General features: G+C 34.3%; 2 protein-coding genes across 2 annotated transcripts in view; one reads left to right on the forward strand and one right to left on the reverse strand.

Moving 5' to 3' along the window:
* Positions 1 to 29,355: 29,355 nt before the first annotated feature.
* On the forward strand, positions 29,356 to 52,502 carry GIMD1 (GIMAP family P-loop NTPase domain containing 1). The gene is made up of 3 exons (XM_051965054.1): positions 29,356 to 29,411; positions 31,714 to 32,127; positions 49,536 to 52,502. Exons 2-3 carry the CDS (start codon positions 31,735 to 31,737, stop codon positions 49,794 to 49,796), a joined length of 654 nt encoding a protein of 217 aa, XP_051821014.1. The 5' UTR covers positions 29,356 to 29,411; positions 31,714 to 31,734; the 3' UTR covers positions 49,797 to 52,502.
* A 6,000-nt stretch (positions 52,503 to 58,502) lies between these two features.
* AIMP1 (aminoacyl tRNA synthetase complex interacting multifunctional protein 1) overlaps positions 58,503 to 72,089 on the reverse strand; it is a 48,231-nt gene continuing 34,644 nt past the window's right edge. Inside the window, exons 6-7 of the mRNA XM_051967444.1 lie at positions 67,852 to 68,020; positions 58,503 to 58,763 (exon numbers count right to left, since the gene is read on the reverse strand). Of these exons, the coding sequence (XP_051823404.1) occupies positions 58,597 to 58,763; positions 67,852 to 68,020 (336 nt within the window). The 3' untranslated portion in view covers positions 58,503 to 58,596. The remainder of the gene's footprint in view (positions 58,764 to 67,851; positions 68,021 to 72,089) is intronic.

The raw sequence follows: 72,089 nt of genomic DNA on the forward strand, positions 1-72,089 counted from the left end.
GGGCAGCCTTCCTTTCAGCAGATTAATCACCACACTAATAACCAGGTGTTAAAGTCTAAATGTCATTATTGTCTCCTTTACCTGGTGCTCAGCTAGCTTTCTCATGACCTTCAGAGTGGACTTGGTTTCGTTGAAGAAAATGCAGGACGACAGGCCAGCCACCACAAGGCTGATGAAGATGGAAATGAATCTCTCTCTCCTTGGCAGAGCTTGAACTCCCACCTCCAGTCCTTTATCTTCTCTGGCTCTTCTGAGTCTGGCTCTGTGTCCCAGTTTATATGCTCTACACTGAGTGTAAACCAATCATTATGTCACTAGGAAACCATCATTTGTTATAAGATTAAATCAATCATAGTGAATTTAGAGAACTATTAAGCATCATGCTAAACTAGATAATCAATGTCTTTATCAATTCCATTCACTTAACACCTTGTAAGAATCCTTATTTCAAGTTCAGAGTTCTGGACCATAACAGTAAGTTTAATATTATTTATCACATCTAAGGCATTGATTCTCTTCTAATTAATCTCACAGTATTCAGTCTTTTATCTCTCCAAACCACACACACACACACATACACACACACATACCACTACTACCACCACCACCACCACCACCAAACAAACAAAAAACCTTTATTGCTTTCCTATTGTATAGGGATAAAATAGTTTCTTTTGTTTAGTATTTAAATATCTTCCCAATCTGACTATGCAACCTATCTTCCTAAATTTATTTTACATCATGCTGCTTCACACATTCTATTTGTTGTTCCTCAAACCTAACATTCCAACTTCCGTATCCTTATCTTTGCCAAAGTTGAACCAAAGTTTCCTCTTCATCTTTGCTTCTTTCAATATTCAGTTCTCTTCAAAAGCTTCAACTCAAGTGCCATTCTCTACATGAGGACATTCCCGATTGCCTCTACTGATTTATTTCATTTATATTTTGTGTATATTCCTCCTTTAGATTATAAATTTTTTGAGGGCAGGAACTACTTTTTTTGCCCTTCTGTCCTGGGTGCCCAAAATAGTGTCTTTCCCATAATAGATGCTTAAAAAAAAATTTGTGGTTGATTAATTCACTGAAATGATCATCTTAAGCCCTGTTTGAAAACTTCTAATAAAGAACACACGCACACACACACACACACACACACACACCATTCCAAAGACATTCCATTCTATTTCAGGACAAGCTCTAAGTGTTAAAAAGTTTTTCCTTACTTCAAGAATATATTTTCCAGGCTCAAGTTAATCACATAAGAAAGAATGTATAGGATTGCATGCTATATTGTATTCTTGTTTGTCTTCATTCTCAAAGAGGACCACCATCAGAGAGGTACTTTCCCCTTCAGAGCCATCTGAGTCCAGTGGCAGGATAAAGATCAAGAGTAGAGATGGCCCTGGATGCAATGGAAAATCTAGGCCTTTTTAATCTAAAATCTTTAACAGGTCTTAATTTGACTGAGGCAATGACTAATTAGTGATTAAGGCTTGAAAAGAAATGAGGTTGTCTCTGCTACAGTACCTTGCAAATAAAGGATTTTCCATACAGATTCATTTAATCAATGCTCAGTTCCTTAATATAATTAAGAATATTTTATTTATTTTTAATTAATTTTAGTTAACCAGCATTTTTTTTCTTCCCACCTCCACTCCACAAGGGAAAACAAAAATAAGATTTTAAAAAACAAATTTGTATAATCAAGCAAAACAAAATTCCAGAACTACATCTTATTTTGTATTTTGAGCCCATTACCCCTCTGGCAGAAGGTGGGTAACATGCCTCATCATCATCCTCCAGAATTGTGGTTGATCATTGCACTAATCAGAGTTCCCAATAATTAAGTATGCTTAAGCATAGTCATGACATGGTACAACTGTTACTGATGTTGGATATATAATTACACAGGTATAATTGTAGTGTTTTGACCTTGGTTTACATGTATAAGTTTATAAGTTTAGGAACATAGTTTATTGAAGATTAAAGTGTTATTTTTTTTTTGAAGAAGCTGAAAGTTTGAAGCAAATGACAATTTGATTTTTTATTTTAACAAGAAATAAATAATTTTTGTAGTAATAGTTATATGTATATACACATTACATATATATATATACTTATGTACACAGATATATGTATATCCTATATTAATAGTTTCCTCTCGTGTTTCATGGTATAGAAGTAACCCTTGGTTCTTAATGGTTTTCCTGAGGAAGAACTAATTCTAAAAGTTTAGGAAGACTTCATATGCAGCTTTAATTATGGACTATATATCTTTCACAGATATATAAGAGAGAAGGGAAGAGGGAAATGAAGAGGAAAGGAAAGGGAAGGGAAGGAAAGGAAAAAAAAAAGGGAAAGGGGAGAAAGAGAAAAAAAGAGAAAGAGACATAAAGAAATGAAATGCTATGTAATTAAAATGATGAAGCTTGTCTCCAAAGGAGTGACAAATAATTACAACTTCGTTCAATACAGTCAAACATGGCTAACATTGATTTGTTTTCCTAAACTATTTTTTTCTTTCCTTTAAAAAACTTTTATTACAACAGGTAGGGTAGGAAAGAGGATCATATAGAAAATGAAAGTGATGTAAAAATATCAAAAAATATTTTAAATCATTTAATAAAGTGTAAAATGATTATAATATGCAGAGGTAGACAACATAATCACAATGAAATTCTGAATAGATGAAACAGTAATTTGATATAAATATATATGTATTTTTTTTTAAATAATAAAATGTTCAAAAAACTAAGAGTCTGTGTTTGTGTATTTATTTAAGTTGTGAAGAAAACAGGGAAGGACAACTCCAATACTGCAAAAAGATTGCCCTAAACTGGGTTAATTACTCATGGCATTAGCCACACCTGCTCCACCTATGCTTTTCTTCATGATTCCCAACAAGTACACACTATCTCAATTTCCTAAGGCTTTTTGTCAATAAAATCTCAACAATATCACATGAATAGTTTCCCTTCCCCCCATCAAGCCCATGAAGAAATGCCACTGAGAATGTGTTAAAAAGAAGTCCATTAAGCATAATTTCATTGCTAGCTGCTAATAAATATGATATGTACCAATTGTATAATTATATATTATAAACATTCCATAATCTGTAGCTTTTCCCCTCAAGCTATTTTCACATCAGATGCTCATCTGAAAGACTTCCTATGATTGATTAACCTTTGAGACCAGTCAATGATAAAAGTCAAACTATGGAAAGGAAAGGCATGCATCTTATTTGTATTTATCTGAGGATGTGAGAAAAGAGAATATAAAGACAGATTTAATGAAGATAAAACTTGTCTTTTTTTGATGTTATAAAACATTTTCTTTTAAAATGTAAAATATCAATTGGAGATTTCATTAGCTGCAAGTACAAAAATAGCACATGTAAGCTATTTTATTGGGTATGGTGGGGAGGGGGGCGGCGCTTAATTTGGATTTTGGAAGTATACTTTGTTCTAGAGTCAAAACACTCAAAAAACAAAGACCATATGAATCCAAACAAAGAATCATGTATCTAATTTTTTCTCTATTTTCCCCAACCAGTTTTATTTGCATTCACTTACTAAAAAAGGGAAAGACATTTAAAATTATTTCCTTGTTTCATAAGTATATGTTTGTCTTTAGATGCAAACACATAGTAAATAAACAATGAAAGACCTATAATGTCCATTCACTGAAGAAGCTGAAATTGACTGGAAAGCCCGAGTGAAAATTGCAATTCAGAAGAGGAGTCAGTTTCAAACAGGTCATCATAATTCTATGCTTATACAAGTTGTGGAATAAATGAAAGAATCCTGACCCTAAAATTAGAGAACTTGGGTTCATTCTCATTGCTAAAGCCCTTACAACCTCTGGACCTTGATGAGTAAATTATTTGACCTCCCTAAGTCTCAAAATCTTCATCCCTAAAATGAATCCATCTAGTGTTGGACTAGATGAGCCAAGACAACATGTATCCTAAGAGAAATAAATCTTTACCTTTAAATTCACTGGATTAAAGGTTTATAAATTTAGAACTGAAATGAATTTTAGAGACTTTCAGGTTCAATCTCCTTGTTTTACAAATGAGAAAACAGACTGAGAATAGCTAGGTGACTTGCCCAGTATCACACAGCCTTCTAAGTGTCTGAGATAGGATATCACTTCAAGTTTTCCTAATTCCAGATCCAATTCTTTATCCATTCTACTGCACTGTCCTTCTTAGTTGAACTCAATTCAATTTAGCAAGCATTTATTAAATACTTCTCATATGCTAGGAGTTATTCAAGAAACTGGAAAACAAAGGTATCTCTTTGGCCCTCTCAAAAAAAAAAAAACAAACAAATAAATAAATAATAATCCCTGTCCTCAAGGAGCTTATATTCTTTTCTTTTCTTTTCTTTTCTTTTTTTTTTTTAATCCAAGTCAAGGGGCAAAGTTTATTATAATTGTAATGTCAATTGAAGCAGGGTAAGTTCCAAGGAACTTATATTCTAATAGTCCAAGCTTTGCTGGACAAGAAAATATTGTTGCTAAAATAATTCTTTATGATTTAAAGATATTACTGGTCTCAATGTTTCCCATGTGTTTTATTTCAAAATATTGTCCTACTTGAGGGAAAGAACCACATCTTAAACCTCTTTGGATTCTCCTCTAACAATGGTTTGAATGGAAATTCTTGGGGGTTTTTGGTGTATGCTTTTTTTGGTTTTTGTAAGTTCTATTGATGTCTTTTGTTTTTCCAGTACAGTGATTTACAAATACAATGTAGTTACATACTACCACATTTCACTTATGATAAATTCAGCTATATTAAGGAACCTAACCATACTAGCTGGGGGTGGAGAGATAGTGAGAAATAACCCTTAAATAATGCAGTCAATTTCATCCCCAATTCCACTTAGTAAGCAGAATAAGAACATTATTACGGAAGATATAAACCTGCTGTTTCCTCTGCAATCTTATTCCCCATGTACCTCTCATAGTGTTAACATTCCCATGTTGAATGTAATTCTAGAAACTCCTTTTCATCTTGTCCATGATCTATTCAAGCTTCTGACTGACAGAAAAATGCTATCTGCATTCAGAGAAATAACTGATAAATGGAAGTATGCATAGAATAATCATATATATATACATATATATATGTATACATATATATATATATATCCTTAATTATGTCTAAAGGTAGCTATCTCTAGGACAGGGAAGAGGAAAATAATTTTTTAAAAGGAAAAAAAATTATACATGATAACTTTATTATATTATTACATGTTATATATATTTATTATATTGTATATTTAAAAGGAATAGAAAGTTGTAAATAATAGATTTGCAATTTCATGTGCAATTAGTTTTGGGTGGGTTTTTTTTTGGGGGGGGGTGTTGATAAGGCAATTAGCATTAAGTGACTTGCTCAGGATCACACAGCTTAGAAGTGTTAAGAGTCTGAAGGCAGATTTGAACTGAGGTCCTCTAAACTTCAGAGCCAGTGTTCTATCCACTGTGCCATCTAGCTGCCTTGCAATTAATTTCTTATGTTAAAGAAATGCTTGTTTTATTTATAAATTAAAAATAAAATGAATTTTAAAAAAATAAATATTTGTTCCCTTCTTTCATTCTCATTCCTAACTTTTGTTTTTAGCTTTAGAGTGACAGAGGAGCCGATTTCATGCTCTCTCTTCTCATTTTTGGACTTGTGAGAAGATGAGAAATTAGAGGAGGCAAAAGTGCTGGTGCAGAGGATACGTCCTGGAATTGTGCAGAGACACTAGAGCCAAAGCAGTATGATGAATCATGGAGAATCCACTCCATGATGAATCATGTTGAAATAGATCCTACACTGCCAAAATCTTTTCAGACTGCAGACTGAAGCTGGTTCTCTCCATTACCCTTCCTGTTCCTCTTTCTTTCTTTCTCAAGAAAAGAGCCCATTTTGCAACCTGAGGGTATTGCTTTAGGACTTGGAAGTGTTTATCTTTGTATCTTAATAATTTGTTCACTCTTTGGTTTTCAAAGTTTTCTTTCTTTTTTTTAAGTCATCCAAAGCTATTGGTAATGTTAAATAAGGCTATATGTTGCATATTGTGGTTTGACAGCACTGGTAGGAAGAAGACAAAAACAAGATGGTGTGATTGGAAGACCAGAAACAAGAGAGAGAAATTTTAGAAAATGCTGCCTTTTCCATATTTTGATTGAGGGATTAGAGTTTTTTTTTTTTTAATTTTATTTTATTTAATAATAACTTTGTATTGACAGAATCCATGCCAGGATAATTTTTACACGACATTATCCCTTGCAATCACTTGTGTTTCGTTTTTTCCCCTCCCTCCCTTCTCTCCCCGCCCCCCCATATGTTGCAGTATATCCTAGATACAATACATATTTGCAGAACCGAACAGTTCTCTTGTTGCACAGGGAGAATTGGATTCAGAAGGTAAAAATAACTCGGGAAGAAAATCAAAAATGCAAATAGTTCACATTCCTTTCCCAGTATTCCTTCTTTGGCTGTAGCTGTTTCTGTCCATCATTTCTCCAATGAAACTCAGTTAAGTCTCTTTGTCAGAGAAATCCACTTCCATCAGAATACATCCTCATACAATATCGTTGTCGAAGTGTATAATGATCTCCTGGTTCTGCTCATCTCACTTAGCATCAGTCCATGTAGGTCTCTCCAAGCCTCTCTGTATTCATCCTGCTGGTCATTGAGGGATTAGAGTTAAGAGAGTAATAAATTCTTTTTTTTTTTTTAACAGAAAAAATACTTTCACTGGATTTTTTCTTAGCAAATGAAACAAAAACAGTGCCTAGCCACTAGGTAATACAATGGATAGAGTGACAAGTCTGGAATCAGAAAGAGTCATCTTCCTAAATTCAAATCTGGCTTCAGACACTTATTAGCTGGATGATTCTGGACAAGTCACTTAACCCTGTTTGCCTCGGTTTCCTCAACTGTAAAATTAGCTGGAAAAGGAAATAACAAACCACTGCATTATTTCCACCAAGAAAACCCCAAATACGGTCATGAAGAGTTGAACATGCTTGAAAAACAACTGAACAATAACAGACAATTACTAGCTAAGCTAGAAATAAAAGGAGTTCACACTGACATTTTAGCCTAGTTTGATAGGAAAACTATGATCCCCAGATAGGTGGGAAAGACTAGAGAAAAAAATCATGGCCTAAGAGAAAGTAACTGGACCTATAGAGTAAATATGGAGTAAAAAAACAGCTACTATTCCATGCTGGTTAGTTTTACTGAACTACTTTATTTGTCTCTTATTTTTTATTATAAGACATGGCTCTTAGAGAAAGAAAAGAAAGAAAGAATTATAAAATATAGGTGATACATAAAAACAAAATACATTAATAAAAAATGTTTAATAGCTAGAAGACACAATTAGGTCAAAGCAAAGACATATAATGAAAATGCATGGTAATAAAAGTAACAACAAAGGAATTCTCCCAGAAATCTAGGATATATTCTGCCACAAATACATCCAAAAGGAATATGTGCTACTAGTGGGTCTATGGAAGAACATGCCTCTGGTGCTCCAGGGTCATTGATGCCAAAGTATGCTTCCCTCCACTTTTGTCTTCTCCACATTTTCCCATTCTCTGCTCCTCTGCCTGAAGACTTTAAAGGTTTGCAAGGTCTTTTATATGTGTCAGGTTTTCCTGAGTCTGGCCTAAGAACTCTCCACCAATATACCTGGCTGCCTACCATTGGCAATGAAGGATATAAAGGGAAGGAGAGAGAGAGGAAGACAAAGAAGGGTAGAGCAGGAAGTCAAGTCAAGAAAAGGCAAATAGTGAACTCAGAAGGGCTGACGTACGTACATAATTTAGAGCAGAGATGTCAAAATCAGTTCACAGACCACAAAGACCCAGCAAACTTCCAATTACAGCCTGAACTAGGTTAAAAGACAATTGGCCAAAGAAATTAAGGTATGCTATAAAATATGTTTATTTGTGGTTTTCTAAGTGAATATAGCTTACAGGGATTCATTTCTTTTTGAGCTTAACAGCCTTGCAATTTCTTATTTGATCAGTCCTAATGTACTTAAATCTCTCAGAAACTAAGTTAGGAACAAGGAACAAGTCATGAGATTCTTGAAGGAGAGAAAAGAAATTAAAAAGGATAAAGGAGATAAGGAGATGAAGGAGATAAAAAGGCACAACAGACTTGTAGATTAAGGGATTTATCTTCCTTTTCCTTTATCTGTGAAAGATAATATAATAGCATCCATATAGAACTTTACATATATTATCTGACTTGACCCTCACAACTTTTATTTTCCATTTTACAGATAAGGAAATTGAGTCCAAGAAAAATTAAGTGATTTGCCAAGTGTCTCATAATTAATGTCTTATTTAGGATTTGAACTCAAGTCTTCTGAACTCTATGTCCACCAACTCTATTTCTTGTGGCTCCTAGCTTTGTAATACAAAGATACCCTCAAAGCTGCATGAGGAATAGAAAGAAATACCACATTGAAAAGTAGATGGTCCTGCTGATAATGCTGTGATGTTTGCCAAAAGCAGATAGGAAATAGGAACTCAAAATAAGGTGAAGTCATTTGAAAAATTTCAGACCTATCCTGAATACTGAGGAGTTGAGAATCCTCTTGTGTTAGTGTGGGAGTGACAGAAGGGAATAGAAGAGAGAAAATTGATATAGGCAGGAAAAAACTAGTGGAAAAATGGAGAAATGGTTTCTTTCATTTTGTGACTAAATGCTTTCTTCTCCTTCCTCTTTGCTTTTTACTTTAGGGAAGGGATATCCTACATTTTCTTTCTTTTTTACTAAAATTTAGAGCCAGAAGTGGGCTCTAAGGATCTGTTCTCTTTCCTCCTCATTCTAAATCAACAAAAATGAAGCCTACAGGGGAGAAAACGATTTATCCAAGATCACACTCATAAATAAATAGCTGGAATTTGAATATAGATACTCTCACTCAAACTTCAGTTTGTATACAACATGCTGACTGAAAGGAAAGCTTTTATGCCACTGGCAAAACTGAGCATAGAAAAAAAATTTTCTAAGATGATAATCTCTAAGTTCTTTATATTTAAAATTAATTAAAACTACTAACAATTTCTGTTTGACTTAGATGTAATTCCTTTTAATGAGATAAAATAATAATGATGATGATTAAGAAAAAAATTACATTCCCCAGATATATGTATACATATACTTATACATATATATATATATATAATATATATGTATGTGCATATATATAGATTGTGCATATGTATATATGCATTATATATACTATATATGTATATAATATATGTAATGTGATTCATAATCCTGTGAGATAGGTAATGTAGGTATCCCTACATTATAAATGAAGATGTTGAATCTGGGAGAGTTAAGTGTTTTGTCCAAAGTTATCCAGCTAGTAAGCATCTGAGGTGGGTTTTGAATTCAGGTCTTCCTGATTGCAAGTACATGTAATAAGTATTCTCAGGTTCTACTCTCCCCTACTCGGGACCAGACAAGCTACTTTCCTCCTCAAGTTTAGCTTTTTCTGCTGCTATCAGCTCTAAAACCTACTAACTGTATGCCCTATCCCATTGTTAGGACCCAACACTAGCACACATAGTTCCATTTATCTACTTTACATCAATTTGCTTTTACAAAATGCAATCTTCAAAGATAAAGAAAAGATAAACTCACAAACTTTTTTTTTTCTTAATACTTCTGAAGCATACTTTTCCCTCTCCCACCTAAATCTCTAGGGAAGTAGGCTCAAAATATAGTTCAGTTCCTACATAGTATTGATCCCACCAAATTCATACCCCAAAGTGACATATCTGTAAGATAAGTCCTCATTTTAATTTTCACTGGCATGGGTCCAGAAGGTGACTCCCAAAGATTGCTCCTTGTTTTTTGGGACATTGATGTTGTTCTGGTTACAAACCCAGGATTCTGATGTGTGGATCCCTATGGCTCACTCTCCTGGCCTTTAAAAACCCCCAAATTGGAGAAGCCATGGTTTCTTACTGGTCTTGCAAGCCACCAGAGTTGCTAAAGACAATGAATAGAGCTAAAAGAAATTGACTAAGGCCTTTTAAATGCTTCTGGATTCAATCAAAGGGTTAGCCAACTAAAATCAGTTACAGAATGTCTATTATATGCTCTACAATTTCTCCAAATCACTCCCCTTACATATCACCATAACTGCACCAAAAAAGATTCCTAAACTCTCCATGAGTAGAGATCCACCACATCCACCAGACTTGCTTCTCCACCCTGCTACTGCATCCATCGTTCCATCCTGTGCCATGCAATAGAGTATTTATAGACTATTACAGCTAGAAGAAACTTTAGAAATCATCCAATACAGTTCTCTCATTTCATATATGGGGAAATAAAACCTGGGGAATTTAAATGACTTAAGAAATCTAAGTTATACATCAGATATAGCACTGGGCCTGGAGTTAAAAAGACCTGAGTTCAAATGTAGCCTTGGGGAAGTCACATCTTCTGTGTGCCTCAAATTCCTCCCTTATAAAATGGGGATAATAATAGAGCCTACCTTCTAGAATTGTTATAAGGATCAAGTGAGATAATAATTGTAAAGCACTTAGCATAGGGCCTGGCACATACTTAACTCTATTCATTATCATTATCATTATGTTATTATTGTTGTTAACTAAAATCTCATAGCTAATTAGTAGTAAAACAGCTGGGAGTAGAATACAGGTCTACTAATAACTTGTCCCACTATGAAACAGAACCATAACAACTAATCAGTAAGTGTTCTAACAAAGAAGGAAGGGAAGAAAGGAGAGGAGGGGAAAGAGGAGGAGGAGAAAGAAAAAGAGAGAGAGAGAGAGAGAGAGAGAGAGAAGGAGAGAGAGAGAGAGAAAAAGAGAGAGACAGAGAGAGAGAGAGAGAGAGACAGAGAGAGAGAGACAGAGAGAGAGAGAGAGAGAGAAATATGTCCACTTGTTTTTGGTTCCAATCAGAAAAGGCTTGGTATGATTGGCAGAACTTATAAATGAGAGATTAAAGTAAAGGGAAATCAGCCTTTATTACTTTAATCATCAGCATAGCAGGATTTTGTTTTTGTTTTTTTTTTTAACAGTCACTGTCAATTTTCACTTTAACTCATCATTCACTTATCCAAATTTGAAACAGATTATAAATTAAGACAATATAAAGGCCCTTCTGGAGGTTATGGAAATGTTGACTGTAATCAGTACCCCTCCAATTGACTTTTTTTTCAATATGAGTTCTACAACTGGGACATAATAATGTATGGTTTCCAGAAAGACGCATATGGACAAGGCTGGAAACAAAACAATTTTTTCTTTCTCAAGAAAAAAAAATACATTTATTCTTTTTTGACCTGGAAAATAAATTTTAGACATTTTATGATAAATCTTTTAGATTAAACAATAACTTTCAAAAATATTATTGAATTAATATTTTTTGTGTGATATAGTCAAGTAAAAAAGATCTAGGTTCAAGTCCTGTCTTTAACACAAATTAGTTTTGCGATCTCACTAAACTTTTCAGTTCCCCAGGCATCTCCAGTGTTACATAAGTTGCTAATAAGTCGATTGATAGTTTCTATACCAGAAAGTTCCCTACAGAAATGAAGTAACATGTCCAGATCAAGAAAAATGGATTGTTAAAAACTAAGTTTTAGAGATAAAAATACTTAGTCTTCCTTCTACAACCAAGGATTGACTCCAGTGATTTAAGAAATTTCTCTATTTTTATTAGCCCTGTTTCTTTTGTTAAAAAAAAAAAAAAACAGCAATAATTCAACTTGACATCCACTTTGATACTAGATTTGTTCAGAGAAGTGAATATTTGCCAAATGTTAGAAGACACTGGAGGCTTAACTCACTTTTTGTCTCCCTGCAATACCTCCCTTTAGAGTTAGGGAGGCTTGTGTGAATCACAAGGGAGGTCATGAAATGTAAATAAAAAGCAGTCATCAATTACTGAACTAATTCTTTTTCTTCTTCTGCATATGTAGGTATTCCTGTTTGAGTTTTTACATTCTCTTTACATTCTCACTTACCTAATCTTGTGGCTTCAACTATCATTTCCATCTAATGACCCCTAAAACTTATCTCTGTCAAAGACCAGTGAATGAGAAGACATTTCCACATGAATGCCTAGTCTACTCAAATGCACTAGGGTACCCACCATTATTTGTCACATCAACATATTTAAACCATCTTCTGTTCTTCCCTTCAAAACCTTCCTCTCCAGGCATCTTTATTATATCTATTCTGTGAAACCTTGCAGTTGGAAAAGGCTTCAGAGGCATGCTAAAGCCAGATCATATCAGGTCTTGAGAGCTAATTATTAAATTTCTAATGTCGATTTATACCTCAGGAAATCAGGAAATAATGCAAAATAATCAATTTCTAGACTTTAAAAAGAGATGGAAAAATATTAGTAATGATAATGATGATGATAACACAAATTGAACTTAAAAGTGTGCTATGGGTAGTTTTTTTTCTGAAAACCAGTTGTTAAACATTTTCCAGCACATTTTTTATTCAGAGATCATCTAGTTTAATCCTTAAGTGAAAAGAAATGCTTTCAATAGTTTTACCAAGTAGTCATCCAGGTTGAGCCCTTCTGATACAACAAACTTCACTTCTGGATGGCTTGTGAATTGGAAAGAGTTGCTCAAGCCAAACTACCTCTAGAATTTCTACATCCTGCTCCTAGTTCAACCTTTTGGGACCAGAGAGAGAAGTGTAATTTCTTTTGCATGTGACAGCCCTTAGAATGATTAAAGACAGCTATTAAATCTCCCACAATTCTCTTCTGTAAGCTAAACATCCAAGATTCCTCCAAATGAATATGTCTTTCAGTTCTTTTTTCATCTTGGTCACTCTCTAACTTGTCAATTTCATTCCTAAAATGTGGCACCTGATACTGAGCACAATGTTCTAAAACTGGAAGGATCTAAACAGAATATAGAGTTCTATCCTGTTCTATCATGAAGCCTAAAAGTCTTATCAGAATCTTTTGTTCACTTTAGAAAGCCAGAATTAGGCACAAGTATCATTGGATGCTTGGTCAAATTTTGGCTTTTCTGGTGAAAATATTTTGGAGGTCAGACTCCTTGCTTTAATAGTGTGAAAGAGTTGACTGCCCATGAGGCAAATAAATTGTCTTGAATATGGCAAACAAGTTATTAGTTGTGATCAAAAGCAATATAGGAACACTCTATTGATGTACAAAGAGATTGATTACTCTTCTCAATCAGTCCAGAAATGTGACGTCTAAAATCAGACAGTAAGCTCCTTGGAAGAATAGAACAATGCATTGTAAATATAAATGGTGTTTCAACAGTGGGTTTCTTTGTTGATTGATTTACTAACTCTTTAATTAACTCCTGGCTACACCATTTTACTCCATTTTGATCATCTCTAGATAATAAGCAATCATTAGTCCACGAAGGCTGAGAAAGCTAATCCACATTTTGCCAGGATGTGATCATATAATATATTACAATCCAAGATCATAGAAATCAAAGATGGAGAAGACCTTGGAGATCACCAAATGAGCAACCTCTCCCTGATGAATTGATTCTACACATATTGTTTCTAGTTTTGGGTCAAATATCTACTGAGTATTTTGTGATAATCATTTCCAGGAAAACTTCCAGCAGCAGGTTCATATCTAAAAAGAAATGGAACATATATATCTCTCCCACAAAAATTGATTAAAATCTAAAACAATTGTTTCTACAACTTTTTATCATTTCTACACTTTTAGTACATTGTTCTTTCAAATGCACTAGAAATCTGAATCAAAATAAACCCTCCTGAGTGAAGAAGGTAGTTAAAAGTTTTCAAGGGGAAATAGAGAGAAATTTATTATAATTTTACCAAAATAATAAAAATGTCTGAAACTTTGATGTCTTACTTAAAATCATAAAAAGGTTTCCTGGTATGTAACTTTGTAAAAATTGATTTATTTTTATAGGTACTAGATATATCATTGGTATGTGAAATTCTTAAGTGAAGGAAAGCCCTCTGTGAATATAAATCATTATCTAGAATGCTGAGAAGTTAATTGACTTATCAAAGTCATATAACTAACATATGTCTGAGATAGAACTCAAATCCAGGATTTCTTATCTTTGAAATCATCTTGTGAACTACACCATGCTGTCTCTTCATCTATAGATTAATATGTACACACACACACACACACACACACACACAAACACACATTCCATATCTGATGATTCCTTTAACACTGCCCAATTGCCCACCCTCACCCATACACTGAAAGTATTTATCTATATCTCTTTTGCTTTTATCACACTCTCTTCTCCCACTTAAGTGAGATATTATAATTTCCTTGGGAACAGAAACTTTGTCATATAGATCTTTATATCTTTTTACCCAGCAGTGCCATCATTGGGTCTCTATCCCAAGGAAATCATAAAGGAGGGAAAAGGACCCACATGTGCAAAAATGTTTGTAGTAGCTCTTTTTGTGGTAGCAAAGAACTGGAAAATGAGTGGTTGCCCATCATTTGGGAAATGGCTGAATAAGCTGTGGTTCATGAAGGTAATGGAATATTATTGTTCTATAAAAATGATAAACAAGCTGATTTTAGAAAGGCCTGGAAAGATTTACATGAACCAATGCTGAGCAAAACAAGCAGAACCAGAAATCCATTGTACACAATAATAGCAACAACATGCGACGATCAACTACAAAAGACGTGGTTTTTTGATCCAAAGCAATCCAAATAGGCAGAAAATGCCATTTGCATCCAGAAAAAGAACTAAGAATACTGAATGTAAATCAACACATGCTGTGTTCACTTCTTTTTTCTGTTTTTTTTTTTATTTTTTATTTATCCCATAGTTTTTTCCTTTTGATCCAAATTTTCACTCCCAACATGATTCATAAGGCAATGTGTAATAAAAATAAACTTACTACAATAAAAAAAAAAAACCTTAGCCAGACAAGACCTCCACTGTAGGCAGCATGAAGGTGATTATGACTCACTGGTTCTTTGAATATGTGGAGAATTTCCAGAATGAAAACTAAATATATTTAAAGAGAAAAGCAGAAATTTTTCCAGTAACCTAAGAATAGTTTTGAAATGTCTATAAATATTTTTAAGATAACATAAAGCAAAAGACCTTCAATTAACTTTACTACATGCCCCTTTCAAAAACAGAGGTTGGACTAGATGACTTCTAAGATTCTGGAAAATTCTATGGTAATTGACTCGTGGTCAAAATCTAAAAAATACCTGTACTCTTGTAGAGTTCATCTAGAAGCCAAAGGGTATTTTTAATTTTCAGAGAGAGGTATTAATGAATCCTATGAAAAGTTTTTTTTTTTCCCCACAAAATATTTTATTAAACTTAATAATGGAAATTAATATAAGTAGCTAAATTTGTTTAAGGAATTATCTATACGTAAATCTATCTCAACATATAAAGAAACAATTTTTCACTTTTCAGAATTTTTCAGGATTCTTTGTCTATTCTCATTTCCTCTTCTATTATCATGGTGAATATGTACAACAAACATTTATTAGGTACTTATTCTGTGCCAAACACTGTGATAAGCACTGGAGATACAAAAAGAAGCAAACAACAGTCTTTGCACTTAAGGAACTTATAATCTAATGAAGGAGACAACATACATACAAGTCAGTATGAATGCACTAGTAATTATTAAGGGTTTGGAAGGGAAACTAAATGGTTCAGTGGTTAGAGCACTGAGACTGGAGTCAAGAAGATGAGTCTTCCCAAATTCAAATCTGGCTTCAGACATTATAGACAAGTCACTTAAACCTGTTTACCTTAGGTTCCTCATTTGTCAAAAGAAATACAAACTATTCCAGTATCTTTGCCAAGAAAATCCCAAATGGAGTCAAAAAGAACTGAAATGACTGAACCACAAAAGATTTGTAATCTTTAAAATACAGTAAATTAGATATTGAAGGTAAATAATATTTGAATATTTCATGGATGCTTATCTAATCATAGTATAAAATAAAAATAGGCATAGAATAATTATAAAAGCTAAAAGGAAAAGAAAGAGCAAAACCACTTGGACTGACTTCCTCTCTGTAGCAAACGAGAAGGAATAATCTAAGACAACAAAATGTCACTGCATACATGCTGTGTGTACTTCAGGATCCCAACGAGTAATTTTCCACTTACATTTTAATCTGGTTCTGGCCACCCTCAGGAGTGTTTCTGTGTTCCATGAAGCCATAGGCCATGTCCTTTAGAAAAAGCAGCTTCTGGGAAGACCACAGTAAGTCTTCAGTCTTGACCATAAGAGGAAAGAGGTAATGTCATATAATGGAAAGAAGCTCAAATTTTGAGTCAGGGGATCTGGATTTGTGTTGTGATATGGGCTGGAGGTCTTACTCAGACCTGTAGAATGGATCTCTTCACGTGAGAGGATGATGATGATACAAAGAGACTGAGAGGCAGTTGCTGTTCTCTGACCTCATCACTGAGAGGCAGTTGTCTGATTTCTCTCCTCTTCCCTCTTGCCTCCAATTTATTTCATTCCCAGTCCACAAGGAACATCTGCATTAGTAAAGGCTGCTTTGCAACTCTTTCAGGTTTATGATTCAGAGCTGTGGAGGCTCTAAGAGAATTGACCTGCCCTTTCACCTAGGCATGGTCCTCAACAATTCCCCATTTTTTGTTTTATGGAAACACAATTATTTTTCCCTCATAGCATGCTCAGTAAGTTTATGCATTGGCTATTATCTAAATCCACATGCTAAGGTATCTGAGTCTGCATGCTAGGGAGTGTTGAAGTTTGTGAGATGTCATGGAGGCAAATCAAACAGAGAAGAGGACTGTAGTCAGAACAGGGTTTTTTCATAAGTCTGTCATCAATCTCCTGGCTCAGCCCTTTGATGTGTTGGCCTATTTAATTATCCTGACTAAAAAAGTCTTACCAGGTTTCTTCTCCCTTGGGTTACCGAAGGAATTCTGGGAGGATTCTACTCACAAACAGCTCTCGGGTGCTGCTGCTTCTTTGTTTCTTGTGTTTTTTATCTCCCATGTTCGAGTGCTATATATTGTGATACAGGAGCCACTTGCCAGTGGCTGCTGGAGATCTAACTCAGACCTGTAGAATGGATCTCTTCAAATTTGAATCCCAGCTCTGGTAGATATGATTAGTGTGACTCTGGGCAAGTCATTTGCTTTGAAATGGATTTTAAAGACTACCTAGAATGGGAACAGAGGCACAATGACCCAAGCAATTTAACAAGCAAGCTTTATTGCTCTAAACTGGTAGGACAATTTGATCAGAACTTAAGATACTATTACATGGGGATCTAACCTTGGCAGCTCAAGGGAATCCAGTGGTCACATACATAAGGTCACTAATCTAGAATACTACCTGACCTAATTAGGACATGGAGCATGAGTGATTAACCTCTGGTTGCTAGTGATTAATCACTACCACTTGGTACTTTTAAGCATTGAGTCTCAGGTCTGGCTCCTGGCAATATGCTAGGCACTGTGAACATCCAAGAGTCTCTACATCAGATTTCTTGAGCTTTTTCCACTACAGACCCCTTTTGACCTGAGAAATTTTTACATGACCCCATCTCAAATCTCAGCTGAGATGTTTCCCATGCATGCACAATACAAAGTATGCATTTTGTATGTTCACATCCAAGGTTGCAGTGAAATCATATGACGCAACATGGGCAAGCATTGCCAGAAATACTTCTAATTTATTATGCATTTGATTTTGAATTAATTTTTGGCCTTTGGGTTCGGAAACTTTTTACTATTCCCAAATTTTTTGCAATTCCACATACAGTTACAGTTGTAGCCCACAGTTTAAGAAGCTTTGCTCTATATCAATTAAGTTTTATGCATTAGTTTTTCATTTTTAAAAGAAAGGGGAAATGTGTTTAATATGATTATATATATATCAAAGAGAAGGAAGGGTGAGAGGAAGAAATGAAGGGAGAGAGGGAGAAAAAAAAATTGGAACTCAAAATCTTATAAAAGTGAATATTGAAAACTATCTACATGTAACTGGAAAAATAAAATACTACTAAATGGGGAAAGGGGAAGAAAAAGAAAAAGAAAGAGGATAGCTAGAGAAAAAGTCCAGCTCAAAATCCTATACTCATGATTATGAGGGCAAACACTAGATCTGGGAACTTTTATGTGACTCTTAGTAGGTAAGTTCTCAACTGCTATCATGAACACTGCAAATGCTTAAGGAGTTTCTAACATTGTGGAAGTTTGTAATGGAAAAGTTGATGTTCTGTCATTTTAGTCACATCTGAATTTTTGTGACTTCATGTGAGGTTTAGTTAGCAAAGGTGCTAGATTTCCTTTTCTGCCTCATTTTCCAGATGAGAAAAATTGAGGCAAATTGAGTTGAGTGACTTGCCCAGAGTCACACATTTAGTAAGTGCCTAAGGCTGGATTTGAACTCAGGTAGATGAATCTTCCTGATTCCACTATGCCATTTACCTGCTCCTCTGATGGAACTATATGTTCTTAATAGCAGGCATTTAAACAGTAATTGCCATTTATTCTCATTTAATTTTATACTTTAAAAAGGTGCAGAGGAAAAACAAATGTCTTTAGATCTCTATGTGGTTTTGCTTTTGTTTTTTACATCATCTCACTATTGCAAATATTTCTCAAGATTCTTTCATTTTGCAGAGTTATGCAACTAAGCACAGTGGATAGAGCACTGGACCTGGAGTCAGCAACACTAGTTCAAATACATTAGATACTACATGATCGTAGACAAATAAGGAGCCTCTGTCTGCCTCATTTTTGTCATCTGTAAAGTGGGGAATAATAAAAGCATCCACCTTCCAGGGCTGTTGTGAGAATCAAATGAGGTAATCGATGTAAACTCTTTGCAAACCTTATGCTCCTATATAAAAGCCATATTTGTTATTATTAATGATATCTATACTTCAACAGGTTATTTCCTGTAAGTATGACTTTTTATAATTATAATTATTCTCTAACACAACAAAGGGTAAAATGCAAATATACTCAAAATTACAATTATTTAGAAAAAATTTAGGTTGCTCTTTAAATAAAAATACAAATAATATCTGAACCATGCAATTTCAACATTTGTCTGCTTAGATTATATGGAACTTCTAGTTCATGAAGATTAGGGGAAGAAAACAATACATCTACATGATATACAATGATCACCTTGATTCTCACGGCTGTTTTGATACTTATATGCATAAAATTCCTTCTGACGCCTATTTTTTGCTGATTTCTTTAGATAATTAGGTTTGCTATTTGCCTCTGTAAACATGGTCTTTATTCCATTTTGTAAGCCTTTGTGTACATTCCCAAATTGGCTAGAAGACGGAATCTGACTCTACCACCACATCTGAGCTTATAGCAATATGTTACAGATGAGCCTCCCCAACTACTCTAAGACCACAGATTATTTTCTAGCCCAGCAATTTTATAGCAATATTGTAAAGCAATGACTTCAATTTTATATAATCGTGTTTGGCACAGAAAGTGACTTTTTATCCAGACCCACTTAATTTCACCTTTTAGGAATTATGTAAATACCGTATGTCTCTCTTCAAAATTTAGTACTGCAATGTTACATGAGTGACATCATCTCTTTGAGACCACACAACTTATGGACCTTAAGCATTTGTCTCCTTGCACTTAGCTCATGTGGTGAGCACCTGAAAATAATTTCTAAAACTTACCACCCATTTGCTTACTTACTCTGAGCCTGTGTCTTTTAAGTCCTTCTTGCTAATTTCAATGGCACCTTCCCAGACAGACAGGATGTGATATCTCATGTTGGGTCATGATTTCAAAGTCATCATAAAAGTTTAATGAAATAATTATTCATGTCAGCTATTGGGCTTGATCAAAATTAAATAGAATGCACATTTAAAAAGCACTTGAATAACAGTTCAAGTCCTGTGATCAAACTGTTCAGTTGTTAACTAGGTGCACTAAAATCTTTCCCCTTTGTCATTGCTGTAGCCTAGAATCACTGAGGTAGCATCCCAGCAAATATTATTACCAATATCTAATGAGTTTGGACAATTTTATTTGTTGCTTTGCAGAGCACAACTTCTCTGGGTTTTTAAAAAATAAAGAATCCCATGTCTGCCACTTCCTGTCTTTATGACCATGAGCAAATCATTTCATTCTATTGGCTCTAGATCCTCGATCTGTAAAATTAGAAAGCTGGACTCCATGATCTCTCGTGTCCTTTACTGTTCTAGATCCTGTGAATGCTAGTGATTTCATAAGTTTCTGACCTTTTTAGTACCATAGGCGATCTGACAGTATAGATACACACAGATTCTTTGGTGCAACTGGTTGCCATGCAAGAAACTTATTTCCTGATTTTATAATCTGTTGATTTTATGTCCTATCCCAGTACAAGTACCTCCAATTTGAAGAATAATTAGATTAATAACTCATACTGTTCATGTTTTGAAAAACAATTAATAATCAAAAAACTTGTTATACCTGAAAATAATAGTGCTCTCTCTCTCTTTCTCTCTCTCTCTCTCTCTCTCTCTGTATATATATATGGGAAATCAGAAAGTATTTTTAAATCAATCATACAGAAATAGGGATAGACATGTGAATATAAAATTACCTCTGTTTTTTTGTTTTGTTTTTTTTCCCCATACCAAAGCTTTTATGGAAGACCTCCAATGTTCTGGGCCCTGTGCTAGATATTGGGTACACAATGAGGAATCACACCGGGCCCTATTAAGGTGCCCATGGTTTGTTGAAAGGAACAAGAACAACACTTCATCAAAGACTTGCACTGCCCATCCTAGGTGACAGTCTATGATGGCACAAACTTTTTCCTGACCCTTCAACTCACCTCCCCCTTTACCACCTCAGACTACATTCTCCCAGTATCCCAGAAGAAATCTGTAAATATCTGATGGAATATTATGTGGAAGAGAGATATAGATAGTGGTATGCTGGTGTAGCTCATGGCTAAATGATTAATAATTTAATGCTCTACATAACTGCATGAAGAGAAAAGGAAGTAAGAACTGGAGGCATACTAAAAAACCAAACTCTCTTCAGGTGAATCTCCCTTTAGAGAGAATCTGGGAAGAAGTCAACATTTAAAGGATCCAGCATTGTTTCCTATCTACTAGTCTATTACATTAGAGACTTTAGGGAATTTCCTCTTTAAATGAGATCTGAGAATCTTTCTCATGGTTGTATTGAGTTCTCTCATTGTCAATGAGAAAAACTTTTTATTCTGAATATTATCTGGTATGTATACTTTCTCTGATTTCAGTTCCTTTCAGTTTTTTCAGTATAAATAGTTTTATTCATTATTCAGTGGGTGTATGTGTTGGGAGTTCAAATGTTGGAGTTCTTATTCTTTTCAAAACACAGGGCTTAGAGGCTTAGAGCCCTCCGAATATCTCCAAATCCAAAGGTTCTGTCCGTTAGCCTCTGCCTCTGCTTTCTTCAGCCTCCAACCAGCACAGAGATGGAATGCATCTCTTGTTTCCTTCTCTTGGGGCTCGGCTAGCTTTCTGGTGAGTCTTTCAGACCAGCTTGGTCTCAGTGGGGGGCGTGCAGGAACCCAGCCACCTACCACAGTGGTGTGAGATGAAGATGAATCTGGTTGTCCACTGAACTCTCACTCGTAGCTTTATCCTCTGAAAACTCTTCTTCTGCCACCAGCCAGCCAAGTAGAATATATTCTGCCTTGCCTCGGAGAGAGGGCTTCTGGGGTAATTCCGCTGAAATCTGTCAAAATGCTCTCTGTCTGCACCAGAGTCGCTCCACTCCAGTCAAGCTGAACTCTCCTCTGCGACCAGCCAGCCAAATGGAAAATGTATTCTGGAATAGCTCTCTCTCCTCATTGGCCTTATATGTGAATCTTCTGAGAGAATGGGATTATGGGTTTTCTCCCATAGTGCTCTCTGGCCCAAAGAGCTTTAAGGGAGATGTGAACACAAAGGTGTAAACACAAGCATTGTACTAATTAGTTCTACTTAGTACCTTGTTTCAGGTTCTAGCCAAAATCTTCTTGTAAGATTAGATCAACTCTAATTAGTTAGCAGTTTGTAAGGATTCCAACATGTATGCATTGTGAAACTGGCATTAAGTACAAGCCTAGATATAAAGCTTGGGGCATGCCTTTCCTATTAAAGGGATAATGATCAAGAACACAGTTTGAGCCTAAAAAAAGTATTTGCTCTAGACCAACACTCTTTAAGGGAGCAAATAAATATAATCAATTCTAGCCCAGAACTGCATCTCTATATGAAGAACAACTTGGCTGACTCAATAGGGTTGGGTTTTTGAAGCAAAATATCATCTCACTTGCAAAAAGTGATAATTTTATTTTGAGGCTTGGAAGTTTAGTGGATAGAGCAATTATCCTGGAGTCAGGAAGACTTGAATTCACATTTGGCCTCAGATATTTATCTATGTGACCGTAGGGAAGTCATTTAAGTTTCTTTACCTCAGTTTCCTCATCTGCAAAATGAAGTAGAAAAGGAACTAGGACATCACTCCAGTATCTTTGTCAAGAAAACTCCAGATGCAGTCACAGAGAGTTAGACACAACTGACATGACCGAACAACAAAAATTTGTCTATGTTTATTTATTTATTTATTTTTCTTATAGAAGCTAGCATTTCTAGGATTGTGGCAAATAATATTGATAATAAGTTATTTTAGTTTTACCCTTGATTTTATTAAAATGTCCTCTAGCTTATCTCTATGAGATATAACCTTGATTCTTAGTTTTAAATATGAATGATTTACCATATTGAGGAAAGGTACATAAGTTCCTTTGATTTTAGTAGTTTTTTAAAAGCAAAAATGCATTGAATTTTTTCAAAAGTATCTTCTGCACCTATTGATACATTCATGTTAATTTTAATTTTTGTCATTGATATATTCTATCATGCTAGTAGTTTGTCTAATAAATACTTCAGAAATTTAATTTTCCTTTTAAATATTATGAATACTGCATTCCTAGAAAATATCCAACTTGATCACAGTGTATAATATTATGAAAGAAATTTGGTAGGATTTTTTTATGTTCCCTATTTTTGTGTATAGATTAGGTAATGTGGCAATTAATTGTTCTTAGAATGTTTAAGAGAATTTGTAAATTCATCTAATATTGGGGTTTCAATCACAGGCACAGAGAGTATTGAGAGTACTGATGACTTGTTAGTACCAAAACTGATGCATTCTCCCAAGATGATGAATTTCCTGATGATGAGGCCTCCTAGGAATATGATAAAGTCTAGTCCAAGGAATATAAGCCAGGGGGAAATCGACAGCATTTAATATGTCACCAAGAAAAAAGTTATCAAAATAGAAATTCTAAATTAGTCAAATTTTCTGCAAGTGTTCTTTTAAAAACAAGATCTTCATTATGTAGTATATTTATTTAGAATTTCAAAAGTTAATCAATAATGAATGAAAAAGGATAAATATTAATTTAACATAATCATATAAAAATATGTGCTATAATGTATACAAATCTGGCTATTAAATTGAGTTGTTTTTCTAATAGGCATTTAGAATGTGAGGTAAATGGGTAAAATTATTCAAGTTCAAGAGAAAAAAATTAGAAAAGAAGATTTTTGTTGGTTTTTTTTCCCAAGGCAATTTTCCAACACGTAAGAAAATAATAGTTTTATTGTGAGGATGAAATTAAATATTAATGTCCCCACCACCGGCAGTTGTCAATAAATCAATCAATCAAAAAGTGTTTCTTGTATGCCAATTATGTTCCACATAGCAATTTAAGTGCTGGAGATATAAAGAATGAAACAATCCCTGCTCTCATCCTTCCAGAAGACTTGTTCCCAGAAAAAGCTATTTGTTTGTTATTTGACACATTATTTGACATGATGTAAACTGAGTTTGATTCTCCCATAGAAACAATGTCTTAACAAGAGGCCAAGTTCATAAATGAGGGCTTATGGGACAACTTTTTAAAGACTTAATCACAAATATATTTACTCAGCAATAACGGATGTATGGTGAAGTTTTCTAAACTATGCTTAAATCATACAGGACAATATAGCAACTAATCATATAAAGTTGTATAATGCAATATTTTTCTACTAGATGGTATAGTGGATAGGGTGGCAGGTCTGGAGTTCAGAAGACTCATCTTTTTGAGTTCAAATCTAGGATCAGATACTTATTATCTGTGTGATCCTGGGTAAGTCAGTTAATCTTATTTGCCTCAGTTTCTTCAGCTGTAAAATGAATTAGAGAAGAAAATAGCCAATCACTAAAGCATCCCTGCCAAGAAAACCCCAAGAAGGGAGTCATGAAGAGTCAGATATAATATAACTGAACAGCAATATTAATCTATTCTACTTATATAATTATATTTAATTTGCTGTTGTTATTACCATTATGCTTACTTATTTTATGCTTTCATTATTGACATTAAATTAAGTTGACATGGTTACAATAATTTAAATGGAAAAAACAATAAAGCAAAACTAAATGCTATGCAATTATAATGACCACGATTGTTTCCAGGGAAGAGTTGAGAAATTGTACTTCTATCCTCTAATTGAAGAAATATGAATATGGGATGGGATAAAGAGAGTATATATATGAAACACCATATATACTATCAGAAACCGTTGATAAATTGGCTAGTTTTCTTGTACTGCTTTGTTGCACTGTTTAATCTTTGCTATAAGGAAGTAGCTCACTGTATTGGGGGGGAGGGGGAGAAGGGATTTGTTTGGAAATGAATGCTATGTAAAAACAAAAGACATCACTAAAAGTAAAATAAAAAAATTTAAAAATCATTAAGTTGCACAAAACCAAAGAAAAAAACCACAATATACCTATCACAATGACTACTCCAATATAAATGAAAAGAACAATAAAACAAAACTGAAGGCTGTGTGATTATAATGACCAAGCTTGGCGCCAGGGAAAAAAACACTGAGAAAATATACTTCCCTTCTTTACTACATAAGTGGGGAACTATGAGTATGGAATATTTTATATACTGTCAGATGTGGTCAGCATCTTGGTTAGTTTAGCTAATTTTTTTTCCCCTTTTCTTTGTAAATCTTTGTTATAAAGGAAACCTTGCTAGGTGGAATGGATTACAGGAGAGGAAAATATTCGAACAAAAATGTGAATTTACAAATAAAAAACATCAATGAAGAAATTACTGAAAATGAGAGGGGGAGAAATGAGGTCTAAACAACAGGACTTTTGTTGCATCTTGGTGGCTTTTTAAGACCCTGATTCAGAAATGAATTTTTCATTGCTCAGTTTCTCCCATTGTAAATTTCCCTGTTATGAGATAGGCATTAGAGATCAAACTATTGCTTGTTCTGTGCTTGCAATTGGATTTAGTTCCTCAAAATTGGCAGGATGACATCAGCATATGTTTATTTTCCTGTTGCTTGCCATCAACACAATGAATGATAGATAGCCTGGGTATAATTTCCAGAGTGTCATAAATACAAATTTCCTTGAGTTCTACTCACACTGCTTTCGTTTTTACCAATAAAACAAATTTCTTTGCACAATTTAAAATAAAACATTTTAGTTGAATGGAGTGTGTTTGATAACACAATGTGATCAATTTCACAAATTGTTTTTCTGTACCAACTCCCAAACTTAATAACTGGATTTAAATAATAGCTAATAGATTTTGGAAAGTCATGAGTCCACTTCCCACATATCACAAATTAAAACAAAGCTAAGAGAAATTAAATTACTTCCTTGAGTGACACAGCCTGGGTCCAGGTAAGTGGTGCCATAGTGCACAGAGTATCAGGACTGGAATCAGGAATTTGGCCTCAGACACGTCTTAGTTGTGAGATCCTGGGCAAATCACTTAATCTGTTTGCCTCAGTTTCCTCAGCTATAACATGGGAATAATAACATCTACCTCCTTCAGTTGCTGTAAGCATCAAATAAGATAAAGAGCTGAGCACATTGCCTGGCACATAAGTGCCGTCTAACTGTACAACTACTGCCTGTTGTAATTATTATCAGAGTGAAAAGATTTCTGGATCAGAATTTGCAAGACCTGCCTTCAAATTCTGCCTTTACTGCTTGTTATCTGTATGATGTGGTTGTGTCACAATTTCCTTGGATCTTGGTACCTTTAATTTTTAAACGAGGGGATTGGAGCTCATATCATCCCTGAGATTCTTTCCAGCTCTATTAGCAAGTATCCAGATTCTTCTTTAATAATTTGTGGGTTGCATATGCAAAAATGTTTGTGGCAGCCCTTTTCGTAGTGGCAAGAAACTGGAAACTGAATGGATGCCCATCAGTTGGAGAATGGCTGAATAAGTGATGGTATATCAATGTTATGGAATATTATTGTTCTATAAGAAACAATCAAGAGGATGATTTTAGAGAGGTCTGAAAAGACTTAAATGAACTGATGCTCAGTGAAATGAGCAAAACCAGGAGATCACTGAATACAGCAACATCAGTATTATAGGATGATAAATTCTGATGAACATAACTCTTTCCAACAATGAGATAATTGATACTTCCAATGATCTGTGATAGAGAGAGCCATCTACACCCAGAGAGATGACTGTGGGAACTGAGTGTGGATCACAACATAACATTCTCACTCTTTTTATTGTTGTTCGCTTGCATTTTGTTTTCTTACTCGTTTTCTTTCCTTTTGGATGTTTTTTTTTTGTTTTTTTGTTTTTGTTTTTTTTTTTGTGCAGCAAGATAATTGTATAAATATGTTTACACATATTGGATTTAACATATATTTTAACATGTATTACATATATTGGATTGCTTGCCATCTAGGGGAAGGGATGAGGGGAAGAAGTGGAAATCTGAAACACAAAGCTATGTAGGGGTCAATATTGAAAAATTATCCAAGCATATGTTTTGAAACTAAAAAACTTTAAATAAATAAATGAGTGAATGAAAAAAAATTAATTTGTGGGTTGCTGTCAATTATGAAGCATTCTCTTAAACATATTACAATATGATTTAAAATCTTTGATGAATTCCTCCATTGGAAAATGCTACAAGAGTGCTGAACTCTAGCTCTTGCAAAAATAAAAAAAATTTTAGGTAAGTAGAAAGTTTCAGATGGAGTCACTTCTTTCAAAACCACTGAAAAACCCCAAAGTTCTCTCCTATTTCTATAACAAAGATTTACTCTCTTATTTGCATTGTAATAAAACAATAATAATAGCTATCATTCATATCATTTTTTTAATATTTGCAAAACACTTTACAAATATTCTCATTTTTTTTTCTTCACAACAATCTTAAAAGATAGATTCTAGTCTTATTTCCATTTTACAGATGAGGAGCCTGAGGCAGAACAAAGTTAATAAATTTCCTAGGACCAGATAGCTACTAAGGATCTGATGATTTGAGCTCTGGTCTTCCTGATTCCAAGTCTAGATCTCTATCTACTGCATCAACTAGCTACCTTTAGTATCACAAAATCATAAATATTTAGAGCTAGATGTTTTGCCTTAACAAAATAAGAGGGGAACTCCTGGTCCGTGTTTTTTTCAAATGTATTCAAATGTAACCTACTTGGTTAATCCCATTTATGTACAATTAATCTCTAATGTCATGCTTGCATGATAGTTAGCTGTTTTGTTTAAAAAAAAAAAAAGACCAAGTTACAATGGGGGTGGCTAGGAGAGCAAGAGGGAAGAAAAAGATAAGAGGAAAAAAAGTTTGTTTTTTCCACCCAGGGAAATGGGCAGATACTGCCATCTGGGGGAGGTTGCTTCTGCGTACAAGAAGACCAAGAATTTTGGTCAGTTGAATGAATTGGTTTCATTTTCCTTGTCATATCCACATAGGAAGAATATTTTTTCAATCTGTCCATGAGGGTCATAAGAAATTCCAACTGTCTAGTAATGTGCCCTTGATAGATTCTTCGGAGAGGAAAAAAGATGGGGCAGAATATTTAGATCATTTAAAATATTGCCATATTCAGTTTCCTGCACACTGTTATCACTAACATTTTATATTGGCTACAAAAAAATGTTTAAAATTGTAGATTATTCACGTCACTGAGAAAAAATGGACATGTAACAGTTTTCAATAAGACAAAAAATTTAAAAACCATTTTTAACCAAATTTTTTAATCTTATTCTTAAATCAAAATCCATAAATATGCACATTAACATAATACATGACATATATTGGTATGTTAATCTCTCAAAACTTAAGACAAAATGATGTATTTTACTTATGATTTTCATTCCTCTTCAAGCTACTAACTCTAAATCTTTTTCTCACCATGTGCAAAGACTCCTTTACCCTTAGTTCACTCACCTGGACTTCTCACTTCAGAAGTGCCCTTTGATCCTTTGGCCCTTCCCTTTGACTACCTGGTTCCTTTCAAAACTTCTTCTTAAGGAGGACAACCAAAGTAGCCTTGCTTTCATTACTCTCCAGTATATGCTCCTGACGCTCTGAGATTTCTCTAAAAAGTTCCCTGGCCTAATGACTACCTTTATCTCCCCGATCCTTTTTCAACTTCCTTTTGTCTTATCTTCCTCCATCAGAATGTAACACTGTTAAGGGCAAGAACTATCTTTGTTTCTACTGATATCTGTAATATTATGTGCTATCTGCATAATATTACTGAGCTTTAAAGCTTACTAAGAATGTTGACTTAACTGTGATTTCACTAATATAAGAAATTTCTGGTGTAGAAACTTCTCCAATAGTCAATTTATCAGTAATTAATCATCTAAGAAAGTTGAATGAGATACTTAGAGGTTAAGGGATTTGCTTATGGGTATACAATAAGTAGTATATATCAAAGGCAGGACTTGAACACATATCTCTTGAATCTAATGTTAATTCCAAGCCAACCTTACTGCTGTTTTGTCTTTTATCACTTTTGTTTTGTTTTGTTTTTGTTTTTGCTGAGGCAATTGGGGTTAAGTGACTTGCCCAGGATCACACAGCCAGGAAGTGTTAAGTGACTGAGATCAAATTTGAACTCAGATCTTCCTGACTTCAGGGCTAGTGCTCTTTTATCACTTTTTAAGATAACTAAGCCATTTTCCCCCCCTTGGGATAATTTAGTTTCTTTTAATTCTTCAGTTCTGGGTTTTCTTTTGTAACAGAAATTATTACCTGTAACAAGATTGACACAAAAATCCTGGGGGAAAAAACAAGTTGAATTATTATTGAAATGTTAAAACGACAAGCTTGCCAGGTGGTTCAAGAGAAACTAGGGTTTATTAGCAGAATCACAATCAATTAAAGATGAGGATCCTTGGTAACAGATTAACTACAGTAATATATCTAGTGTCAGTTCCTGCATGGTACTGAAACCTCATCATAAAGACAAAGTTCATATTAAAGGGCAGTCCTGAAACTTGGAAAGAAGCCTAGCCCAGGTGGAGAAGGAATCTCTTGTCTGAAAAGGTAAGTAATATGCAATAAAATGGGAAGCATTCAATACTTGAGCTTTAAATGTCTTTAAAGATGTTAAAAAAAATTGGGGTGAAGTAGTATAAATATGCCTCCCCCACCCACTCCAATGTAGTAGTTATTGCTATGTGCTCTGGCTTCACCTTTAGGGGTTGGATAGTTTGTTTTTCCCAGTGATGGCTGAAACCAATCTGATACAACAAGATTTGGTGAATGTGGCTTTTATAAAGAAACCAATCTGATACAACAAGATTTGGTGAATGTGGCTTTTATAAAAAGACTAGAGGAAAGGAAGCAGGAGGGATCAACAGAAAATAGGAGAGAATGTTTCTGTGCACTTGGATAATAATAGAATCTTAAATTTATTAACAAAATCACAAGAAATTTATGATTTCTGGAATTAACATATGATATATATTTAAGTCAGTAGTACAGCACTGCTGTTTAGTTAGTACTGAATCAAAAAATAAATATTTCTTTTAAAAAACTGCCACAGGCAGGCACTATGCCATGATAATTGCTAAAATGGCAAAAGGGATCCATGTCTGGTATGAAATTTTTATTACAGTTCATTCACAGTGTATGTCGAACAGAATCATCTTAAATTTTGGTTAGCAATAGATACATTCTAATAGCACCTCTTTTTTTTTTTTTTTTTTTTTTTTATAGTGTTGTGAGGGACAAAATTTAGTTCCTACTTTAAAACAAAATAATTAAAACCTTCATGCCAGTTTAGCTGAAAACTACTGAATATAATGAGATTTCTTTTTTTTTTTTAATGTTAAGACCAACATTTTGTAACTCTGGAATATTCACATATTTCACATTTTATTTAAATATATTTCTAAGTAGAAATAGAAAATAAGAGTGGTTTGGGATGTTTCCATCAAAATGCTCTCTGCTAGAAGTTTTCTGGTAAACAGAACCAGAAGTAGCTTTCAAAACATTTATGTTTCTTAGAAGCAAAAATTCAGGAAGTTTTAAGAATGATTTTTTGCAGATGCCACTGGAGTTTTGAGCTTCTTTCTCCTATTTCTCCACTTCCCCTTCTCCTCTTTTTGTCTTGTTTCTATTGTTGTCTCTGTATCTGTCTCTCCTTTTCCTCACTTCTCCAGCACCTCTTCTCCCTTTTCCTTCTCTCTCCTTTCTTTTTCTCCTTCCTCCCTCTCTCCCTTCCTACCTCCTTCTCTTTCTTTCTCTCTTCATCTCTCTCCCTCCTTCTCTCCTCCACTTTCCTCCCCTGTCTTTATCTCTCTCTATCCCTAACTCTCTTCTAATCCCCCCACTTCATTTTCCCTTCCTTCTCTGTGTTTTCCACTCTTCTCTCTCTTCCTTGGTCATCAGGGAAGGGGGAGGGTGTTGAGGAACAGCAGAAAGGAATAATACATTGATGCCTTTTTTACTATGTTAATTCAACAGATCTTCAGAAATGAAGATTTTTAAATTTTCTTATTCACTGTGTTTCTTGTTACTTCTGGAACCTTACCACCCTTTCCTAGGAAAAAACTCATTCTAATTAGATAAATTAACCTTTTTCTGCACAAGAGTTACATTTTTCCCCTACAATTACTTTGGGTGTCCTTCCCAAAGAAAAATGTATTGTTTTCCGTATGTATCCTGCATTTTTCTCTATTACCTGATCCATAGCTTATTTTTCTCTTTACTTCTTTTGAGGTAATGTGGTTGAGGCAAGTAGAAGGTGAAATACAGAATCATGTTTCCTCCTCAGCCCTCCCACCTTTAATTTCTCTGGGCATCAATTTAGTCAATGGTGGGAGTAGTCTAGTCAAAAAAACCTACTTGGAATTCTTTGGTTAGGAAACCTTATAAAACCCAATACCTTTAACTGGACATGCTGACTACTTAGTTGTGTAACCATGTTCAAGTCAACTAATTTCTGTCAGCCTCAGTTTTCTTATTTGTAAAATGGGGATATTAACGGTACTACTTCATAGAGTTGTTGTGAGGACCAAATGAGATAATACATGTCTATTATTAATAATAATAATAGACTACTTAGAGTTAGTACTCCACAAAGTGCTTAATTACTTAATTACTATACTGTACATATTTGCTATCTATTTAACCTTTGTTTGCTACTTGTAGTCTCCTTGGGGATGGTCACAATGCTACCCCAATTTCACAGGTAGATTTTAAAAAGGAAACACTAGTACTGTCTATTATTCTCTATCTCTTCTTTTACTAGCTGGCAGAAAGATATGGTGTCATTAAGGGAGGTACCATGAAGTTATACTGGTCATACATCACATGGTGGTCTGCCTCTATTTTTCCCTAGGGTGTTGGAGAAGAGCTTATCATGTCAGGCAGTGCTGAGATGATCATCAACCTGGCCCTCTTTGGTGGGACACAGAGTGGGAAAAGCTCTGCTGGCAACAGCTTGTTGGGTAGCATGGACTTCCCCAGCTGTTTGGCTCCATATTCTATGACCAAGGTCTGTAGCCTGGGCAGAAGCTGCCAAATCCCCCACTTCATGAGGCGTGGTGGAAAAGAAATGACTCTGAAGATCCAAGTATTAGACACACCAGGCTATCCCCACAGCAGCCTGAGCCAGGAACTGGTGAAACAGGAAGTGAAGGAGGCCCTAGCAAGGCATTTTGGACAAGATGGTCTCCACCTTGCACTACTGGTCCTGAGAGCCGATGTGCCTCTCTGTGAAGTGGAAGAATGTTCTTCCATCCAGCTGATGCAGGTAAAATAAAAAGACAAATGCATACTTATCAATAGTTTAGCTTTTAGAACAGCCTTAGAAGGAGGGAAATAATAATTATTATTAATAATAGACATGTATTATCTCATTTGGTCCTCACAACAACTCTATGAAGTAGTACCGTTAATATCCCCATTTTACAAATAAGAAAACTGAGGCTGACAGAAATTAGTTGACTTGAACATGGTTGCACAACTAAATAAATATCTGAGGTAGAATTAGAACACAGCTAATATAAATTTATTATGAAATGGATTTATTTTTGCTCCACGAAGTGCTTAATTACTTAATTACTATACTGTACATATTTGCTATCTATTTAACCTTTGTTTGCTACTTGTAGTCTCCTTGGGGATGGTCACAATGCTACCCCAATTTCACAGGTAGATTTTAAAAAGGGAACACTAGTACTGTCTATTATTCTCTATCTCTTCTTTTACTAGCTGGCAGAAAGATATGGTGTCATTAAGGGAGGTACCATGAAGTCATCAGAACACTGCATTAGAAACCAAATGCCTTGAGCTGTAGGTGCTGGGGATGTAAATATAAAAATGAGAAAGTTTTTCTTTTCAGGGAAAAAGAAAACACATTTTATTATGTTCCTACTCTGTACTAGAAACTGTACTAAACACTTAGTAAATATTGTCTAATTTGATCCTCACAACAATCCTGGGAGGCATTCCCATGTTACACCTTCAGAAGAAGCTGAGGCAGAATAGGGTCATACAGTTAGTAAGTACCCAGAACCTGAATTAGTCTTTTTGACTTCAGACTCAGGGCTCTATTTACTGCGTACCACCTCACTGTTTCTGGTAGTTTATATTCTATCTAGGGGATATATATTCACTGATATATAAATATAGTATATATACACAATAAATACTGAGATGGGAGCAAGGAAAATAACCATCCCAAGAAATCAGAAAAGGAAGTGGTATGTAATCACTGCCTGCAGTGAACACAGTGATTTGAAATATAGACTTGGGGGAAGAGAGGGTAGATCACAACAGAAGGCCTTAATTTTTTTCCAGTGAGATATGAATCCAGGTCTTTTGATAAAACCAAAATATCACCCCCAACTGCAGTATATACAATATTCCTCAGGCCTCTCTAAAGAAAGGAAGAAGTGTATTTGATCAACTCCTCCAAGTCAAGCTTGGTCATTAAAATTACAGTGTTTAGGTTTCCTATATTGTTCTTTTTATATTGTTTTGCTGGGGTATATTGTTTTCCTGGCTCTCTTCTGCATATGAATTCATATATGTCTTCTCACGTTTCTTCAAATTGTTCATATTCATTGTATGTTGTGGCTCAGTAATATTCAAATACATATGTGTATGATAATTTGTTTAGATATGCCCCCAATCATTGATTACCTATTCTGTTTCAAACTTTTTGTTACTACAAAAAATGCCAAGCAAGTCATCAAATATCTTTGGATTTCATTTCCTCAGAGTTGTAAACAGTTTTTGGAAGCAGAAGAACAGCTTGGTTTTTGTCTTGTTTTGCATAATCTTCTTATTTTTCTTTGTATATTGAAATGCTTGTGTTTGAAAATAATTGTTAAATTTTAGTGAAAAAGAATATTCAAAAAAAATGAAAACAAGGCCTTTCCTGAGGGAAGTACAGGGAAGAGAAACAGGAACAGGCCTGGGGGAAATGAAAGTATGTGCTCTGCTCTTATCTTTCCATAAGAGAAATCAGATTAATAATAATAGGTAGCCTTAATAGCATTTTAAGGCTTTCAAAGAGTTTTAAATATATTATCCCATTTAATATGCATCATAATTAAGTGCTGTTATTATCAGATAAGCAAATTGACACTGAAAGAGGTTAAACTAGGGGCATTGCCCCAGTTACCTCAGATTGAAATGACTGTCAAGGGCAGCTGTGAAAAGGCAAAGTGTAGTACAATCTCAAAATTGGAAGGGACCTTATTTAGGACATTTGTCCAAACTATATCCCTCTACAATATCCCCAATGTTTTTCTGGTCCCTCCTTAAAATCTCCAAATAGAAAGCCTACTATTCTTAAGGGAACCCAGTCCCCTTTGGGTTGTTTTTAAATTTCATTTTATTTTTCAATTCAAAGTCATTTCTTTTCTTTTCTTTTGTTTTCAGTCGTCCAAGCATCAGTTTATTAAGCAATATACATTATTTGACTAGCAAAGAAAGATCAGACCTTCTCAATTTAGGCCTATCCTTGAGTATAGGAGAAGACAATTTTATACATTGAAAACAATTAGTCAAATAATGCCAATTAATTAAATGGAAATAATAGAACATTAGGTATCTGATTTTGAATTGGATAAAGATAAAAGACTTTCCATGTTGGAAGAGTGAACAGATGTGATTCCCTGAATTCAGAAAGAAGTGTCCCACTTCCCTTTCCCTAAGTTTCTGTTAAAAAAAAATTTAAATAAACATGAAAATGATAACTGGTTGATCAGTATGGAAATAGCTTTCAGAAAATATGTTTGAGTTTCTTGAGATGTCTGATTGCAAGAAAACTGAGTAGATGCTCATCAGTTGGGGAATGGCTGAATAAGTTATAGTATATGTAAATAGTATATATATATGTATATATATATAGTATATGTATATACATCAATCTTTGAATATAATTGGGTTTTGGGTCAATATAACCTAGATTCTTAATTAAGGATCTCTGACCAGAAAATCGAGATAGTCTAGTTTCCCAACCATTCAAGGCTAGGTTTAAATAATGCAGTAAGATTTTCTCCCAATTTTTACAATTGAATAAAGCTTTCTCACGAGACAAAAGTTGGAATATACCCATAAATGAATAAAAAGGGAACTGAATTAGTTCAAAAATTGGGATATAAGAGTCATTTATTTTCTATCCTCAATTTAAAAGAAAAGAAAAAAACAAAAACAAAAATTCTTAGAGAAAATGTTCATAGTTAAGCAAAATAAATTCCAACATTGGCCATGCCCCAGAAATGTAGATCTCATTCTCATCTTGAATCATTCATTTCTCAATCAGGAAGTAGCTTAGCATAATAGAAAAACAGGCAATCGGTGTGTTGCTGAAGGAAGAGTGAATTGGTACAACCATTTTGGAAAACAATTTGGAATTGTAAAAGCCTGTCAAAATAATTAGTCCTCTTTAATCTTGTGGGAAAACACATTGGCCCTAAACTTGGTTTCTTTCTTTTTGGTATTATGGAATTTATTTTATATGAAAAGTTCATAGTTTAATCATAATAGATTGAGCACATGAGCCCCCATTAGGAAAATTTCTAACACTTTTATTATAAATTGCCTAACATTGATTAGGCAAAAGTTGCCTAATCATTTATTTATATCTATTTTATATGTCCTCCTTATGGTTGAAGCAAAATTCAATTTACTGGAAACATTGGATAATGAAACAGTAAATTATATTCTATTTTAGATAGGCAAGCATCAGGAGGGAAAACTGATGACTTTTCTTGTGATTTCCCTTTGCTTAGGTCTTTTTTCCTCAAATGCCTATGGAGACAGTGACTTCTCAGAATCTTTTTTCTGCCACAGCTCATTGTTCTCTTTGATCCAACTTCTCTTTGATCTGAGATAACCTCTTCTTTTATATAAATTCTTTAGAATATGACCACATCTCTTCTATGATCATTTTTATTGATATGAAGAGATATACAGGCTCTGTTTTGATTGTTTGATTTATTCAGAAAGTATTCTTTTTTTTTTAAGAAGTGAAAATGTTATGTTGTAATCCCTCTTAGTTCCCATAATTCTCTTTCTGGGTGTGGATGGCTCTCTTCACCAGAGAATCATCTCATTGTTGAAAAGAGCCATATCCTGTTAGGATTCTTACAAGATGCCAAGTCAGTGGAATTGATGAGGTAATGATTCTCTAATTTACATGTACTTAGTACTTGCTATAATTCCACAAAATTCACACTTTCAAGAGAGCATATATAAGGAGGAGCTGTCAGGACCAAAGGAGAGAAGCCCACTAGAAGCTCATTTGGAGGGAGCTAGAGGCAGAAGCCGGCAGAAGCAAAGGACTATTGGCAGGCCTCTCAGAACCAAGGAGAGAGAGATAGGCCTCCCAGAAAGCTAACTGGGCCATAGGAAAGGAGACAAAACTTGGAAAGAAACAATAAAAGATTTGGACTTTAATCCCTAGCTGCATTTGGGATGATTACTGAACTGAAACTAAGGCTGCTTCCAGAAGCCCCCCAAGAAACCTGCTCCAGAGAATATTATAATTTAGAGGAAAATATTACATTTTGGCATCCAAATGTGAGACAGACACGATCTTGATTTCAGTGGAAAAGTCTCTGATCCTGATTTCAGTGGGAAAGTGTCCTAGACCCAGAAATTAGGGTGAGTACAACAAGGTAACTTTCTTAAAGAGCTAAACTAGTATTTCAGCTAAAATGGGACAGATGTTTTGAAAACAGCCTTCTCTTCAAAGAAAATGTGGAGAGAGCATTGTCAGACTTATGAAAAGCCAAGGTTTGATTATAATTTGGGAATAGATCACTGAACTTTTAGAAACTGTACAGTACACATGTCCTTGATTCTCTAAGGAAAAAGAATTTGATCCAAATGAGAAATCAGTAGGAGAGAAACTATGTCAATTCTACAATGAAAATGGACCTGACACAATTTCCAAAGATACACTTAATACATATAATTTATTACAACTGGCTTTAGGAAATTATATAAGTTATAGAATAAGGAAAAAGAAGAAAGAGCAGGAGGGGGAGAATCTAAATAAACTAGGTGAAAAGGATGAATGATCAGATAAGAATGGAATTAAGTACAATTCTGAATGTGGTACTTCACAGCAGGAGAAATTAGGTCATTCCACTTCCCCTGACCTATTCCCTCAATTAACCCTTCATGGGTGAAGGAAGAAGGAGGATGGGGAGAGGCAATAACACAACAGCTCTTTCTATGAAACAGCTTAAGAAGATTACAAAAGGTATTGGTTAAGGCAAAAAGAGAAGGACAGGATATATCTGATTTAAAAATAAATGCATATATTTAACATGTATAGGACTGCTTGCCATCTGGAGGAGGGAGTGAAGGGAGGGAGGGGAAAAGTCGGAACAGAAGTGAATGCAAGGGATAATGTTGTAAAAAAATTACCCAGGCACGGGTTCTGTCAATAAAAAGCTACAAAACAAATAAATAAATAAATAAATGCATACCCTGTGATTGAAGAGTTTGACTCTTTAGGTCAAAAAAGGAGAAGATACACTCCTTTTGATTTGGAAAAAATTAAGTATTTGAAAAAAGGTTTCATTCTTTATGGGGCTACATCATCTTTTGTTAAAATGTCACTAGATAATATAGCTTATGAAATCCTAACCCCTAGTTATTGAAAATCCATAACAAGCACATGTTTAGAACCTGGACAAAACTTGTTGTGACTTTCGGAGTATCATGAATTATGTGGGATTCAAGTCCAACGCAATAGGCAAACAGGAGTTAATATATAAGTCACCTTTGACCAACTATGAAGTTGGTCAGAATACAGGTGAAGATCAGTATACAGAGAATTCAGCACAGATTAATTATCCCATAACAATGTATGAGCAAATTGCTGCTGTCACAATAAAAGCTTGAGGATCCCTCCCAGGGAAAGATGAAGGTAAAGCCTTCATAAAAATAGAGCAAGGTCCCAATGAACCCTTTGCGGATTTTGTGGGACATTTGCAAACAACTGTCACAAGAATCATTGGAGAAAATGCAGCTACAAGAATAATGATCAGACCACTGGCTAAGGAAAATGCTAATAAGGTTTGCAGAAAAATTATGTGGGGACTACATAAAGATGCTTCTTTAGAAGAAATTATATGACATTGTGCCACAGTGGGCACAAGTGTTTATTATACCCAAACTATGATGAACATGGGAAGACAGGGTCTCTCTTGGTAAGGGACTTCTAGAGAGAATCATTGATGTTTTCATTGTGGAAAAATAGGACATCTCAGGGCTCAGTGTAGTCATAGAGATAGAATGAGAGGAGAGGGTGAGAGAATAAAACCCCAAACCCTATGTCCAAAATGCCACAAGGGCTTCCACAGGCTTCAGAATGTAGATTGACTCTGGGAAATGAGAGGCAGGGCCCAGCTCCAAGATATCATACAAAGGACAGATGGGCTATGATGGCAGCTGAGTTTACACCCAGAGAGTCTTTAGAAGGTCAGGACTCTGATGTGATTTATCAGCCAAAATTCAATCACATGGCAGAAAGGGATTACATATTCAGTCATCCAAAAAGCAATCAGATAGCAGAAAGGGATTACAATTGGGGAGAATACAGGCTTTTTTAACCCAACAGAAGGGCAGTGTCCAGTTCAAGCAGTTCCAATGTAATTGCCAGATGATGAGGGGAAATCTAGAAAGTGATAAATAGAAGGAATTAGATAGGTTAACTGCTTGGGAGAAAGGGTTTGCCTGTATTCCTACAGATGGAGAAGGAAAGAGAGGGAGAAGGAAACAGAGAGGTGGCAACGAGCACCTGGAGAGAGAGACAGAAAAAGAGAAAAAACTGGAAACAAAGGAGAAGACCTAAGAACAAAATCTGCAGGAATCATTGGCTTACCTAACACAAGATGAGACTGTTGCAGGACTTGAAAACCAGCAGGATTGGATTCCTTGAGATGAAAAAATTTTGATAAGACTACTGCAGGACTTCAAAACATGCAGGAATTATTGGATTCCTGGCACATGAACTAATGGACAATAAATTGGTTTTGGACTATTTCTAGGACTTATGGACATGTATAAATCTTCATGTTGATTCATGTTATTTGTTATATCACTACTAGCCTGTGTTATATTGCTATATGCTTATGTAATTTATGTAATTATGTGTAATACCTCCCATATTGATGGATTTATGTAGACCTGTTTCAAGTGAGCCCCTTCAGAAAACTGCTAATCTGATTTGATTTCCCATTTCCTTTGGTGTTTTCATCTCCCTTACTGAGACATCAGGGGGTGTGTGATCACCTCTGTTTATCGTGTTTTCACTTCTTTTTTGAGCAGTCAGGGAAGGCATGATCACCTTTTTGGGGGGTTCTTACTCCTTGAGAAGTCAGGGAGGTCATGACCACCTATGTTCTAAAATCAAAAGAAAGCGGCAGATGTTAGGATAAGGTGCTAAGTCAGTGAAATTGATGAGATAATGATTCTCTAATTTACACATACTTAGTACTTACTATAATTCCACAAGATTCACATCTTTAAGAGAGTATATATAAGAAAGAGCTCTCAGGGCCAAAGGAGAGAAGCCCACTAGAAGCTCATTCAGAGGGAGCTAGAAGCAGAAGCTGGCAGAAGCAGAGGACTATTGACTAACTGGGCAAAGGAGACAAAACTTGGAAAGAGACAATAAAGGATTTAGAGTTTAATCCCTGGCTGCATTTGGAGTAATTACACTGAACTGAAACTAAGGCTGCTCCTAGAAGCCCCTCAAGAAACCTGCTCCCAGAGAATATTATAATTTAGAGAAGAATATTACAATATCCAACATAATTTATCATCGTATAATCTTTCTGTTGCCATGGTTAATGATCTCCTGGTTCTACTCATTTCACTTAACATCAATTCATGTAATTCTCTCTAGGACTCTCTGAAATCATCCTGTTGATCGTTTCTTATAGAACAATAATATTTCATAACATTCATATACCATAACTTATTCAGCCATTTTCCAACTGATGGGCTCCAACTCAGTTTCCAGTTTCTTGCTGCCACCACAAAAAAGGCTGCCACAAACATTTTTGCACATGTGGGTCCCTTTTCCTCCTTTAATACCTCTTTGGGATATGAGCCCAATAGAAACACTTCTGGATCAAAGGGTATATACATAGTTTGATAAACCTTTTTTTTAATTTTTTAATTTTTAAAAAAATAATTATAGCTTTTTATTGACAGAACCCATGCCTGGGTAATTTTTTACATTATCCCTTGCACTCACTTCTGTTCTGACTTTTCCCCTCCATCCCTCCACCCCCTCCCCTAGATGGCAAGTAGTCTTACACATGATAAATATGTCACAGTATATCCTAGATACAATATATGTGTGCAGAACTGAACAGTTCTCTTGTTTCACAGGGAGAATTGGATTCAGAAGGTATAAATTACCTGGGAAGAAAAACAAAAATGCAAGCAGTTTACATTCATTTCCTAGTGTTCTTTCTTTGGGTGTAACTGCTTCTGTCCATCATTGATCAATTGAAACTGAGTTAGATCTCTTTGTCGAAGAAATCCACTTCCATCAGAATACATCCTCATACAGTATCGTTATTGAGGTATATAATGATCTCCTGGTTCTGCTCATTTCACTTAGCATCAGTTCATGTAAGTCTCTCCAAGCCTCTCTGTATTCATCCTGCTGGTCATTTCTTACAGAACAATAATATTCCATAACATTCATATACCACAATTTACCCAACCAGTCTCCAATTGATGGGCATCCATTCATTTTCCAGTTTCTAGCCACTACAAACAGGGCTGCCACAAACATTTTGGCACATACAGGTTCCTGTCCCTTCTTTAGTATCTCTTTGGGGTATAAGCCCAGTAGTAGCACTGCTGGATCAAAGGATATGCACAGTTTGATAACTTTTTGAGCATAATTCCAGATTGCTGTCCAGAATAGTTGGATTCGTTCACAACTCTACCAACAATGCATCAGTGTCCCGGTTTTCCCACATCCCCTCCAACATTCTGCATTATCTTTCCCTGTCATTCCAGCCAATCTGACAGGTGTGTAGTGATATCCCAGAGTTGTCTTAATGTGCATTTCTCTGATTAATAATGACTTGGAACATCTTTTCATATGGATAGAAATAGTTTCAATTTCTTCATCTGAGAACTGTCTGTTCATATCCTTTGACCATTTATCAATTGGAGAATGGCTTGATTTCTTATATTAGAGTCAATTCTCTATATATTTTGGAAATGAAGCCTTTATCAGAACCTTTGACTGTAAAAATGTTTTCCTAGTTTATTGCTTCCCTTCTAATCTTGTTTGCATTAGTTTTGTTTGTAAAAAACCTTTTCAATTTGATATTATCAAAATTTTCTATTTTGTGATCAATAATGATCTAATAGGTCTTCTTTGGTCATAAATTCTTTCCTCTCATATGTCTGAGAAGTAAACTATCCTATGCTCTTCCAATTTATTTATAATCTCATTCTTTATGCCTAGGTCATGAATCCATTTTGACCTTTTGATAGACCTTTGAGCAAAGTTCCATATTGCTCTCCAGAATGATTGGATCAGTTCATAATTCCACCAATAATATATTAGTGTCCCAGTTTTCCCACATCTCTTCCAATATTAGTCATTATCTTTTCCTGTCATTTTAGTCAATCTGAGAGGTGTGTAGTGATATCTCAGAGTTGTCTTAATTTGCATTTCTCTGATCAATAGTGATTTAGAGTAACTTTTCATATGACTAGAGAGGGTTTCAATTTCTTCCTTTGAACATTTATCAATTGGAGAATGGCTTGAATATTGAGAAAGTATTCTTTTGGGGGTATCAGAGTGAAATGGGGGTGGTTTCAAGTCCTCCTTTACAGAACTATGTTCTAAAAGTCAGTTGATAAATTTTACAAACCCTTTGACTGGGTTGTGTCTCTACTAGGCCTATACATCCATTCCCTAAAAGCTCTAATTGTTAGGATATTACAATATCCAACATAATTTATCATCGTATAATCTTTCTGTTGCCATGTTTAATGATCTCCTGGTTAGGAAGTGTTTCCCTACATTGAACTATAATATACCTCTCTTAATTTCTTCCCTTTACTATTAGTTTTGCTTTCCAGGAAAAACTTATCCTGAGAATAAGAAATCTAATCCTTTTTCCACTTGACAATCCTTCAAATATTTGAAGACAAACATTATTGCCTGCCCATACTCCAAGTGCTCTCTTCTTCAGACTAAACATTTCCAATACCTTCACTGATTGTCATATGGTACAGTCTCTAATTTCTCAATGACCTGTCATCTTTCTTTGGATCAATAGCAAGGCACATAGACCTGTATCTCTCATTCCATTTTTCATTCATCCAGGGATGAACAGCAGGACTACAGCCTCCCTCATCCTGGACATTATACCTCATTTTATACAGTCTAAGACCACACCACGATAGGAAGCAGGGGAAATGCTATTGATGCTTTAGCTATGAGATTATCTTTAGAGGCATAAGGCAGGTCCAGCAGCAGATTCATTGTGGCCAAGTTTTTTTGCAGAAAGTTTCTACCTAGTTGGGGTTTTGTAGCATTTTTTTCTGCAGATTGCTGCCTAGACTATTGACTGATATGTGGATATGTTTATTAACTCTGAGTAGCCAGGCAGTTTCTGAACATTTGTCAGGATAGAGTATTGTTCAGAAATAACTAGGCAACTACTAATGTACTTTGGCTATAAACAGCTATGGGACTTCTTTGGTTCCTTTGAAGGCAGGTAGGAGGCACATTTCAGAGTGTATACTCAGCTACACTTTAATTAGGAAAAGAAACATGCAGTGTTTAGATTGAAACCAGTTCCAATGAGATGGTGTCAAAACCACTTAATTTCCAGTCAACTTAAGTTAAAGTGTCCACTGGGTTGGTAACATTAAGGATTTTGAAACTGGGACCATGTTGAACAATACCTGGAATAAATGATTTAAAAATTTTAACATTTCAATAGAACAAATTGAGTTTCTCCCTCAGTATGTCATGTACATGCCATGGTTATAATCAGCCATGATTATATGTCTATGCAAGGGACAAAATGACCCTTCTAGCTAGCTCTAGCTCTAGAACTTCATGAACTTATATGATTGTTTCTTTGACAGTTCATAAAATAAGATGATTCTTAAAAATACATACTGAAATAAACATGCGGTACTTTGAAGGCAGTCCTTGTCATGCTTCCATTCTGCATTCCAATTCGCTATCTTGGCCCTAGATGGGATTCATCCCAACCCTTTCATAGCAATTATCATTTAAGAGTAGAATTATTCAGCAAATATTTACTGAATGCCTGCTATGTAGAAGATACCATGCTTTGCAAAACTATATATGCAAATATAACTACATGGACCAATCAACATATGATTCAAATTTGTATTCCCATTACTTGGATTTTCTTGTTTGTTTTAAATTGGACTTGTGAGTTCATTGGTAGTAACTAGGAAATTCCCTCTACTAATACAGATCAGCATCTTTGAGAAATGCTTGAGAACACAAGCAGTTAAGTGACTTGCTCAAAGACACATAAGCTAATCTTGACAGGACTTGAATGCTAGTCTTCTCTACTCTTAAATGGAACTATAGAGTTACATGTCATCTATATGCATACATAAAGTATAAATAATAAATATTTTATTTATATTTATATATTTTTATATATTATATATTTAAATTAATTAATTAAAATATATCTTATAGTTAAGTTATACAATTTATCTACATGCCAGCTTAGAATTTGTCTTGATAAGCTCCTGGAGAAATTACATTGTAATTAATAATGTTCAAATTTTAGAGCTCAAGAACATTTGGGAGAAAATCTATTGGCTTGGTAAAATTAATTTTGTCTTACAAGGTTTCAGTATTCCAAACAGGCTCTCTCCTGGAGAGAAATTCAGAATTGGGAAGAGAGAAAGAAAAAGTGGAAAATAAAGGATAGGCATAATTGTTCTTTGGTTCTTTGATAATTGTTTTTTGGTTGATCATTTGTTGCCTTTTTTGGTTTTTCAAAGTTTCTCCAGATGCTATGATTTCATGAACCACATGCAATGGGGGTAAAGCTGCTGGTGGGGCCTGGGGAAATGTAAATGGTTCCTAGAAAGTAAATTTTATAATTTAACTAGTTGTCCCAAAAGGACAAGTCCCCCTTATATTTATTAGCACTCATCTATCAAACAATTCATGATTGACTGCAAAAATGCTCTGTAGCTTAGGACTTCAATTCTTAATAACACATTTAAAATGTTAGCACCCGATAACTTAGATTTACTTATCTTGCTCTCGGATTTTCATGCAAAGTTGATTTCTTTTTTTTCCCCTAGATCCACTGAGAATATACTTGGCTAACAGCATGATGGCTAACTACCAAGTAACACTACTTTAGAATATCTCTCTGTTTTGTAAGCCAGGCAATAGTTTATAGAAATCAAACCAAACTGACAGTCTTATCTTTTATTAGCAGTGTCAATTTCCTGTCTTGCTTATAGGGTATGGGCATCACTTCAGAAATAGCCATCAATACATGAGAATTTCTTGTAGGTTGAATAAGCAGCACTGTGTACTGGGTGTGGGGGGTGGGAGTAGGGGAAACCATTGAAACAAGAGTCAGAAAAATCTCGTTTCTGTCCAGAGTATAACTTTGAGCAAGCCATTCTGTAGGCCTAAGCCCCCTCCTAAACAACCCTCAGAGTGGATTGCATTAAGTGATTCTAAAATTCCTTCCAGCTTTACCATTCTAGATGGAATCCATCAGGAAAGTGAAACTTGGGCCTGTTAATATATTTCTCCTTAAGTGAGGTTACATGTTTTGAAGCATTAACATGTTTCATGGACACACAGAGTAAAACTATGAGCAATTTCTTTGTCAGTTCAAATCTAAACTCAGATAATGTATTAGTGGTGTGACCCTAGACAGTTTTTTTTTTTTTTTTTTTTTTTTTACCCTGTTTGCTTCAGTTCCTTATCTATAAAATCAGGCAGAGAAGGAAATAGCAAATTACAAAGAAAACTCCCATTGGGGTCACAGAGTGTGAAACAACTTAATAAGAATACTAGAAATATAAATAGTTACTAAATGGAACAACATATTTTGAACAAATTAGGTCTATGCCTTCTTAGAATCTCTTTAAATGTAAAAATAATGCAATTAAGCACATTTTATAAGCTACTAAAATGCAAGGAAATATATGACAAAAGAAAAGCTGTATAAGAAAATGAATTTTTTCTGCATAAAATTATTTTTATGATTTTTGGAAGGAAACAAAAAGAGTTCAACATCATTTCTTGTAAATCTTTCCAGGCTCTTCTGAAATCAGTTTGCTCACCATTTCTAAATAGAACAATAATATTCCATTACGTTTATATACTCCAGATAGTTTATATACCACATATATATATGTATATATACTCTATATAGTTTATATACCATATATAATACATATATATACTCTATATAGTTTACATACCATATATATGTATATATATATACTCTATATAGTTTATATACCATATATAGTTATAGTTATAGTTATATATAATTATACCCTAACTTATTCAGCCAACTGATGGGCATTAACTCAATTTCCAGTTCCTTGCCATTGCAAAAAGAGCTGCTACAAACAGTTTTTCATATGTGACTCCTTTCCCCTCTTTTATGATTTCTTTGACTATAGACTCAGTAGAGACACTGCTGGATCAAAGTACATTTGGATCAATAATGCTGGATCAATATGTACAGTTTGGTTGGATCAATTCACAATGCCACCAACTGGGACACCATTAGTATCCCAGTTTTCCACATTCCTTCCAACATTTATCATTATCTTTTTCTGTCATCTTAGCCAATCTGAGAAGTATGAGATAGTACTTCAGAGTTGTCCTAATTTGCATTATAAATAAAATTTTTAAAAATTAATAGTGATTTAAAGCATTTTTTCATATGACTTTAGATGACTTTAATTTCATCATCTGAAAATTACCTATTTATATCCAATCATTTATAATTGAAGAATGACTTAACATACAGTTTTTGATCTTGATTCTGCACTGAAACTTCTCATCACAGGGACTAACACTTTGGCAAGTTCACCTGTTTTATGCCTTTTCTGATGAGGATTATCAGAGGGTCAGGGTTATTTCTGTCATATCTTTCAAGGAATAGTAATTTTGATGCATTGATGGGAAACATCTTGTTATGGAAAAGCTTTTAATAGAACAGACAATAAGCTTAATAGAATCTTATATTCTCTAGATCTTTCAGGTTATTGTGAAATGATCACTTTAATCCTAGAGAAATATTAATTGCTCATGAGTATAATTAATATAATAAAAATCACAAAATTATCTAAATTTACTTTTTGCTCAGAGGCACTCCAAATAAATGACTAATGGACTATTTTGTAGAGTTAAAAAATACTAAAATTCATATAGATGAACAAAAAAACAAGGATCTCAAAAGAAGTAATTAAAAAAGTAGAAAAGAACCGGGTTTAGAAGTATCAAATTAAAGTACAAAATAGTAATCATCAAAACTATTTGTTACAGGATAAAAGACAATTTAGATATGCAATACATATAAGTAAATGAACACAATAGTTTAGTATTCAATAAACTAGATGACCCCAGTTACATGAAACATTGGAAAATAGTTTGATGGAAATTAAGTATTGAGCATGATAAATTCCAAATGGACACATGAGAAAAATTAAAAATGACATCATGAGCAATTTAGAGGAAAAAGGAAATTACCTTTCTGATCAATGGATAGGAGAAGAATTCACATCCAAACAAAAGTTAGAGAGAACAAAGAGGTCAATTTTGATCATATGAGATTAAAAATGGTTTTGCAGAAACAAAAACAATGTATTTAAAATTATTAGGGAAAGACTTATCTGAGGGAAAAACAACTTTGCAACAAGTTTCTCTGAAAAAGGTTTCAAATCAAACATATATAAAAAATACAAATTTTTATTATTGATCAGTTCCCTAGTAGATCAAAGGATATGAACAAATAGTGCTCAAGAAATCTAATTCAGCAATAACTATATGGGAAAACCATCCAAATCATTAATAAAGACATGTAAATTAAAGCATTTCTAGAGTTCTACTTCATACTTACTGGATTGAAAAAACTGACAAAAGAGGAAAATGACAAATGTTGGAAGGGTTACTGGCACATTAAGATTCTATTCATAAAGCTACTAGTTGGTCCAATCATTATTAAAAGTGATTAGGAATTCTGCTTCCTAAATCAATAAACGATGTATATGTTCTGGCCCACTATTACTACTTTATAGTAGTAATACTATACTAAGTATACTACCTACTAAGACCTACCCAATAGTATGAGAGCAAAGAAAGAGGAAAAGAACTCATATGTACAAAAATATTTATAACAGGTCTTTTTTGTAGTAGCAAAAAAAAAAAAAAAAAAAAAAAAAAGGAAACTAAAGGGGTGCCTAACTGTTGAGGAATGACTATGCAAATTATGGTATATGTGAATGTAATAGAATATTATCAAGCCATAATAAGTGATGAAATGGACATATTCAGATGAAACCTGAAAGACGTCCATGAAATTAGGCAGGGCTAAGTAAATAAAATAATTTATATGACAATAACACTAAAAAAAAAAAAAAAAAACCCTCCAAAAAAAACAATGTCTCATCTTAGATCTTTTTTCAGTCTTTGGGGTTTTCTTGCACCTGAATAACTAATCCTCTCTGCAGACTTTTCAATTTGGAATATTAATTTAAAAGACTTGCCTCTTTTTCCCATTGATCACTTCATTTTGGGACAGAGAAAGAAACAGTTTTCATTCATCTCCCAGCTGTATTCCTGACTTTTTGAATCCAAAATCATGCTCCACTACCATATACCTCCATGGCTCCCTCCTACTTTTCTAGCTCTGCTTTGTTGTCTTTCCTGATTACAATAAATTCCTTGAGGTTAGGAACTATCTTTTTGCTTATACTTGTATTTGTATTTCTAGCATTTAGCACAGAGCCTGCTTAATAAGTCAATCCTTTTCCTTCCTTTCTTCCCTTCCAATCTTCCTTCCTTCCTTTTCTCTTTTCAGTTCTTTCCTCCCTAGCTCTCATCCCTTTCAAGCTTTTGCTTCTAGCATTCTCATTCATCTCTTCCAGGAATTTGGATTTGGATTTGTGCCCAAGCTGTATTTTTCTTTGAGGCTTTACTCCTAGATGCTTTGGAGTCATTCTATTATAGTTTCTGTCAAGCTCCCCTGTTATCATGATAGTTTCTTAAGGTGGGATTCTTTTTTTGTTTGTTTATTCATTCTTCAGCCTACTTGATAGACTTTGTTAGGCCCTGGATCTGTATAATTCTGTGAGAAAGTTATTTTCTTGGGGTAATGAAAAGGAAAGCACAGGCTGGGGACCTATTAGCTTTCAGCACTTCCAAAATGGTCTAATCTGGAGCAAAATTTGATTGCTGTTCCTCTACCCTACTTGGCCCCTCATCTAAGCTTTCCAAGTTTCTGATGTAAGTTTAAGTCTGAGCAACACTAAATTGTTGTTGGATCCACCCATTATCAGTCAGCTGATAAATTCTGAATTAGAGTAAACAGCAATACATTCTCCACTTTGGTCTGCCATTCTTGTCCTGGTTATTTTCCTGGAGGCTTCAAACTGGTTTGGAATTTGGAATTGGTCAAAATAACACGGATACAGCTTGCTTCTGAACTTTCATTGGTTAGTACAGAACCTAGGGCCCCTGGATTCTTTACCTACCATTCCTAGACACAGGTCTCTTTAGCCTGCCCTGAATCTGGAACCCATAACTCAGTAGTGAACAAGAGAGACCAGTTAGCATATATTCCTGTCCTTCACAAAAATTTAGATCCCTTTGCATACTGTATTTGAGGCAGCTAATGACATAATGGCTAGAATGCTGAGCTAGGAAAATTTAAGTTCAAATCCAGCCATGAATACTAACTAAATGCAAGTCAGTTTGTCTGTTTATCTCAGTTTCCTTCACTGTAAAAAGGGGATCAGTCTACCACTTACCTCACAATTTTTGTAAGGATTCAATGAGATATTTCTAAAAAGCACTTAGCACATAGCAATGCCTTCCTCTTACCATCCCCCTCATTGGCAGCCTCTTCCTGATCTAGTGATAGCCTCTCCCTGCACTAGGTTCAGCACACTCACTTCTGACTGGACCCTCTCCATAGCATCTACAGAAACCTATGCTGACCTGAATTCAGATGACAGCTCCATTTATGTGTCATATAAAATGAGGCAATATTTTGAATAACTTCACATGTGGTTTATTAAAGGGGATTGGGAGTGGAGATAAGAAAGAAAATCTGGAACTCAAATTTTACAAACAAATGTAAAAAAATTATTTTAAATGTAACTGGGAAAAATATTTTTAAAATAAATTTAAAATGAGGCAGAACATCAAGCTTGTTTTCCCATCTGTGAACAGAGATATGAATTCTACCTCCAACCTCATGTGGTTGATGTGAAGAAAATAATTTGCAAATCATAAAGTTCTATTAGTTATGCCAGTTATTCTTTTCTAAGTAATTGAGTTATTTTTTTGTTTTTTAAACTTGTTTAAAGGGCTGTGAAACTTTTCCTAAGGAGAATAGAATAAAAAAAAATTAACTATTATATTTTTGGTTTTCATTGAAGGAACTTCTTGGTCCTGCCTGGAAGAATTTTACTGCCATTCTTTTTACTCATGCAGAAAAACTAGAAGAAGCTCAACTCAGTGAGGAAGAATACTTACACACTGCTTCTCATTCACTATTAACTCTACTGAACTCTATTCAACATAGATATATTTTTCAATACAATAAAAAAATTCCACTTAAAGAACAAAGAATCGAAACATTAAAAAGAATCGTGGAATATGTAAAAGAAAACTGTTACCAAGCACTTTATTTTAAATAAAAAGACTTGGCAAGTGTGAATTTTTTAAAAATAAATTTAGTTGTGAAAGCTAAAATATTGAAAAAATTCAAATGCTTTTAAAAATTATTTTTAATGCACATTTGGTTTATGAATCATGTTGGGAGAGAAAAATCAAAGCAAAAAAGAAAAACCATGAGAAAGAAAAAAAAAAAAACAGAAAAAAGAAGTGAACATGGTATTGTTGGTTTACATTCAGTCTCCTTTGTTCTTTTTTCTGCATGCAGATGGCATTACTTTTTTTTTTATTATGGCTTTTTATTGATAAAACATATGCATGGGTAATTTTTCAACATGGATCCTTGCAAAACTTCTGTTCCAACTTTTTCCCTCCTTCCCTCCACCTCTTCTCCTAGGTGGCAGGTAGTCCCATACATGTTAAATATGTTAAAAGTATATGTTAAATGCAATATATGTACACATATTTACACAGTTGTCTTGCTACACAAGAAAAAATGGATTTAGAAAGAATGTAAAAATAACCTGGGGAGAAAAACAAAAATGCAAGCAAAAAATACACAGAAAAAATTACACAGAAAGAGTGTAAATGCTACATTGTGGTGCATACTCATTTCTCAGTGTTCTTTCTCTGGGTATAGCTGGTTCTGTTCATTACTGATCAGTTGGAACTGCTCTGGATCCTCTCATTGTTGAAGATAGCCACATCCGTCAGAACTAATCCTCATATAGTATTGTTGTTGAAGTGTATAATGATGTCCTGGTTCTACTCATTTCACTCAGCATCAGTTCATGTAAGTCACTCCAAGCCTCTCTGTATTCATCCTGCTGGTCATTTTTTACAGAACAATAATATTCCATAACATTCATATACCACAATTTACTCAGCCATTCTCCAATTGATGGGCATCCATTCAATTTCCAGTTTCTAGCCACTACAAAAAGGGCTGCCACAAACATGTTTGCACATGTGGGTCCCTTTCCCTCCTTTAATATCTCTTTGGAATATAAGCCCAGTAATAATAACTTTTTGAGTATAGTTCCAAATTGCTCTCCAGAATGGTTAGCTCTGTTTAGAACTCCACCAACAATGCATCAGTATCCCAGTTTCCCCACATCCCTTCCAACATTCGTTATTATCTTTTCCTCTCATTTTAGCCAATGGTGTGTAGTGGTATCTCAGAATTGTCTTAATTTGAATTTCTCTGATCAATAATGATTTGGAGCACCTTTTTATAACTAGAAATAGTTCCAATTTCAGCATCTGAAAATTATCTGTTCATATCCTTTGACCACTTATCAATTGGAGAATAGCTTGATTTCCTAGAGTCAATTCTCTATATATTTTGGAGAGGAGGCCTTTATCTTTATCTGTAAAAATGTTTTCCCAGTTTATTGCTTCCCTTCTAATCTTGTCTGCATTAGTTTTGTTAGTACAAAAGCTTTTAAACTTGATATAACCAAAATTTTCTATTTTGTTATCAATAATGATCTCTAGTTCTTCTTTGGTCACAAACTCCTTCCTCCTCCACAGGTCTGAAAGGTAAACTATCCTATGTTCTTCTAATTTATTTATAATCTCATTCTTTATGCTTAGATCATGAACCCATTTTGATCTTTTCTTGTATGGTGTTAAGTATAGGTCAATGCTTAGTTTCTGCCATACTAATTTCCAATTTTCCCAGCAGTTTTTGTCAAATAGTGAGTTCTTATCCCAAAAACTGAGGTCTTTGGACTTGTCAAACACTAGATTGCTATAGTTAATGACTATTTTGTCCTGTGAATCTAATCTATCCCATTGATCAACTTAATCTATTTCTTAGCCAATACCAAATGGTTTTGGTGACCACTGCTTTATAATATAGTTTTAGATCAAGTAGAGCTAGGCCACCTTAATTTGATTTTTTTTTTCATTAGTTCCCTTGAAATTCTTGACCTTTTGTTCTTCCAGATGAATTTTATGGTTATTTTTTCTAGGTCATTAAAATAGTTTCTTGGGAGTCTGATTGATATAGCACTAAATAAATACATTAGTTTAAGTAGTATCATCATCTTTTTATAGTCATGCCACCTATACACGAGCACTTAATGTTTTTCCAATTGTTTAGATCTGACTTTATTTGTGTGAAAAGTACTTTTGTACTTTTGCTTAAATAGTTCCTGACTTTCCCTTGGTAGATAGATTTTGGGATTACTTTTGATCCCTGAACTGCTGAGAACCAAGTCTTACTTGATCATTGTACATTCTTGCTGTTACTGATTCCTGGTTCTGCTTGTTTTCCTCAGTATCAGTTCATGTAAATCTTTCCAGACCTTTTAAAAATCAGTTTGTTCATCATATTTTTATGGAACAATAATATTCCATTACTTTCATATACCACTTGTTCAGCCATTCTCCAATTGATGGGTATCTACCAATTTTCCAATTTTTTTGTTACCACAAAAAGAGCTGTTATATTTTTGCAAACATAGGTCACTTTTACCCCTTTTATGATTTCCTTGGGATAGAGACCCAGTAGAAACACTGCTGGATCAAAGATTATGAACATTTTTATAGCCCTTTGGGCACAGTTCAAAATTGCTCTCCAGAATGGCTGGATCATTTCACAACTCCACCAACAATCCATTATGGCCCAGTTTTCTCACATCCCCATTCAAATCAAATGCTCTTTTGAAAAAAGGAGTCTCTAGCCTATAAAATACATGTTAACAATTTTTGTGAATTCACTACCTGTGAATTTAACAAGGAACATGCTAATGTTTTCTCACAGAAACAGTATTTTCTCGATATCATTTAGGTTCTCAGGCTAACTCACAAAAATCCAGTCAAGTCATTGATACAGCTGGATGGCACAGTGGATAGAGTGCGGGTCTTGGAGTCACATCCTGAATTCAAATCTAACCTGACACTTAACCAGCTATGTGACTCTAAGTCACTTAAGCAGTTTGGCTCAGTTTCCTCAAATATAAAATGGGAATGACCTGCAAAGTTGTTGTGAGGAACAAATGAAATATTTGTAAAGTTCTTAGCACAGTTCATAGCTGTTAAATAGCTGTTGGTTGTATCTCATACTTTATGACCTCATTTTGGTGTTTGGGGTTTTTTTTTGGCAAAGATACTGGAGTATTTTTCCTTCTCCAATTCATTTTAAATAAGGAAACTGAGGCAATGAGATTAGAAAATTGTGCAGGGTCACAAAGCCAGCAAGTCTGAAGCTAAGTCTTCTTAACTTCAGGCCTGGAACTACCCAGCTGCCATTTAAATGCTTATTCCCTTCTGTTCCAGGAACCTGGTAAGACAGCTTCTCTGACACATTCTAAAAAAAAGTGTTCCAGATTTTAAATTAGATTAGTAATATATTTCTTCTGCCTTAAAAATAGATAAGATTCTGGCCCACTATTGCTAAGGACTCCAGGAAGCAAAACTTCCACCTTCATTGGAGGTGGAAAGGCCATGGTATAGGTCTGGATGTAGGAAGGGGGAGGGATGGAAGGTAGAAGAAGACTGGATCACTTTATAAATTGATGGTTGCCAATAGTCACCTATATAAATCTCTGTACAAAAGCACTGTCATTAAAAAAAATACTATTATTTAGCAAATGGTTCTTGAGTGAATGAATTATAAAAGGGCCACCTTAAATTTAAAAGGCCTGCAGAGGGCCAGAAAGTTCATTCTCAAATTGGCATCTATGAGATTAGTCTAAAAGCACACAGATTGAGTGGCCCTAATTACCTAAGACGTCCAGACTCCATACCTAGTGCTCTATTTTACTTAGGCTTCTTAGCCCTTTTTGTGTGTCATGGACTCCTTTCAGAATCTGTTAGGAGAAAGTAGAGTATTGACCATGGAAAAAGTTTAATACTGTGATTTTTTTTTACTCTGACTAAAAACTTTAATTTTATTTAAAAAGTTTGTTTATTTAAAGCTTAATAGATTCAATCATAGAAACCATTTTAATAGGAGAAAAAAAATGAATTGATTTCCTGTACAAAAGGAATATCAAATTGTTGCTTTTGGTGCTTTTCCTATTAGGTCTACCACCCTTCAGAAACCTTTCCTATTTCATCTAATGATTCTGCATCACATTTTTGCATTTAGCTCATTGCTCACTTTTAGTGAGGGATTTGGTTATGATTTTTTTTTCCAGGAATTATTTCGTTTTTACTGATTATCTGAGTTGGAAGGGATTTCAGATCCCATCTATTTGAAAAATGGTTGCTCAGTGATTTGGAACTATGCCTAAAAGCTATAAAACTGTGTATACCCTTTGATCCAGTAGTGCTGCTATTGGATCTGTATCCCAAGGAAATCATAAAAGAGGGAGGACCCTCATGTGCAAAAATGTTTGCAGCAGCTTTTTGTAGTGGTAAAGAATTGGAAAATGAGTAGATGCCCATTAATTGGGGAATGCCTGGATAACTTATGGTACATGGAAATAGTGGATTATTGTTCTATAAAAAATGAACAGGCTAATCTTAGAAAGGCCTGCAGATTTACATGAACTGATGCCGAGTGAAACAAGCGGATTCAGGAAAACACTGTACACAGCAACAGCAAGATTGTGCAATGATCTACTATGACAAACTTGTTTCAACAGTTCATTGATCCAAAGCAATCCTAATAAACTTTAGATGGAAAACATCTCTGCGTACAGAGAACTATGGAGACAATATAAATCAGCATGTTTTGTTTACCATTTTTTTCCCCTCATGGTATATCCCTTTTGTTCTGATTTTTCTCTCCCAACATAATTCATAAGGAATTATGTAAAAAACGAATATACATGTATAACAAAAAAGAAAAAAACTTTTACATGCAGCTGGGGAAAATTTAAAAAAAAAAAAAAAGGTTTCTTGGTTTTTGCATCACTTCTTGAAGCAGCCTGTTCCACTTTTGGATACTTCTAATAGTTTTTCCTGACACAAACCTGTATTCTTAATTTCTACCTCATTGTTCCTGATTATGCCTATTGGGATAAAACTGAACAAATCTAACTTGGCTATGTTTTTCTCCAGGTAAAATGCTTCTCCTCATGGGGTGAGAAATCTAAGGCCATCAGGATGCTGTCCAGCTTTTAAAAGGGGTCTTGTCTTATATGTAATATAATGGCAGCCTAAATAGAATTGTATTGTAGGGTAGATTTGGGAGTAAGTCAGAATAATCGGAAACATGCATGCAGCTATTTATAATTGGAAAGGTCCACTTCTCGTTTACTTTAAGAAGAAGGGAAATTCAAATTTACTAGTCACTTCTGACATCCTCTAGCTTTATTTGTTCTAAGACCACCTGAAGTTAAAAAAGATCCTTTTGTTATGGAGGGAGGAGAATGGTGAAGAGTGAAGATATTTCACAGTCTAAAGACTGTATCTTAAAGGTACACATGAACTTCTTAATGACATAACTGCTGGTGCACAGAATTGAATGGAAAAAAATTATTTGCCCAAGACATTAATTTTATAGCAATGTTTAGCAACTAGTTTTGATTGGTTTTCTCATTGTCATGGCAACTTCTTCAGTTAAGTCTTTGCTTGTTTCTTTTGTATTAAACAATATGCTTTGTTGTTGATCAGCAGTCTGTCACGTTTGACTCATGAATCCATTTATGGTTTTCTTAGCAAAGATGGTAGAAGTAGTTTGCCATCTCCTTCTGTAGGGGGCAAAGTTTCAGTGACTCGCCTAGGGTAACACAGCTGGTGTCTTGAGATCTACTTGACATTAAGCCCATTGCTCTATTCACTGTGCCATCTAGTTGTCCCAATTAAATATGCTATTTCATAGAAATACTTTGATTCTTGATATTGGTTTTTTGTTTTCAATAATAACTTTTTTTGTGCTTCAGTAATATTGATGCTGCTTCATTGTGAGCATGATATAATGATCCGTGCAACATTTGTCCTCCCCATACCAACAGCTATTGCAGTTACCTGCAACAGTCACTGAAATGGCTCTTGAAGTACACCTTCTGCATGTTTCCTTGGGATACCCCAAAGAATTTAAAAACATATGTGTAGAGAACAAAATCCAGCACTCAACTGACAGAACTAAGCTAAAGATAGAGAAGCTATTCAATCTGTTTTTATCTGGTGACAGTCTGACATTTAAACTGTGAAAGAAACACACACAAATTATTATTTTTCTTATAGAATGAAACATCAAAATTATCACTTGTCCTAAGAAATTCATAGTACAATAGTTGTAGTTAAAAAACAAAAAATACTTCAGAGGAATTCAAATGAGTCCTGCAACCATCATCTGGTTTTTGTGGTGTATTGCTCCAAAAAATGAACAGGCATGTATACTTATAGGTTGTATAGAGCAAAACATCACTTCTAGCTAGTTTATTTTTACTAACTCAACCTGAGCTGGACCTTTAGAGAGTACAAGAGTATATGGACAAAAAGGAGTGGTGGAGATTATAAGAAAATACTCTTATTTTCTTATATTCTATTAAACCATGTTGGAAAAATTTGGAAAACAATGATGCAAGTATATGCTTAAATGACAAAAGGAAATACAATCAATGCAGGCAAAAAAAAAAAAAAGTCTTTTTTCACCCCAAATACTTACAACTCATTTCAGACCAAACAATACTTAGAACTTTATTTTCTATCTGATGAGTAACAAAGGATACTCTATTCTTGTTTAGTCATGTTCAGCTTCTAGAAAACCTTCTTGAAAAAAGAAGATGTATCTGTCTGTGTCTGTGTATATGAATTTACGCAGGTACTTGCAAACACTATTTTGCACCATGTTGTACATACAGTTCTAAAACCAGCACCTTCGTTTAGGTTTGATGTTGGGATGAAACAACACACTACTCATAAGTCACTGAACATTTAACAAAGATGATTTACTTTGCCCTATCCAACAATATGTAACAAGGGTTTATAGCAAGGACACAAAATTACTTAGCTCCTTAAATGCAGGAAATGTGCTTGATCAATCAAAGCATACTCACTCATGTTGTCTTTGTCACCCCCAGGTTTGAGAGGCACAGAGTGCACATGGCTTGGATTTTTTTATTGGCTCAAGGACAAAAAGCCAAGTTAGAGAAGATAAGGACCAATTAGATGGCCCCCAAGTAGGTGGGGATAGGCAGGAATCTTCACCATAGAAGTCAATAAATAGTTGAACAGTTGTCCAAAGTTAGTTGTATGTGAGAAAGCCGTGTCATGGTAAGGAGAGCTGTATCAGGAAACTACTGTCCTACCACAATACCTAATTCATGTCATTTAGCTCTTACTTTGGAGGATTCTCATCTTATCTTTACCTTTTTAGCTCATTAGGGAGAGAAATGCTCTCATTCATCTCATCTTTTTCCAAGCCCTACCATTTGCAGAGTCTCCCTCTTTTCCTTTTGCAATTCAGTCTCCCAGTCCTAGGCTTTGAATGGTTAATTTTTAGTTTATCTTACTTGAACCACAAACATAGCTTCCTAGGTGCCCCGCCCAAAATCATACTTTACTCTCTTCCAAAGGTCCCCACATTGCCCCAATTCTTGTTCCCCTATGTGTTTGTTCTCAATTAAAATGTAAGCTTCTTTAAGACAGGGACTACTTTGTTTATTTGTGCTTATATCTTTTGTATTTATAAACTGTCCTATACATTAAGTGCATAATAAATGCCTTTTCATTTATTTCATCTTTGTCTTTTTTTGCAATGCCTACTGTTACTGTTTTTTAGTTGTTTCAGTTATGTCCAACTCTTTATGACCCCATTTGGGGTATTCTTGGCAGAGATACTGGAGTGGTTTGCCAATTCCTACTCCAACTCATTTTGCAGATGAGAAGCTAAAGCAAACAGGATTAAATGACTTATCCAAGTCATAGAGCCAGTTAAGTGTCTGTGGCCAGATCTGAATTCAGGAAGAAGCAATTTCTGACTCTACATTTAGTACTCTAACCTAAGTTCCTTATAATTTGTTTTATTCTCTTTTCTTATGTAACATAATAGTCAGAGGCTATTCATTAGTTATTCAATCTGTAATTGAGAATTTCAGCTGAAGACAAATCAAGTATCAAATATCTAATGATAAGGAAAAGGCTATAGTGATAGAGTTACAGAAGAAAAGTTAGAACGGTTTATAATTCTGATTTTTATGATGCTTAGTTCCCTTAGATTCTCAATCTCCAGAATACTACAACATAGGTAGCTAACAAAAAAGTTGACATTTTTAAAGAAAGCAAGGTCTTATATAAATATTCAATGACATAAAATTCAAGATTTGAATTTTCACCAATTCTAAAACCAAGAGTTAATAATAATACTAACATTTATAGAACACTTATTTAGTACCAGACATCACGGTAGGTACTTTACAAATAACATCTCATTTGACCCTCAAAATATCCCTGGAAAATAGGAGTTATTTAATTATCCCCATGATATAAATGAAGAAATAGAGGCAAATAGAAGTTGACTGATTTGCTCAGGGTCACACATTTAAATAGTATCAAGTCAAATATCAATTCAGGTCTTCTAATTCCAGGCCCAAAATATCATACTGTGCCCCCTAGCTCCCCCTTCTGACAATGTATTTCAGTTTCCTCATCAAAAAACAAAATATTTGTGGATCTATAAATAATACCTAATAAAAATAATTGCAAAACATGCAAAAAATTGTGCTTTCTAAGTGATCAACTACTAACTATATCCTAATACAGAACACAGACACATAATTGGCAGGCAGGTCTGCGGAAGAACAGAAATGAGTCAGTAATCTTTAAGGTTATGGAAGAAATATATATATTTTTAATTGTGCTTATAATACTTTCCATCAATATTTCTTTAAAGTATCTCAATCACCAAAGATTCTTTTCATTTTATTTAATTCCACTGTTGGACATGGTCTGAGCCCTACAGACCCCTTTCCCTTTCACCTCAAAAGGGACTCCTTTATAGGTTGCAACACATTGGTCATTAGTGATAAGATCGGGCTGGATCTGCTCCCAAATCTTCTTCTTGGGATTCAGTTCCTTCTCAGGCTCTCCTAATTAAAAAAAGAAATAAAGTTACAATGAAAAATAAAAAATTACTATAAGAACTTATTAGTTATGAGAAGTACTTTTCAAGGCTAACTTTAATCATCCCAGAATCTGTGCTTTCATAAGGACAGAGCACCCTAATACAAACTACAAATAGCTCATCTTGAGGGACAATGTATATTCATCCTAATGAATATACCCAGTATTTGTGAACATGTTTTTAACATAATTATATAAACTCCTTAAGGTCAGGGACTATTACTTCTGTCTTTGTATTCTCAACATCTAGATAGTGCCTGGCACATAATAGAAGCTCAAGCAATGCTTGTTAACTTGAAATGAACTATTCAAGTATGTGCTGACCAGATAGCCTGCCTCTGAGGTCCCCTCCAATTTAAGTTTCTTTTGGAAATAATGGCTTGAAAAGAAAAAGAAAATGAGGAACAGAGGGAAATTTAAGACACTTATCACAGTTTATAAGAAGGGTTTTGTGATCACTTACCATAAGTAACAAAGTAGACAAATTCTAAGCCTTGACCTTGCATCAGACTTCAAAACTTTTTTGTTTTCTTATTAATTCCATCTTCATTAATCAACATAAAACACTTTTCAGAATGTTTGCAAAGTATCATCATATCAATTCTACTTTGACATCTGGCAAACCAGTAGTATTGTAGCAACTAACCTGGCTTTTATAAGCTTGATCAACTGCATAAATGACCCCTAATGATACCAAAGACCAATTCCCTGAGTGTTTTTACATATCTTTGGATTTGGGGGGCTACTAATTACTAATTAATCTTACAAAATTGTTCAACAATTACATGAGGTTTGGCAAGAATCAGCTTGGCAGAATAGAAGAAAAAAACATAATTATCTAAAAAGTAAAGCATTCACTAAAATTGCATAGATTATGTGCTTTGAGGGGGGAAAATGGGTCAGATTCACTGTTAATTTCTTTTCATATTGGGTTAAAACAAATCAAGGTTCAATCCTTTGGAATATACTCAAAACTAGCCAAGAAAATTACTAATGAAATTAAAATGTCCTCTGTTGAAGTGATTCTAAATTGAATTTAATTTAGAACTTCTTTTTTAGTAAAGTGATATTGGAGAAAAATTCAAATGGATTACAATAAATTATAATGGCCTCCTTTTGACAAGCTAAGAAGAAGCTCAGAAATGCATGTTTAGTTGGCATCAAGTAGGTAGAGATGAGCTTATTTCCTGCCCTTTATAAAGATTTTCCAGTAATTATACTGAAGATGAATATGTATATGTATAAATATATATTAGAACTTTTCAAACCAGTTACTCAAATTATTGAATAAGTCATATCTCTATGGTTTTTTTTTTTTTAATAATAAATTTTATTTTATTTAATAATAACTTCGCATTGACAGAATCCATGCCAGGATAATTTCTACACGACATTATCCCTTGCAATCACTTATGTTTCGTTTTTTCCCCTCCCTCCCTCCTCCCCCCCCCCCCCCCCCAGGATGGCAAGCAGTCCTATATATGCTAAACATGTTGCAGTATATCCTAGATACAATACATATTTGAATATCTCTATGGTTTTTAATGATTTATTAAATACTTGTCTAAGAACACAATCAGAGGTATGCTGTGCAAGTTTTATGATCCTTATTTTATAGGTGCAGAAACCAAGGCTCAGGGAATTTAACTACCTTATATATATAATCACAGTTAATACTAGGAATCAAATAGTACATAGCTAGGAATCAAAATCAAGTTAGCTTTTTTCCACCAAACTATAATATTTTTCCATCTATGTGTCAACAGAATCAACCCTCTTCTTACAGGTTCAGAAAAGAATAGTTTCCAAATGTTCTTAAAACATTTTGTTGTTTCAACAGCTTGGCTGGAATCCAATCCAACTCTCAAAGAAATCAGTTATTTCCTTTGTCTCAGAGCTACCATATTTTTGGAACAGTTAATTCTGTTTAGTGTTTTAGGGGCCTGTTGCTTTACTAAAACTTATAGCTTCACAAATATCAGGCAGTACAAAAGGAGAAAGAAGTGAGAAGCAAGACCACCACCAACAACAAATAAAACATTCATTTGGCATTTTCAAAGCTCCATTGGCACTTCTGGCTTTGTACCAGAAAAAAAAAATAACTATAAGCATATAAATTATAGCCTTTTCTAACTCAAATTGCAACTCCTAAATTTGATCCAATGCAACTTCTACATCATGTTTATGTATATAATTTATAACAATTTTTCTAGAATCTGAAAAAGGTCAATTGACTAGATTAAAAATGCATTAACATATGAACGCCTTTAAAATATGGAAGAGATGCTAACAAAATTGAGAAAGACAAGACAAGTCTCCCTAAGAAGAAATAAATGATAGAATTTGTTGTTTAATATAGTTCAGTCATTTCAGTAATGACTCTTCATGACACCATTTAGGATTTTCTTGGAATACTGGTGTGTTTTGCTATTTCATTCTGCAGCTCATTTTTACAAATAAGAAAACTGAGTCAAACACAGTTACATGGTTAAATGACTTGCCCGGGGTCACACACCTAGTAATCAAATTTGAACTCAGAAAGATGAGTGGAATTCTATACTCTGTGCCACTTAGTTGTCCTAGTAAAGTCTTCTGTCAAATACTAGAAACTCTTACATCTTAGAAACACTGTATCAGGATGGCTTAAATGTTTAAGCATAGAAATGAGGCCCAGTGGACTTTACTCTCTAAATTCAGGGCTCATTAAGCTATATCTCCTTGGTTGAGCATATAATATAAATGGACTATATAATAATTAAAACTTAAGCTCAGATGATGATTTACATTATTGTTGTGGGAAACTGGCGCTGAATTCTCCCTTACAAATATGTAATTTTTATGTTCCCTTCTTATTTATTTTAAGGCTAAATGTTCAAGGAAGGGTACAGGTACATCAGGGACAAAATGAAAGGGGTGCTGCAATACATTAGTGACAATAACTCAGGGTACTAGTAAAAGAACATTTTATTTCAACAACTTAACCTATAAAATCAGATGATGAAAAGTGTTTTACAGAGCTATCCAAATTGACTTTTAAGGCAAGTTCTAAGTCAGCGAATGAAAAATGCCACTGACATTCATTAACCACCAATACTAGGCATTGGATACCCAATGCCAAAAACAAAATAGATCTTCAAGGAGTTTGTATTGTACTGGGCGAGACAATATGCAAATAAGTAAACACAAAATGTACAAAACAAATACAAGACAATTTTAATTTTCTTTGGGGGAGAGGAGGGAATGTGAGGATGGGATGCAGGGGCAGGAGGGATTTAAGATGGAATATTTGGAAAGGTTTCTTAAAGAAAAAGTGTCACTTCAGCTCAACTTTGAAGGAAACTAAACATGAAGGAAGGAAATTGTAAGAGAAAAAAATGAGGAGACAGAGAAGTAATTCTTAAAAGTAATTACTTTAAAAGATAGCAGATAGTAATGAGAAATAAGAAAAAAAAATAATGGGAAACAGAAGACACCTAAAAGTTTCACTTTAAGGACAAACCCAGCAAAAATTTGCTGGGTTTCTAGGACTACCACATCAGTCTTATAATAAAAAACAATTTTTTTCAGTTGTTATTACACTTACACAGTTTGTGACTTCAGAGTCAGCGTTCTATAAATATAGTCTCCTCATGGATAGGGAATTTTCTGCTACATTCCAATCACTGGTGGCTGCAGCTCCATTCAACAGAGTGAGACCCTTGCCAGCTCAGAGAATTTGAGACTTTTAATGATTACCTGCTTCTAAATCCTACTGTTAACTTGGTTCTTTCAGAAAGGAATAGTAGGGGATTTTGTAAAACCTGCTCACCATTGTAATGTTCATAGAACATGTGATCTCTTAGATGCTGGTGCGGGTTCTGGTTTTCTGAGAATAAACGTACAGCAACCCACTCACCTACATATAAAACATATATAATAGACCTTTATTATCTGATTCTTTTAAGCAGTTTTCATTTAGGTGTGTGGAGCTGGTTAGAAAACTATGCAGGTTTTAATTAATATTTCTTCTTCATTCATTTCATCTATATACCTTTATAATTATGACTTAAATGTGCAAATGCTATATTGGTTCCTGACTAAACTTTTTGGTGTTGTTGGCTCTGTTCTGATAAGAGAGAACATGAAAATACTTAGCTACTATGACTATGAGGGGCCACATAGTAGCTAAAAAGGCAGCCTTAAGTGAGGAGATAAGTCACTTAACTTCCCCAGGTAGTTCTAAGACTGAATTGCAGAACTGAACAGTTTTCTCACTGCGAATTCCCAAGACCAAATGAAATGAAGTCCATAAAAATAAAACCCCAAAACACTAAAACCAAAACTCAAAGAAACCTTTATAAATTATCTTAAAATTTCTTAGCTGCTTATCTATAACAATTGTAAATGAATAAATTCCATTGATTTCTCCTAGCAACTTTTAATTTTCACACATAATACATTTTCCACTATATAGATTTTTTGTGTCCTATACTTTCTAACTTCTTTTTGCAAAATCAACATCTATCTATTACCTATAATTTATTATTTTTATTTATCTATTGCTTGGTTACTCACTCATACATTCATTTACTTTTTATATTTAAGCAATTTATAAAAACATTAAAAAAAAAGTTTTGAGTTTCAAATTCTATTCCCTCCTTCCTTATTCATTTATTTTTGGAAAACTATGTCTATTTTAAAGAGCCTGGGTTGGAAATGCAATGACTATTAATGGGCCCAAATACTACTGACTGGAATGAGAGTTTTAACAACTATTTTGTTCCTGACTTGGATTGGTTTGATCCTCCTTAGAACATCTAGTGATCTCTCATTCCTTTGGGCTTACCAGACTGATGCTGGACTTAATGTAGACATCAAATCTGCTTAGTCCACTATAGCTCAGAACTTCTCAATTAAAGAAATTCCCTAGCTTCTTTCTAGTGTACCACCAGACTTGATTTTACAATTTATTATTGTTTTTAAAGTTTTTATATTTTTAATCCATGCAATAAAACAGGTATTTCCACAACATAGTATAATAAAAAGACAGCTGCATATACTACTACAAATATATTATGTACAACTTCCTATTTCTTTTAAATATATGATCATAATGTAAAATTTCTTTTTTTTATTCTTTTCTCCTACATTTCCCCTCCCTAGAGATGGCTATCATTAGATGCTGTATGTGTGTTTATGTGAAATCATTCTATTCATCTTCTATTTATTAGTTCTTTCCCCAAATGAAGATCCATTTTACACTTCATTCTGCTCCCTTCATTTACTTATAAATTGTTCACTTATCCATAAGTCTGATAATCAATGTTTTTTAAATTTTCTATCTTTTTTTATATCCAAGTCATGTATTTACTTTGCCCTTATCTTGGTAAATGGTATAAGATGTTGGTCTATGCCCACTTTCTGCTATACTGCTTTATAGCTTTTTCAACATTTTTTTTTAACCAAATAACAAAATCTTGTCTCAAAAAACTCATCTTTACCTTTGTCAAATACAAGGTTATTATATTTACTTGCTGCTGTAAACTGTATGTCTGTTCTGTCCCACTGAGTTCCCTTTCTATTTCTTAGCCAACATCAGATAATTCTAATCAATGTCTTATAAGATCCAAGACTGTTAACCCTCTTTTCATTAATTCCTTTGATATTTCTGATGTTTTGTTTTTCCAAATAATCTTTTTTTACTATTTTTCTCCCTAATTCAGTAAAATACTTTTTCAGTTATTTAATTGGGATGGCATCGAACATATACAGTTTAGGTAATGCTGTCATTTTTATTATATTAGCCTTGCCTACCCATGAATAATCAGTATTTCTCCAATTATTTAAATCTGATTTTACTTACATAAATTCTAGATCTTTTGAGGGAAATCCTTCTAATATTTCAAAATCTGAATCTGATTCTATTTCTTCTAAAAATTTTTCTAATGTGTCAAAATGCAATAGTCTCCTAACTGATTGCTATGTTTCCAGTCTTTCTCTTCCACAAAGGAAGGAAGGAAAGGGGAAAGAGAAGAAGAAAAGAAGAAAGATAGGAAATGGGAAAAAAAGAGATAGAAGCTTTATTATAAGCAAAAAACTACTAAATTCTTGGAACACATATATAAGTGACAGAGTGACTGTTCTCAAAAAGTTTACATTGTAAACTGGGAAAATATTTTTACATTCAAAGTTTCTGATAAAGGCCTCATTTCTAAAATATATAGAGAACTGTCTCAAATTTATGAGAATTCAAGCCATTCTCCAACTGATAAATGGTCAGAATGAACAATTTTCAGATGAAGAAATTGAAACTATTTGTAATCATATGAGAAGGTGCTCCAAATCACTACTGATCAGAGAAATGCAAAGACAACTCTGAGATAACACTACACATCTCTCAGATTGGCTAAGATGACAGGAAAAGATAATGATGAATGCTAGCGGGGATATGGGAAAACTGGGATATTGATATATTGTTGGCAGAATTGTGAATGGAGTGCACTATTCTGGAGAGCAATTTGGAACTATGCTCAAAAAGTTATCAAACTGTGCATATTCTTTAACTCAGCAGTGTTTCTACTTGGCTTATATCCCAAAGAGATCTTAAAAGAGGGAAAGGGACCCACATGTGCAAAAATGTTTGTGGCAGCCATTTTTGTAGGGGCAAGAAACTGGAAACTAAATGGATGCCCATCAATTGGAGAATGGCTGAATAAATTGTGGTATATGAATATTATGGAAGATTATTGTTCTGTAAGAAATGACCAGGAGGATGATTTCAGAAAGGCCTAGAGAGACTATATGATAATCAGTTCTGATGGACATGGCTCTCCAACAATGAGATGATTCAAACGAATTCTAATTGTTCAGTGATGAAGAGAGTTAGCTAAGAGAGGACCATGGGAACTGAGTGTGGACCACAACATAGCATTCTCACTCTTTCTGTTGGTTGTTTGCTTGTATTTTGTTTTCTTTCCCAAGGTTTTTTTTCCCCCTTCCTTCTTTGACCTGATTCTTCTTGTGCAGCAAGATAACTGTATAAATATGTATACATATATTGGATTTAACATATATTGGACTACCTGCCATCTAGGGGAGAGGGTGGGGAGGAATATGGGATAATTTGGAACAGAGGCTTTGCAAGGGTCAACACTGAAAAATTACCTATGCATTGTTTTGTAAATAAAAGGCTTTAATTAAAAAAAAAAAGTTTACATTGTAATTATGGGAGATAATACACAAAGGAAGATTTAGCTAAAAGTCAGATGGTTAGGTCTTATGTATTCTTTCTTGCACCCAGCAGCAAAGTATATAATAGTGGATTTTCTTTAATTTCATTTCCATTGATTAAAATTATGTTTCTGATGTTCAAATAATTGACAGTTCACAAGATTTTGGTAGTAAAAACCTTTTTTCCTGGGCTTTCAGTAACTATCTCTGGGCTGTCTCAATGATAGACCTGTCAAAATCATCTTCCTAAGACAAAGATAAGCCCACATTTCTTCTCTATTCAAAAATCTTTAATGTACATTGTTGGTGGAATTGTGAACACATCCAGCCATTCTGGAGAGCAATTTGGAACTATGCTCAAAAAGTTATCAAACTATGCATACCATTTGATCCAGCAGTGTTTCTACTGGGCTTACACCCCAAAGAGATACTAAAGAAGGGAAAGGAACCTGTATGTGCCAAAATGTTTGTGGCAGCCTTGTTTGTAGTGGCTAGAAGCTGGAAAATGAATGGATGCCCATCAATTGGAGAATGGCTGAGTAAATTGTGGTATATGAACATTATGGAATATTATTGTTCTATAAGGAATGACCAGCAGGATGAATACAGAGAGGACTGGCGAGACTTACATGAACTGATGCTGAGTGAAATGAGCAGAACTAGGAGATCATTATATACCTCAACAATGATACTGTTTGAGGATGTATTCTGATGGAAGTGGATCTCTTCGATAAAGAGAGCTAATTCATTTTCAATTGATTAAGGATGGACAGAAGCAGCTACACCCAAAGAAAGAACACTGGAAAATGAATATAAACTGTTTGCATGTTTGTTTTTCTTCCCGGGTTATTTATACCTTCTGAATTCAATTCTCCCTGTGCAACAAAAAAACTGTTTGGTTCTGCATACATATAATGTATCTAGGATATACTGTAACCTATTCAACATGTAAAGGACTGCTTGCCATTTGGGGGAGAGGGTAGAGGGAGGAAGGGGAAAAATCGGAACAGAAGTGAGTGCAAGGGATAATGCTGTAAAAAATTACCCTTGCATGGATTCTGTCAATAAAAAGTTATTTAAAAAAAAATCTTCAGTGGTCTTTAATTAAAATCCCAACAATTTTGCTCCAAACTTTCCGTAATTATTTACTAAAATTTCATGTACTTGTCAATTGGTCTGTTTCCTGAACTTAAAATATTCCTTCTCCCATCTCCAGGGCTCTTTTGAGGATGCATCCCAAGCAAAGCACATTCTTTTTAGATCCTTCAAATATAAAGGACTAATATTCACACACTGCTTTAAGGTTAGCAAAATATTTCATTTCTATTATCTCATTTGAGTCTTATAATCACCTTGTGAGAACTGGTGTCATTTTTATTATTCTCATTTTATAAAAAGGGAAACCTAAGCTGACAACTAGCACTTTTCCAAGTGTAAACACAGCTTGGAAGGGTTTGAGGAGGGAGGATTGGAACACTGGTCATTTCAACCTCAAAATCAGTTCTCTGCTCACTCTGTTATCTGTCTGTTCAAGTTTCCTTACAGGCTCAGTACAGATATGTTCCTGAACTCCCTAATATTTATTTTTTCTCAAACTATCTTATATTTCCTTATATATATATGAACATGCTATATATCACTTCCCTCATGCTTTTCCATTTTCCTAAGAAACAACAAGTATTTTCTATTTTTTTTAATGCCTTGATATGTAAGTCAATAAATTTAATCAAAAGTTAAAAGGACAGTCATATAACTTAGTATAAAATTGACCTTACTCAGGCCAGCACTGAAATATTTCTTATAGGATCCTTGACACACAATTTTACAGTATTTTTTCATATTTACCAGGGAATCCCTCGAAAGTAATTCTGTCTCCAGGAACAGATCCACTGGGAGGTTCCAAGATTTCTACCTTCTCTGGTGAACTAGCGCACATCAGCATTGCTTGAGATACCACTCCTCTCATCTTTGCAGGTTTCAGATTACAAAGCAAAATCACCATCCGATTCTGCATCTATAGAAATTAACAAATTAAGATGATTAAAGGTGAGGTAAATTTTATTTAAAAGTACTGATTTTAAAATGTAGTAATAAAAATATAGTATGTTGGTTCTGAGTGTCTCTACCAATAATTCAAATATACTAAGGATTTTATAATGTAATTTTAGAGCTATCTATAAAGTGTAAATATAGAAAATGTTAAGGTTAAAGGTATATAAGCTAGTAACTGCTTATGAAAATAAATTTCAATGTCCTTAAACCTCTGTACCATTCTTCTAAAACAAAATTTATTTCATCTTTATCAGGTTAGTAGATTTTATAAAGGACACAAAAGCATGAGAATTGCTTAGAAATTAAGTATGAACACTAAATATTCTCTAACTTCCATTTATTTATCAACAAATTCTACTTTTCATGGAGACTGGTAAGAGCTTTAATTCTGTGTTTACCTCTTAGTTATATTAGGGGTATGCCCCTGAGGGACCTCAAAACTATTTATTAGAAAGGAAGAAGTACTTTAATTTACTAGTGAGAAGATAGGATAGCTATAAGTCCTGCCAGGGATAATGTTACATTTTTGGAGGAGTGAAGTAAGAATTAAGATAAAGATGACAGACTAATTGAACCATCAGAGGATGGAGAAGGAAGAAGGATAATAAATAAATAAAAGAAAATTCTTTCAGAGGCCATTTATTTCAACCTATTCTCAAAGAGGAATCTGTTCTGAAATCTCAAAAATTACCTGCTTTAAAGCCATCTGGTTCTTCTAGTTCCGACCTATCTCTGCCTCTTTTACCCCATCAATTCTGCTTGGCTCCTTCAGGTTATATGAAGTAATGGTAATTTCAGATTTATATTTTAGTCTTTCTAAATCTGAATACCATAGGAAAAAATTTCCTACTGTCCCCTTCATATGATATGGTGTGCCATTAAGTATTAATTACTTTTTTCTTTAATATTTCCTCATTAGTGAAACTTATTCTTTAATGTTTGCCCATATACTAACTACACAAAAAGATTATAGAAATGAAATTTCTCTAAGAATTATACAATATCCCAAGTTTAAAGAAAACAATGTCTTTTTGTTTTTAAAGATTAAAAAAAAATAACCTGCGAAATTTAAAAATGGAAATACCTTCAATGTAGAAATAACTACCACTACCAAAGTCCAACTCTGATATTTCAATGTGCTTGGAAATGATCCTGGATTATCAAATGGAGTGCATGGTTCACCTCGCCAAAACGGCATAATTGTTCAACTTTCAAAATGAATTTATGATTCTTTTTCTTGACATTAAAAAAGCATATGTTTGAAAGTTTTTATCTTAAAACGTTATGAAACAATATCTAAAAGACAACTTTTTACTTCCTTAATGTCTAGCTACAGCCAGATCCATTTGTAGTAACTCAAAATTCAAATAAGTAATTTTAAGTGTAAGCAGAAATAAAACAGAATTAATAAACATAAGGCGTGGGTAATAAGGAAAGCTGTTATTACTATTAACAAGCTTAGTTTAAGAAAATCTAAAAAAATTTTGAAATGCAGTGTCTAAGATTACACAAAAAGATCTGAATAAGACAGCAACAATGAGAAAACTACACAACAACACAAGAGAATGTTTTCAATTCACCCCTCAATCAAAATGATATTTAACTATAGGAACTATTAAAAAAAAAAAAAAAACTTGGTAAAGGAAAAGGAGTGCAAAGGATTAAATGCATAAATGCATGATAAAGGGGCAACTAGGTGGCGCAGTGGATAGAGTACCAGCCCTAAAGTCAAGAAATTTGGCCTCAGACAATTAAACACTTCTAGTTGTGTGATCCTGGGCAAGTCACTTAACCCCAATTGCCTCACCAAAAATAAATTAAATAAAATAAAAATATTAAACGAACAAACAAATAAATAAATGCATGATAAAGTAATTATGCATTCAAAAAACTTTAATTTACTATGGTACTTTCATTGTTCAGAGCTTATATTCTTGTCTAACATTCTGGGGATATTAATTACTACCCTTAGATCTCCTTTAATTTACTATTCACTTTTACGGGAACTGTAAAATGCTTTATAGAACCAAGAAACAGTAACAGACTACTGGTATTACATTTACAAAAGCCAAACCATAAGTTTTTGTCATTTTTTCAATTCAGCCAACTTAAAAGTGGAATTCAAATTTTTTTTACTCTTTAAATATTTCTTTTATCTTAAATTATACAAATATGTAACTTTTATGCACTCAAATCTTCCCATTTAATAGATGGATAACAAACATAAATCTTTTCTTTCTTATATAACCCAACTACCTTACTATCCATCTACTCTGGAATTAAAGAACTATAGAGTCAAAAATATATAGGAGTGTAAAGTAAAACTATTATTTATTTTTTAAACTGTCTTGTCTACAGAACACTTATGTAGTTATCCTAAGGATTGTTTCTAGAGATGAGTTTTTCCTTACTGCAAATTCTTTTTAGGAAACAAAATTTTTCCCATGAATCAAAGGACAGATGAAGTTTCCCCTCTTCTTAGAATAAGTGGCCAATTGCCTTGGAAAGAAGATAACCAATTAGGATGTGAATGCCAGGTAGAAACTTATCATATAGAATAAAACTTCTTAAACTGTGGGTTCAACTCCCCATGGAGTTGTGTAATTAAATGGAAGGTCCCAAAAAATTTAGCAACAGTAAAAGGTTTCTGAATACAAATGTTTAAAAATTAATTCAAAACCAAACACATAATGAATCCAAGGTGCTTTTGGCTGGGCTTGTCCACGGTGCATCGCACAGTCACTGTAGCCTTGATTCTTAACATACAAACACAAGCACTTTGCACTGTGAATGCACAAATGATGTCAGAAATATCTCCGATTTGAGATGAGATCGTGTAAAAATTTCTCAGGTGATAAGAGGTGATAAGTAGAAAAAGTTTAAGAACAAATATGGAATGCTATCAAGACAGACTAGAGAGGAGAGAGAAAAGCAGGTAAAGAAGCAAGCAACTGTAGAAACTGGAAAATGAATGGATGCCCATCAATTGGAGAATGGCTGGGTAAATTGTGGTATATGAATGTTATGGAATATTATTGTTCTGTATGAAATGACCAGCAGGATGAATACAGAGAAGACTGGCGAGACTTACATGAACTGATGCTAAGTGAAATGAGCAGAACCAGGAGATCATTATACACTTCGACAACGATATTGTATGAGGACATATTTTGATGGAAGTGGATTTCTTTGACAAAGAGACCTAACTGAGTTTCAATTGATAAATGACAGACAGAAGCAGCTACACCCAAAGAAAGAACACTGGGAAACGAATGTGAACTATCTGCATTTTTGTTTTTCTTCCCGGGTTATTTATTCCTTCTGAATCCAATTCTCCCTATGCAACAAGAGAACTGTTCGGCTCTGCAAACATATATTGTATCTAGGATATACTGCAACATATCCAACATATAAAGGACTGCTTGCCATCTAGGGGAGGGGGTGGAGGGAGGGAGGGAAAAAAAAAATCGGAACAGAAACAAGTGTCAATATAAAGTAATTATTAAATAAAAATTTAATAGAGAAAAAAAAAACCAAACATATATTGTATCTAGGATATACTGCAACATAACCAACACATATAGGACTGCTTGCCATCTAGGGGAGGGGGTGGAGGGAGGGGAAAAATCGGAACAGAAACGAGTGCAAGGGATAATGTTGTAAAAAAATTACCCTGGCATGGATTCTGTCAATATAGTTATTATTAAACAAAAACAAAAATAAATAAATAAAAATTTAAAAAAAAAAAAAAAAAAGAAGCAGCAAGCAACTACAATTAAGACCCCTAGCAAGGAAGATTAAATAATATAAAAGCTAATAGACTCAGGTAAAGCTTCTGTGCTTAGTAAGATTAAAAACCTTGGGGGGGAAAAAAAGGTGGATAGAGAAAATGAAATTCCTGAGTCTCTTCCCTAAACCTTCCCCAAAAAGAACATGGAAAGCCAAGGCCAAGTGGGTGAGTTCTGCCCCCACTCTAGTCTTATGTCAAATCTAGGATAACCAATTATCAGGGTACCCTCTACTCATTATTT

This window comes from Antechinus flavipes, chromosome 6 (genome assembly GCF_016432865.1).
Source record: "Antechinus flavipes isolate AdamAnt ecotype Samford, QLD, Australia chromosome 6, AdamAnt_v2, whole genome shotgun sequence".
NCBI classification, from domain to species: Eukaryota; Metazoa; Chordata; class Mammalia; order Dasyuromorphia; family Dasyuridae; genus Antechinus; species Antechinus flavipes.

Bases quoted from the DNA above. Each gene is read 5' to 3' on its own strand.
- GIMD1 (XM_051965054.1), top strand. From the start codon at position 31,735: ATGTCAGGCAGTGCTGAGATGATCATCAACCTGGCCCTCTTTGGTGGG. The intron at 32,128-49,535 runs GTAAAATAAAAA...TTTTCATTGAAG, and splicing joins CTTCCATCCAGCTGATGCAG to GAACTTCTTGGTCCTGCCTG.